Source organism: Saccopteryx leptura, chromosome 6 (genome assembly GCF_036850995.1).
Source record: "Saccopteryx leptura isolate mSacLep1 chromosome 6, mSacLep1_pri_phased_curated, whole genome shotgun sequence".
NCBI lineage: Eukaryota > Metazoa > Chordata > Mammalia > Chiroptera > Emballonuridae > Saccopteryx > Saccopteryx leptura.
In genome coordinates, this window is record NC_089508.1 from 73,921,131 (window position 1) to 73,993,219 (window position 72,089).

At 37.8% G+C, this 72,089-nt stretch overlaps 1 long non-coding RNA gene and 1 pseudogene across 1 annotated transcript; one reads left to right on the plus strand and one right to left on the minus strand.

Annotated features, from left to right (window-relative positions):
- The first annotated feature begins 1,235 nt into the window (after positions 1-1,235).
- On the plus strand, positions 1,236-4,067 carry LOC136407743 (uncharacterized). The gene is made up of 4 exons (XR_010752005.1): positions 1,236-1,372; positions 1,990-2,030; positions 2,429-2,633; positions 3,989-4,067. It is a non-coding gene; the product is annotated as an uncharacterized lncRNA (long non-coding RNA).
- Positions 4,068-10,441: 6,374 nt separating this feature from the next.
- On the minus strand, positions 10,442-51,405 carry LOC136377084 (high mobility group protein B3-like; annotated as a pseudogene).
- Positions 51,406-72,089: the final 20,684 nt, after the last annotated feature.

A 72,089-nucleotide genomic window follows, 5' to 3' on the forward strand; every position in this document is an offset into this window, starting at 1 on the left:
CATATTATGAATTAAGGAATCTAAATGAGTGCGCTTTACTTGTTTCAATTAAAATTATACTAGAGATATTTTCTGATAAAGAGACAAGACGGATTATTTATTCACATAGCTTAATATACAATTCTGCTTTTTTAAGTTTTTTGAGATGTCAGGAAGTTGCCAGCATAGAGGGGAAGAAGAGAGAAGGCAGACGAATAGACAGTGTGAATAGCTGTCTGGAAAGAAGGAGGGTCAGAATCTGCAGGAGGAGGGGGAGGAGGGCATAGCTATAGCAGAAGCTGGTGGGGAGACAGAAATGGGTAAAATACAGCTGAAGCCAGTGGGGAGGGGTCAAAGAAGAGAGACAGACACCACAGCCAGAGCCACAGCTTTTAAGGAGGGAGGAGGGATTTAAGAACACAGTGGAGAAGGTAGGGGCCTCTGGCCAGCAGGGGAGGAGAAAGAGAGAATTGGGAGTTCGCGGAGAAGGAAAGATTAGGAACAGAGGTTTCTCTGGCCAAAAACATATGTAGAAGGCACAGAAATTAAGGACAGGAGAGAAGGGAGAAGAAAGGCCTGCACCTATGGAATCTCTGATGCCGTCCTCATCCTGTGGCAAAAGTTGTCAAGATCTCTTAGGATATTGTAATGGTAGTAGAAAGCAACCTGGCTAGGTGCCTAGACTTTCGAGGAAGTCTGTAGAAGCTAGCCGCTTGAAGTAGAAGCCTCCCAAACTATGAACCCCAGAGAGTAGGGTGAATCCCAAAGGAGTAGAGTAGTCTCTGAGGCCTGAGATTGGGAGAGCCTATGTTCTGAGGGGAGTCTGGCTGGACGGTTTGGACTGGGAGAAGCCCACAGTAGAGGAGACTGGTGAAAGAAGGGGGCATCCCCACCTTCAGTCACAGTTCCGAGAAGAGAAAATCTCCGTAGATAGAGGGTCTCAGACAGGAGGTCGTCTCCCCAAGGCTGAGATCCCAGGACGTAGGAGAGGGGCCTGGCTAGGCGCGCCTAGACTTTCGTAGAAGTCCATAAAGAAGTAGAGGCAGACCACTCGTAGATATGGGGTCTGAAGTCAAAACCATCCAACCAGGAAGGGGTGTTTTTAGAGAGAAATTTGGAGGCCAACCGGGGAAGGGGAGGGAGAAACTCCTTACCTTTCTGGTCCGGCAGGGTTCAGGACAGGGTCAGACTGCCAGTTGCTCAACCGCGCTCACACAGCTGAACAGAAGTTCGGCCAGCAAGGGGATCATCCAGGCAGCCGGTGCCCCATCCCAGGTTTCGGCACCAGATGTAAGAATGAGATGGCACTCGAACTTCAGGTGTGCAGGCTTTATTAAAGGAGAAAGACCTGCCGGGCACTCCTCTGAAAGAAGGGCCCCAAAAACAGACTGAGGTAAAACTTTATAGGGTTGAGGATAGCCTCGAGCAAGGGTCTGCTAGTATGTTCAGCTTTCTGGAATACTCCTCTTTGGGGTGATTGACCAGCTTCCTGGAATTCCTTTGTCCCAGGGGTGATTGTCCGGTGATTAAGGGTGAGGTCAGGCAGCCAAGCGGAACAGCAAAAAAGGGCAGTTGTAATTCATATATCTATCAAAGCTCATCTATAAAATGTGGGTAGTGGTCACCTTATCACAGTGACTGCTTGAATCAATTTGAGGAAAATATATACAAAATAATTTTGGAAACTCTAAATCACTGTGTAAATGAAGGCTATGCTCGTTTTTGCCTCATCCATCACTATCGTGCTAGTTTGTTAAACTAATTGGTGTTGTTCCAGAAATTCATCATCATCTTTTTTTTTCATCAAGCTCTAGAGCAGTGGATCTGATCTTTATTTGGTTACAAATATAACAGAAAATACTAATAAAAATAAAAACAAAAATAATGATAGTTATTACTTATTAATGCTAACTGTATATGTGCAGGCACTATTTTAAAAGTTCCACATGTATTATATCAGTATTCCTGGTAACTCCATGAGGTAATTACTCTTTTATCTTCACTTTACAGATGGGAAACATGAGGCTCAAAGGAGTTGAGTAACTTGTCCAGTAAGTAAAAGAACTGGGATTCCAACTTAGGCATCTGGCTCTGAAGTCTATGTTCTAAACCAGGTCCTCTTCCGTAACTAAACAGAGACATACAAATTTCTGAGTTTTCCTAAAGGTCTGTGGATTGCACATTTAAAACTCCCACTTTGGAGGAAAACAATCACCTGCATTTAGCAGCCTTTAGAATATATGATTTATTTATGCATTTTTTCCCCTAACACTGTAACTGTATTTCAAGAGACAGACACAATGTAGGGTTTTCTGTTCTTCACTTTTACCCACCCTCCTCTTTATTCTAATTCTATGTGGCCATCTATTAGAAAGTGTTAAAGCTAGAGATCAGAATGTTCCACGCTGTCCGACCAACCCAAGAGGCTTCCCTTTTCTCCCCCGGCCAGGTATGCCCTTGCTGAGAACAGCGTGAATGTGCATAATGTTCCTCTGCCCTGTCTTTGAAAGTGCCCAGTGTTTGGATAAATGTCATCCAACTTCAGAAATGAAAGAGCCTCCTCCAGAGCTGGCAGCCCAGAGCTCTCAGAAAAGAGATTTAAACCGTTTCCATAACCCACAGGGAGACCCTGACGCTGGAAGGGCTACCATGGGGTAAGTGTATAGTGTTGCTTGAAATAGCCATCACAGACAGCAATTTTCAGTTTGCGAGCACTCCTTCCCAGAATGGTCCCTCCACAAATAAGGTGCATTAGAAGGCAGATCTGCAAAAACAAGACTGTCTACCATGAGGTCAGGGCCAGGACCCATGAGGCTGCTTGAAGGTGCCCCTGGGATTAGAGAAGGAACTCTGAGATCTTAACTTTCATTTCATAAGTTTTTAGATTGCATGTGCTTCATTCTTATGTAGATTTTATGAAATGCAAATTATGTAGATTTTATGGAATTTAGCAGCATACAGCTGAACACTCCTATTCCCCTGTAAAGCCGTTATGGAAAAATTACTGCACTCCACAGAATGTGGGCTTTCTACCTGACAACATCTCCCCAGGTAACATTGCAAACATGTCATCTGTAAAATCGAATGACATTTGTTTTAAATGTTCTTTCTTGTTCTCGGCTTTTTCCTCCATAAAAAAAATAGAGTACATTTAATTGTTTGGAGAAAGGGATATGTCATATCTGGACTTGAGCAATTGCAAGTATGTGGGGAAGGGGAGGGGGAGATGGTAGATATACTCAGCAAGGCTGAGGGTGAGAATAGCTCCCATCTTCATCAACATCTTAACATTTTCATGCAATCATATCATTTAATCCACACAACTTTATCAAGTGGATACTATTATTTTCTCATCCTGAGAAAACGAAATCACAGAAACTTTAAAGCTGGTTATTAAGAGTGTTTGAGGCCAAGCGATCTGACTTTAGCACCAGAACGTTTGCAATGTTACCCTACTCTCAAAATCAACTTACTGTTTCTTTTTTTATTTTTTTATTTTTTTATTTTTTATTTTTTCTGAAGCTGGAAACAGAGAGAGACAAACAGACTCCCACATGCGCCCGACCAGGATCCACCCGGCACGCCCACCAGGGGGCGATGCTCTCTGCCCCTCTGGGGCGTCGCTCTGTTGCGACCAGAGCCACTCTAGCGCCTGGGGCAGAGGCCAAGGAGCCATCCCCAGGGCCCGGGCCATCTTTGCTCCAATGGAGCCTCACTGCAGGAGGGGAAGAGAGAGACAGAGAGGAAGGAGAGGGGGAGGGGTGGAGAAGCAAATGGGCGCTTCTCCTGTGTGCCCTGGCTGGGAATCGAACCCAGGACTTCTGCACACCAGGCCGACGCTCTACCACTGAGCCAACCGGCCAGGGCCAACTTACTGTTTCTTAACAAATATTTGTTAATTACTCTGAGCACATGGAATGGAGAAGGGCAGAAATGAGTCTTTATAGCATGAAATTAAATGTGATGGCCTTATCTCTGTTTTGATTCCTGTTTTGTTGTTTATTTGTAGAAATAAAAAGGTAGAGGTTAAGGAATGTGCCCAAGGTCACTTGCTGGGTTAGGAAGTAATGCAACCCTCATCCGGGGACCATCTCGGGCATTGGATACCAACAGGAACACAGAAATGGATGCTATCAGAAGGAGCCTCTTGATGTTTTCTTGCTGCCTCCCCCCTCCCTTTGTTTTGAATAGCATGTGGACATTCTCTTTGGGGAGGACTAAGATACAGGCAGCCATGACACACATCAGGCAGGATTCTGTATGTCCTTCTGTCACATCCCTTTGTTTATATTGCAACTTTAAATTTACCTCTGAACTTGGACTTGCTGGCCTGACCTGTGGTGGTGCAGTGGATAAAGTGTCGACCTGGAAATGATGAGGTCGCCAGTTCAAAACCCTGGGCTCGCCTGGTCAAAGCACATATGGGAGTTGGTGCTTCCAGCTCCTCTCCCCTGTCTCTCTCTCTCTCCTCTCTCTCTCTCTCTCTCCCTCTCTCTCTCTCCTCTCTAAAATTAATAAAAAAAATAAAAAAAATAAAAGAATCACATCTGAACTTGGATTTGCTTGGACTTCTTAGCTTACCTTTCCTGCCAGTTTGGTCCTCAAAATTGCTAGCCCAGTTTGTCCTTTACTCACTTCCCAGCTTCCAGATGGATATCTCTGCCAATGCTGCCAATTCAGACACCAGTCCAAGCCCTAAGCCACTGCTCCTCCCTCACATTCCTCTCTCAGCTTCCAGGGCAGAGACAGAGAACATAGGGTCAGAAAGCTTCCCCTCAGAGGCTCACAGTGTAAACAGGAACTTAAAGCACATTTGTGAAACAAGAGATAACAATGGAGAGAGAGTCTGTATGCAAAGAGTATGTGTAAAGACTAAGACAAGAGGCAGAAATTTCAATAGAATTCAGCATAAATCCAGGGTTGTTTTCTAGAAGTGCTGGTGACAGCTGAGCTTTGCTCTGCTGACAGTATCCCAGGGCTATGCAATCTCCCCAGTGGCCAGAGTTTCAACTCTCAATGAAGATCAGTCCGCTAACTACCAATGAACAAGTGTGTATGCTTTTAGCAGGTGATTCTGAAAAAACAAACAAACAAAAACCCTGCAGGGAGCTTGGCACCTGGCTAAGCAGAGTTCCTTCCTGTGATCTGTGGCAGGAAGACAGCAGAGTTTGTCCAGCTGCAGATTCCATGATACAACCTTAAACTCAAACCTGGTCATGCTACCCCCACCCTCCTTCCTTTTCTTACCCCACAACCATCACCCTAAAAAAGAATTTTTACTTTTGAAAGTGATCTTGCTGCACCAAAGCTTATAGTTTTAAAAGCTCCCTAAGGCTTCCTTTTGAAAAGCCATGTGGACATTAGATTGACTTTGTCTTGAACACATCTTAAACCTTATTCATTTGGGAACACAAAAGAGAAAGGTTAGGAATCCTAAGGCTTCAGTTGCCAGCTGTCTCATTTCTCAGCTCACATTTTTTTCCTCCTCTCCAGCAAGAATAAGATGACTGAAATAATTTCTTTCTTTTCAGATATCATTGTAACATTTAAGTTTTCCATTACTGTCAATTTCTTGAAACTTGTCTCATTTGCATTTTCAGAACAGTTTTAATAAAACCTTTCATCAAGGATAAAAAAGCATGCATGATCTCTAAATGCAAGTAAGTTGTCACGGGATTTCATTGACATAATTTTGTCCTCTCTTGTCTTCATTTCTGCTTCCTCAGTTCCTCTATTAATACAAAGTCTCTCTGAATTGAACAGTTGAAAAGAAGTAGCCTAGATTACAAAGTAATGTGCCTTGGTCATAAAGAAGGACTGTGGGCTGTTAGATTGCACCCCATATAACTTCTAAGAACAAAGGTAGAAATGCCAAAAGCTCAATCAAAGCAAAATAAGTAACATTCTAGACTGCAGTGGTCCACAAACTTGTTAGTCAACAGAGCCAAATATCAACAGTACAACGATTGAAATTTCTTTTGATAGCCAAAATTTTAAAACTTAAACTATATAGGTAGGTACATTGTTATCAATTAGGGTACTCCTAAGCTGGCCAAAGAGCTGCATGTGGCTCACGAGCGGCTGTTTGCAGACCACTGTTCTAGAGGAAATCAACCCGTGACTCCAGGGTTTTCTGCAAGCTACACGTGTTTTTCATGTTTTTAAAAGTGGGAAGCAGAGCAGGTTAGTGAGGAAACCTGAGGAGTCTTGGGTCTCCTTATCACCAATACAACTAGCAGGTAAGAGCTCCCTGGTGTTACATACAGCACAGTGATAATGACCTAATCAAGCTTTTATTTCTCTGAACCTTAAAAGCACTTTGGTAAATGCACATGGATTAGCACTAAAGAGCTAATTATCTTGTGAGTTCAGATCCCTTTAAACAGAGAAAAAGAAAATTCTCCCGGGATCAAGAGCAGCAGCCTCTTTGTTAGCATTTCCTGGAAACCGGGACATGGACTTGGAAGCTGCGTCACCACGCTGAGCGTGCAGCATCTCCCGGGAGCTGAGACCTTGTGAGGTAGGAAATGGGAGTGTTCTGTGCGGCAGCAGGCAGAAGGAGAGAAGGCCAGCAGGCAGAGGGAGAGAAGGCGTGCAGGCTGAACAGCCTTCAACCCAGAAAGGCAGTGCTGGCAAACCTAGAGTTAGCTGTATGCTCCTTATCTGCTGCTGTGATATTGGCACAACTCCATCTGTTGGCAATTGTACAGTACTCACAGGATGTGGAAGGTTTTCTTTTCTTTTAAGGGAACCAGAATCTCTATTGTCAATTATTGTCCACAGAAAGAGCAAAACCCACACTGGGCATCACTTATAATTTGAGAGAGGCAACTTTCTAGGTTGGGTTCTCCAAAACCGGTGAAAATAAAGTAGAGGAGGGTGCCTGGTCCTAGGCTGCCATCATTGAGAAACCCTTTATTGACAGACATAACCATTCCAAGTCGCCTGTCTTCTCTCTGTTAATCAACATCTTTTATTGTCCTTTGATTTTAAGTAACATTCTCTTTGAAGTTTACTTATTTCACAAAAGGAATTGGTTTATCTGACATGGTTGAAAAAAAATCATCTTGTAAATCTATCTTGTACATTTAAATTTCTTCCCTTATTAATCCCAGCAAATATTCAGTGAGTGCCTACTGTGCTCCAGGCATTGTTCCAGGAGCTGGAGGCTCATTCATTAATAAAATGAACCAAGTCTCTGTGCTCAGGGAAGTTTCAGGCAAGGACAAAAACGAAACAAATTTTTGTTTTTGTTCAAAGGTGATAACATTACAGAGACAAAGTTTGTAAGGAGAAAGTTGGAAGGGAAGGGGCTTCACTTCAAATAGTGTGACAAGGGGCAGTCTCACTGTAACAGTGATATATGAAAAAGAAGAGAGCTGTGCAGGTGTTGTACGGGGTGGGGGTGCTGAGAATTGATCTCAGCAGAGGAAATAGTAAAAGTAAAGAAGCTGAGCAGAGTTAATGCCTGCAGCACAATACATAAGGGGCAGTGAGTAAGTATTAAGAAGCATACAGGTCACAGAATTTTATAGATCATTGCAAAGACATTGCCTTTTATTTGGAGTGTGATAAGAATTCTTGGAGAGTTTTAATCAGGGGAGTGACATCAATTTCCTTAATATTCTTAGAAGATTGTTCTAGTTCTAACATTGAGACTAAACTCTTGGGAGATGAAAATAAAGCAGTGTTTTGAACAATTAAGGTAAGACATATGAAATAAAATAAATCATGAGGTGGAAGGGTTATATATTATATATCATTCATACAGGATGGGGCAAAAGTAGGATTACTGTTATGAGTATGCGAAACATGGAGTTTATTCTTGTACTATTATTCTTGTACTATTTTCCATGCAAACAACTATAAATCTATGCAAATCCTTTTACCAATTAACCTTTCTGTCTCAAATTTTCCAATTTGAACCTAGGATATTTTCATCAGAATATTCTAGTTAGGCTTTTTTTTTGCTCTTGAAAAATGTAAAGAACCTATAACATTAAGGCTGTTTCCCTCCCCCCCCCCCCTTAGGAATTCCTTCTTTATTCTTTTTTTTTTTACATTTTTTTGTTGTTTTTTTATTAATTTTAATGGGGTGACATTAATAAATCAGGGTACATATGTTCAGAGAAAACATCTCCAGGTTATTTTGACATTTAATTATGTTGCATACCCCTCACCCAAAGTCAAATTGTCTTCTGTCAGATTCTATCTGGTTTTCTTTGTGCCCCTCTCCTCCCCCCCCTCTCCTCCCTCTCCTCCCTGTAACCACCACATTCTTGTCCATGTTTCTTAGTCTCGTTTTTGTGACCCACCTATGTAAGGAATCATGCAGTTCTTAGTTTTTTCTGATTTACTTATTTCACTCCATATAATGTTATCAAGATCCATCCATGTTGTTGTAAATGATCCATTGTCACCAATTCTTATGGCTTAGTAGTATTCCATAGTATATATGTACCACATCTTCTTTATCCAGTCATCTATAGCAAATCAAAACTACAATGAGATATCACCTCACACCTGTTAGATTAGCTATTATCAACAAGACAGGTAATAGCAAGTGTTGGAGAGGCTGTGGAGAAAAAGGAACCCTCATTCATTGCTGGTGGGAATGTAAAGTAATACAACCATTATGGAAGAAAGTATGGTGGCTCCTCAAAAAACTAAAAATAGAGCTACCATATGACCCAGCAATCCCTCTATTGGGTATATAACCCAGAACTCAAAAAACATTGGTACATAAAGACACATGCAGCCCCATGTTCATTGCAGCTTTTTTCACAGTGGCCAAGGTATAGAAACAACCAAAGGCTGTTTTCTTAAGTGAATAAGAAGATAAGTGTAATGCCAGTGGCTGAAACCAGGCATGTTAACATTGGATTCTAGTAGATGGTAGAGAAACTATGGAACCAGAAAGTGATATGGGTCGTTTCTGTTTAATAGATTCTCATATCAGCAGATGAGCAAAAAGGCAGGGGAAAACTGCTTCTCATGGCAGCAGGTGAACTAACAGCAAAATGGCCCCTCACAGTGGTGTGCAAGCAATCCATAATCCTCCCTGAGGGCAAGCACGTGTAGCCTACATACCCACGTGCTCATGCACAAATCATACAAAGTATAAGTGAGCAAGCCTAACACAGCTGTTTTCCTCACATTCCACAACCCCTTTAGAGTTGCTTGCCTCATAATCCATGCAACAGGTATCTTCCACGATGGTCCTTATGTGAGAAGTGAGGTACATTACATAACCAGAAAGAGTACAGGCCACAGCCACCAAATTACAAAGGCACAAGCTATACCAAAACTGACAATAATTACAAAGGGGCCTTTCACAATGACATCACCCAGAGAACTTTGCTCAAGGAGTTAACTGGAAGCCCACCTCTAGTATGCTACCCTACAGTAGGTGGAAGGGCCTAGTAGAATTCTGTTAGAGCTTTGGCAGTAACTTAAGCCAGAACAGAGTTCCAGCCATAGTGCGGGGCTATGTTTATTGAACAAAGTGTCCTTGGTGGGTTTCAGAAACTGGGTGAAAGCAGCTTCCTAGTGCAGGAGGACCTTTACAGGTACCATGCTGCACCTGTCAGGGTCACTTATGCTGTCCACAACCCAGGAAACCATACCTTATTCTAATGGGTGATAACTGTCATTCATATGGTCTTACAGAATTCTGGAGACTTGCTGGGGGGAGAGTGCTAGTGAGTCAGTGGTAGTTATATACTGAGCTGCAGCAGGTCCTCTGGGAACTAGATATGAGGAATATTGCTTTCAACCTGAGGTTCCATGGGCCAGATGAGGAAGTATTTATGGCAGGGATGAGGTATGTCCATCCAGCAAGGGAGCTCATGCCTCCCTCTTGTCTCAGTCCCTGTAAGAGTCCATTACATTGTCAATGATCAATCCATGATAGACAGCCCAGCTGTCTGTGAAGATAACCCAAGGTGAAAGTCCATTACAGGCAACTAGCCATACAGCTCTTTGATAATGAACCTCAGCATCTTTCCAGAGCATTTTATCCCTTGCCATAAGCTCTGTCCAAACCCTTCAGCAAGCTCACTGGGCCCAACAGGGTCAAACACATTCAAGGCCTGTGCTGCCTTGACAGTTCCCTTAGCTACTGCTGCAAAAGTACCTATTATCTTCTAAGGCTAAGACCTGCTTCATATCAGAAGGGGACTAGTGAATTGCCAATTTTATATGGGGCCTCTGCCCCCCCCATGTGCACCCATCCCTGTTAGATGGGTCTCCCTCAGGCTTCCCCCTATTCAAACTGGGATAACGGATCTTTGGGATCTTCCTCTCCCTCCGTTATTTCCTTTGATAGCTGCTGGGGCCGCCTGCTTCCCCAAGTTTTTCAGAGGCTGGAACCTCTGTTGCGAACTTTTACACCTGCCATCCAATTTCTCTTTATCTGCCCCAGATACAATCAAATCTACCTACATCTGTGTTCTGGTACCCTTTACAGGCTTATTTCACTTGTTAGCCTGGTGGCAGCATGAGCAGCAGTCTGCACAGCCTTATGGTTCTGGGCTGCCTCCACCTCCCTTACATCTGTCACTGTCCGTGTAACAGTGTTGATGGGCTGTCCCACATAGGGGCTCAAAATAGCCATTAGTGGCCCAAAAAGGGCTGATGGGACACTACAGCAAATAAGGTCATTAATCCCTACCATAAATATTTCCACATCTGGCCCATGGGACCTCAGCTTGAAAGCAACATTCCTCTAGTTCCCAGAGGACCTGCTGCAGCTCAGTATGTAACTGCCATTGACTCACTGCCCCCCCTCATTAAGTCTCCAGCATTCTGTAAGACCATATGAATGACAGTTACTGCCCATTCTAATAGGATATGGCTTCCTGGGTTGTCACAGCAGTTCTGAAGATGCTGCCTCAAGGGGGAATACATGGTAATGGTGGCCAATTTCTCTGTCTCTGTTCTGGACAGCTTGATGCCATCCATCCCCTATGTCCCACAACTGCAGCAACCAAGCTACCAGGGAATCAGTGGGTTTCTGCCTGAATTTTACCTCTAACTCCATCAACTCTGTCTTGGCATAGGGCTGGGCCACAGAGTAATCCACTACTTGCAGAAGGCATTGTGCCAGCCCCTGAGGCACTTTTGACTGCTGGGTTTTTACCTTTTGGATGACCACCAGCCAGGTTCTGAGTCTACCAGTAACAGTTTTAGCCCAGACCTTCTCCTCCTTCTTCAGTAACCACTTTCTCTCTTGCAGCTGCCAGCTCTTGGCCTGATGCTAAAACTCAAGCTCTTGAACTCGCAGTTGTGTCTCTAACAATTGCTGGTGCCAGAGCTTGGCTTTTAGGGAAAACTGGAGTTTTCAAACTTGGGTGATCTCTTGCACAGAGCTTTCAGTTCTGCTCACAGGACTGTAAAGAACACCTAGATCATGGCCCTCAACAGGGTAGCCATAGGCAACCACATGTTCAAGAATGGCAACTTCTCTATTCCACCCTTCAAGGGTGCTCCATACCAATCAGATTCGAATCCTGCTCACAGCACCAGACATAATGCTGGAGACCAAGGCCAAGCAGGTTTACATTGGATTTGGGCAGATGGTAGAGGAACTGCAGAGCTGGAAAGTGGTGGACTGTTCCTGTTTAATAGATTCTTGCAATGATGGACAAGCAAACAGGCAGGGGAAAACTGCTTCTTTTGGCAGCAGGTGAACAAACAGCAATATAGCCTCTAACAGTGATGAGAAGCAATCTCCAACCTGCCCTGAGGGTATGCACCTGTAGCCTTACATAAGCTATACAGGTATGGCTCTGCCACATGCTCATGCACTAATGATACAAAGTATAAGCAAGCAAACCTAATACAGCTGTTTTTCCTACAATAAAGCATATTTTAAGAATGCTAAATAATATTCTAATGACCTTTACAAGAAAAAGTATCTTAAAATGTTCTTGGCATTAGATATTTCCTACAAACTTAATTTGCTATAATACAAATATAGTAGTAGTGACCATACTTTTGTAGATGGGAATAATGTAGGGAAACTGGTAGTCACCATCTCATTTTACAGATTGAGAAACAGACCCAAAGACATACAGGTAAGAAGTGGAAGAGTTGGAACTTCAGCTCATTTCTCTGTTCAGCTAAAAGGCCTTTACTAATGGTTTCTGGCTAAATTAAGTAAGTTGTGGCTTAGTCTATAGGAAGCATGTCTTAAAGCATGTCAGAAATTTGAATTACCTTCTTCTTCCATGTTCTGTACCTTCTTCAAAAAAAAATAAATTATAATAGGTTGTTTAGTTGTTTATAATTACAGGGAGAGGAGTTAGAAATAGATAGGCTAAAACGTGTAGAACCCTGGCCGGTTGGCTCAGCGGTAGAGCATCGGCCTGGCGTGCAGGAGTCCTGGGTTCGATTCCCGGCCAGGGCACACAGGAGAAGTGCCCATATGCTTCTCCACCCCTCCCCCTCTCCTTCCTCTCTGTCTCTCTCTTCCCCTCCCGCAGCCCAGGCTCCATTGGAGCAAAGATGGCCCGGGCGCTGAGGATGGCTCTGTGGCCTCTGCCTCACGCGCTAGAATGGCACTGGATGCAACAAAGCGACGCCCCAGAGGGGCAGAGCATCGCCCCCTGGTGGGCATGCCGGGTGGATCCCGGTCGGGCACATGCGGGAGTCTGTCTGACTGCCTCCCTGTTTCCAGCTTTGGAAAAATGAAAAAACAAAACAAAACAAAACAAAAAATTAAATAAAAAAAAATAAAAAAATAAAAAACATGTAGAATTGAGAGTCAAGCAGGGAAGCCTAGAGACTAATGCCTGCCCTCATAAATTGTCCAGTCCCAGTACAGGCATACAACTCACATGCCCATTCTCACCACCTGAAGATGAACCCAGACCTGAGGCAGCAGCTGGATTTTCCCTCCCTGGTGTGGGTTGTTATTAAAATGAACTGAAATAATCTTCTTCTTCATAAGTTAAGAGACAGCCAATAGCTATGGGTAAGGAAGACTTGGCTGTCAGAAAAGAAATCAAACACTTAGAGACAGCTCAAACTACAAACATTTTCCCTCTAAAGATGCAGATACCCTTCTGGGTAAAGTCAGTCAAATCTAACCTTTAAAACAAAATGACTGGCTCATTATTGTCAATTTTTAAAAGTCAATCTGTTAGAATCTAAACAGAACAATCTCTAGGATAGTCTAAAATGTATTTAAATAGAAAATAACAATTATTTTAAGTAGCAATGGTAAGGCACCTGGTGTCCCTTGCCACACCTGTTGTAACCTTGTGTGAGAATCAATCCTGAGCCTGATGGTTCACATGGGACACAAAGAATGCATGCCCAGGCAGGCAGCCGCTGATTTGAAACCAGTCACTCAAATTTGACTTTGGGTGATGGGTATGCAACATAATTAATGTCAAAATTACCTGGAGATGTTTTCTCTGAACATATGTACCCTGAGTTATTAATGTCACCCCATTAAAATTAATAATTAAAAAAAAGAAACCAGTCACTGAAGGAAACAAAGAAGCTAAAAATCTTTTAGCATCCAGGATTTCTGAAAAGCTCTAGGAGAAAAGAACTTGTTAGGCCTGGTTTAAGAAGCCACCAGTCACTGGGGGTATAGAAGGCAGGAGGCACCTGATGTGGAAACAAAGCTTTGAGGACATGGGGAGATAAGTTCAGATGATGTCAAGAGGTAGCAGGTCCTTGGGACGTTAAGTCTCTATAAATGCTGGTGGAGCTGGAGGCATAGAGGCAACTCCTGCTGCTATTCCCATGGAAGACTGACCCTTCAGGGGATATTTTGCACAGTTGCACATGAAAACTATTCTAAATAGGCAAAAGCATGCTTATTTTCTGATAAAAATATCAGAATGTTGATTTCTCAGTCTTCTCTTAGACCATCATCTATATGTACAAAGTATTTTGACTATACAGACCAAAAAAAAAAAAATCTCAAGGGCAAAATAGAGTTTTTACATTTTTGAGATATGTGTTTTCTTACATGTTTCCTTTTTTGTGTGTGAGAGGGGGAGGGGGTTAAGCTGGAAAACTAATGAGCAGAGATGAACTGCTTTATTTCCAGGATGGAGGGGATTAAAGGGAGGAGTTCACCAGGAATGACATGGTAGTAGGGACTCTGGGTAGCCTCTGGGCACCTTCAGAAAGGGGAATTCTCAAGATAGGGTGTATGTTTTAAAGTATTTTTCTAAACACCACAGGGGAAGAAGGGTAGGAGTGAGGAAAGAAACAAAAGAGAAATAAGAACCAAAATATTTTCAAGTTGATAAAAACTTTTATCAACCATCTCAGGAGATTATTCTTTCTGTATATACTTCCAATAGCAAAATTATATGTAGAAATACACAAACAGAGAAGACAGATTTTTTTAAACATTAAAAATTTTGTGGATGTCAGAGAAATGGCACCATGAGAGATGCTCCTGATACTTCTCCCTGAAATTTCAACACGTTCAACAACTAGAGACAGAAAAACAATCCCAGGAGCATGTGAAATACACATACATCAAACAAAGGCACGATTGGGTGAAAAGGTGGCTGAATATATAATCCACTCTGAAGGAAATAAGACAGAGAACAGAGTATTCTGCTTTCCTCACTGATCTGAGGAAGGGCCGCTTTCACTTGGGAACTGAGAGGAAAGGAGGGCTGAGGGAGAGGGAAGAAGCTGGCTAGGGCAGAGACGTTCAAGCTGAGAGAGTGTGTGCCCACGGCTCAGCTTGAGATCACCAACGCAGAGCTAACAACGGCAGCAAACCCCGGCAGAAGTGGGAGAAGGGGTTGCCTGCAAAGAATCATACCAGAGTGACTTTTGGCTGTGTTTACTCCTGGTATCCTGGTTGGTGAGCATGGCAGTGTGCGAGTGGTTCCTCCTGGTGCCTCAGGCATGGGCTCCTGTGTTCCCGGACGGAAGGGCCAGGTCAGACACTGTCAGCAGTGGCCTAGTGCATAGGCTGTAGCCAGAGTTTCTGTATAATCCCTGACTCTTTGAACAACAGCATGTGGGAAGTGTGCAAGAGCTGGGTTCCTGTGCCTGGACCTGTCCGGGTGGGGCATCTCCTCCAGCCATACAGGCTAAAAAAACAAATTCCCGTGAAGAGAACTGCAGAAGTGGTGGGGGGGAAGGGCACACAGGCAGCTTGCTGGAGCAGGCGGCTTCTGGAGAGTAGACCCACAGAACACTGAAAGGAGCCTAACCTGTAGTCTGCTCACTGCCCGGCTGGCTGGCACTGGCAGCTCTGGCTGACAAAGCCTTCTTTCCCAGGCCTGCAATTTAAGATAACCCGGAGGAGGGAATTGATAGTCCTTAGGGCCTCTTGCTCTGCAGGTTATGGCTGGGGCAACTTCCAGCCAGGTGATACAGGTTAAAAAGCACAGTCCCATGGAACAGACTTCTGAGAGCACTGCAGAAGTTGGGCAGGCTGGGGTGTAGGCTTCCCAACAAGGGAGAAGCCTGTGGAGAGCAGGTCCGCGGAGTGCTGAGGCAAATTTAACTAGACATATCCCGGGGAACGGTAGAAAAGAGCCAGTACAGAAGTCAGCTCACACCTCTGCCTGCTTAAGATGGTGGCTCTGGTTAGCAGAGCTTTCATACCCAGGGCTGTGCTTTGAACGGACCTGGATGAGGGGCTTGTTGGCTTTTAGGGCCTCTTGCTCTGCAGGCAGTGACTGGGGAATCTTTCTGCCAGATGATACAGGTTATGAAGTGCAAAAATCCTGGGGAGAGTAGACCCACGGAGTGCTGAGGCATACTAGACATGCCCGGAGGCTCATAGAAAGACACCTGAAGAGCACTTGGCTCCCAGCCCTGTCTGATTATGCTGGTGGCTCTGGCTGTCAAAGCCTTACCCAGAACCCTGCTTTGAGCATAGATAGAGGGGGGATTTGACAACTCTTAAAGCCTCTTTCTCTCCAGGCAGTGGCTGGGACAACTTCACAGCTGGGTCCCCAGGCTGCTGGCTCAGGAAGCAGAGATTTGGGGAGAAGCTCAAGGAAAACAGACTCTTCCATTGTCAGAGCCTGCAAATACTAACAAGCCCTGCCTACCAATGGGACTGAGGCCTAGTTTATACCATCACTATAGCTAAACATCAACTGAAAATCTCTGCCTAAGAGTGCCACAGGGGCAGAACCTGGGGTACAGTGCCACTGGCCAAAAAGAGAGAGAAGAAAGAAAAAGGAAGAAGATAACCTCTTAAAACCAGAAAAAATCCAGTCTTTATAACTTCTTCTATTTTTTATCTTTTTTTCTTCCAACTTGGACATTTTATCCTCATTTCATTTTATTATTCTCTTTTCATTTTGAAATTCAGTACCCATAGGTGTTACATTTTTCATTCTTTTTTTCTATGAGAGTTACATTCCAAAAACCTTAACTCTCTCTTTTTTTTCTTTCTCTTTTTGTTTCTTTTTTTCTTTTTCACTTTTTCTCTCATTCGGTCCTCATTCACAAACAAATTATTTTATTCTGGATTCAAATTTTTTCTTTGTGGCATTTTATGTGATTTTTACCTCGCTTTTCACCCATTAGCATTTCTCCCAACTCTGGCTCTCTCTTCTATGTAGTTTTTGTTCCACTTAATACAACAGAATTTTCATTTTTAACTGTATTTTTCTTTTTTCTCTTTTTCTTTTTTCTTCTTTTCTCTTTCACTATTTCTCTCATTTGACTGTCATTTACAAACAAATGATTTTATTCTTGATCCAAATTTTTTTCTTGTAGCATTTTGTGGGTTCTTACCTCATTTTTTGCCTCTTTGTCACTTCCCACCAACTCAGGCCCTCCATTTTATGTAGTTTATGTCACAATTAGCACAATAGAATTTTCAGTTTCTTACTGTATTTTCCAAAAAAATTACTTTTTTATATATATCAACTCTTATTAACGTTATTAACAATACCACTCTCAAATGACATTAAGGAAGAAGAAATATAATATTATGGATACAAAAGATAGGGATATAGCTCAGATAGATGAGAAAAAATCTATAGAAAAAAATTTCAATAGCTTGGAAACCTTAGAGATAAATGACAGAAAATTTAAAATTGAAGTCCTAAAAATACTTAGGAATATACAAAAAAAGCACAGAAAGGCAATTTAGGGAGCTCATAACGCAATTCAACAAACAGAAGAATACATCACTAAGGAAATTGAAACTATGAAAATGAATCAAACAGAGATGAAAAACTCAACTAATGAACTGAAAAACGAGATAACAAGCTTAGCTAATGGAACAGGCCAGATAGAGGAGAGAATTAGTGACATAGAAGACAGGCAACTAGAGGTACTACAGAGAGAAGAGGAGAGAGACACACAAATTAAAAAAAGATGAGAAAGCCCTACAGGAATTGCCTGACTCCATCAAAAAGAGCAAAATAAAAATAATGGGTATATCAAAAGGACAAGAGAGAGAAAATGGAATGGAGAACATATTCAAACAAATAATAGATGAGAGTTTCCCAAACCTGTGGAAAAAAACTAAAGCCTCAAATTAAAGAAGCAAACAGAAAACTGAGGTATCTTAACCCCAACAAACTTACTCCAAGGCACATAATAATAAAATTGGCACAAACCAATGACAAAGAAAACATTCTCAAGGCAACCAGGGTAAAAAAGAATATAATATGTAAAGAAAGGCCCATTAGATTATCATCATATTTCTCAGCAGAAACTCTAAAAGCTAGAAGAGAGTGGACCCCAATATTTAAAGTTCTGAAAGAGAGGAACTTCCAGCCAAGATTACTATACCTATCAAAGCTATCCTTCAAATACAAAGGAGAAATAAAAACATTCACAGATACAGAAAAGATGAGGGAATTTATCCCAAGAAAACCCCCACTTCAGGAAATACTAAAGGTTTTTTTTTTTGACCAAAGAACAAAACAAAACAAACCCACAAGTAAAAGATCCATCAAGATCACAATAAAGACAAGACTAATCTGTGATAACAAAAACAAAAAATGGGAGAGGACAAAGATTAACAGTAGCAAAGGAGGAAGAAGTGCAGAAGCACTCATGAGATAATGTACTATAATGAACATGATATGTATTCTTTCCATTACTTAATGGTAACCACCCCTGAAAAAACCACCACAGAAACACATGACTTGAAAAAAGAAGTAACAGAGGAAAGAAGTATGGATTACAACCAAACAAAAACAAGTGATAGAAAAACAAAAGAGAAGAACCAAAAAAGATACAAAACTAATAGAAAGCAATATATATATAAAATGGCAACAGAAAACCCTAAAGTGTCAATAATTACACTAAATGTAAATGGATTGAACTTACCAATAAAAAGACAGAGTAGCAGAATAGATTAAAAAAGAAAATCCAACTGTATGCTGTCTACAAGAAACACATCTAAGCAATAAGGATAAAAACAAGTTCAAAGTGAAAGGCTAAAAAACAATACTCCAAGCAAATAAAATCCAAAAAAAACAGGTGTAGCAATACTAATAGCGAACAATGCTGACTACAAGACAGCAAAGGTAATCAGAGACAAAAATGGTCATTACATAATGATACAGGGTATACTGAATCAAGAAGACTTAACAGTTCTTAATATATATGCAACAAACCAGGAGCACCAAAGTATATGACAGCTACTGACTGACTTAAAAACAAAAACTGACAAAAATACAAACATACTTGGAGCCCTCAATACACCGCTGATGGCTCTAGATCGTTAATCCAAACTGAAAATCAATAAAGAAATATTGGCCTTAAACAAAAACACTAGAACAGTTGAATATAATAGACATCTACAGAATATTTTATCCCAAAGTGCCAGAGTATATATTTTTATTAGTGTACATGGAACATTCTCAAGAATTGACCATATGTTGGGCCACAAAAATAACATCAACAAATTCAGAAAGATGGAAGTTGTACTATGCATATTCCCTAATCATAAAAGCTTGAAACTAGAATTCAACTGCAAAAAAGAGATAAACAAACCCACAAAAATGTGGAAACTAAATAACATACTTTTAAAAAATGAGTAGGTCAAAGAAGAAATAAGTGCAGAGATCAAAAGATACATACAGACAAATGAAAATAACAATATGACATATTAGAATCTCTCAGATGCAGCAAAAGCAGTAATAAGAGGGAAGCTCATATCCCTACAGGTCTATATGAACAAACAAGAAAGAGTCAAAATAAACCACTTCACATCTTAAAACTAGAAAAAAAAAAGAACAAAGGCAACCCAAAACCAGCAGAAAAAAAGGAAATAATAAAAATCAGAGCAGAAATAAATGAAAGAGAGAACAGAAAACCTATAGAAAAAATTAATAAAACAAGGAGCTGGTTCTTTGAAAAGATCAACAAAATTGACAAACCATTGGAAAGACACACTAAGGAAAAAAGACAAAGGACTTATAAACAAAATCCAAAATGAAAGAGGAGAAATCACTACACATATCATAGATATACAAAGAATTATTGTAGAATACGATGAAAAAATATATGAGACCAAATTTAACAATCTAGAAGAAATGGATAAATTCCTAGAACAATACAATCTTCCTAGACTGAGTCATGAAAAGCAGAAAGCCTAAACAAACCCATAAGCAGGGAGGAAATAGAAACAACTATTAAAAACTTCCCAAAAAATAAAAGTCCAGGGTCAGACGGCTATACTAGTGAATTCTATCAAACATTCAAAGAAGAATTTGTTCCTGTTCTGCTCAAAGTCTTCCAAAAAATTGAAGAAGCAATACTGCCAAACACATTTTATGAGGCCAATGTAACCTCATACCGAAATCTGGCAAGGACAACACACACACACACACGCACACACGCATGCACACACACACACACACACAAGAAAACTAGAGACCAATATCTCTAATGAATACAGATGCTAAAATACTAAACAAAATACTAGCAAATTGAATACAACAGCACATTAAAAAAATAATTCATCATGATCAAGTGGGATTCATCCCAGAATCACAAGGATGGTTCAACATACATAAAACGGTTAACATAATACACCATATCAACAAAACAAAGAACAAAACCATATGATCCTATCAGTAGATGCAGAAAAGGCATTCGATAAAATGCAACACCATTTTATGTTTAAAACACTCAACAAAATGAGTATAGAAGGAAAATATCTCAACATAATAAAGGCCATTTATGATAAACCATCAGCTGACATCATATTAAATGGCATATAACTGAGGACTTTTCCTCTAAAATCAGGAACAAGACAAGGTTGTCCACTCTTTCCACTCTTATTCAACATAGTGCTGGAAGTTCTAGCCAGAGCAATAAGACAAGAGAAAGAAATAAAAGGCATTCATATTGGGAAAGAAGTAAAGGTTTTACTTTTTGCAGATGATATGATCCTATATATCGAAAATCCCATAGACTCCACAAAAAAATTACTAGAAACAAACCGATACAGTAAGGTTGCAGGATACAAAATTAATATACAAAAGTCCATTGCCTTTCTATATGCCAACAATAAAACATCAAAAAGAAACTCAAAAAAAAATAATCCCCTTCATGGATGCAACAAAAAAAAATAAAATACCTAGGAATAAACATAACAAAGAATGTAAAGGACCTATATAATGAAAATTACAAAGCATTGTTAAGGGAAATCAAAAAAGATACAATGAAATGGAAAAATATTCCTTGTTCTTAGATAGAAAAAATAAATATAGTCAAAATGACCATATTACCCAAAACGATATACAAATTTAATGCAATTTCCATCAAAATTCTAATGTCTGTTTTTAAAGAAGTGGAACAAGAGCTCATCAGATTTATATAGAACTATAAAAAACCCCAAATAGCCAATGCAATCCCAAGGAAAAAGAACAAAGCTAGGGGCATTACAATACTTGACTTCAAATTATATTATATAGCCATGATAATCAAAACAGCATAGTATTGGCAGAAAACCAGACACTCAGACCAATGGAATGGAATAGAAAGCCCAGAAATAGAACCACATTTATATGGTCAAATAATTTTTGATAAAGGAGCCAACAACACAAAACGGAGAATAGAAAGCCTCTTCAATAAATGGTGCTGGGAAAACTGGAAAGCCACATACAAAAGAATGAAATTCGAATACAGTTTGTCCCCCTGTACTAAAATTAATTCAAAACGGATCAAAGCCCTAAATATAAGACCTGAAACAATAAATTACATAAAATAAAACATAGATACTAAACTCATGGACCTTGGTAATAAAGAGCACTTTATGAATTTGACTCCAAAGACAAGGGAAGTGAAGGCAAAGTTAAATGAATGGGATTACATCAGACTAAGAAGCTTTTGCATAGCAAGAGAAACTGATAACAAAACATACAGCCAACTAAATGGGAGATGTTATTTTCAAACAACAGCACAGATAAGGGTCTAATATCCAAAATATACAAAGAACTCATAAAACTCAACAACAAACAAACAATCCAATAAAAAAAAATGGGAAGAGGACATGAATAGACACTTCTCCCAAGAAGAAATACAAATGGCCAACAAATATATGAAAAGATGCTCATCTTCATTAGCTATTAGAGAAATGAAAATCAAAACTACAATGAAATCCCACCTCATACCTGTTATATTGGCTATTACCAACAAGACAGGTAATAACAAGTGTTGGAGAGGCTGTGGAGAAAAAAGAACCCTCATCCACTGTTGATGGGAATGTAAAGTACAATAGTACAACCATTATGGAAGAAAGGGTGGTTCCTCAAAAAATTAAAGAACTACCATATAACCCAGCAATCCCTTAACAGGGTATATACCAAACTCAAAAACACTGGTACGTAAAGACACATGCAGCTCCACGTTCATTGCAGCATTGTTCACAGTGTCCAAGAAATGGAAACAACAAAAAAACCCTTCAATAGATGATTGGATAAAGAAGATGTGGTACATATACACTATGGAATACTACTCAGCCATAAGAAATGATGACATTGGATTATTTACAACAACATGGATGGACCTCAATAACATTATACTGAGTGAAATAAGTAAATCAGAAAAACTAGTATCTATATGATTCCATACATAGGTGGGACATAAAAATGAGACTCAGGGACATGGACAAGAGTGTAGTGGTTATGAGGGGTGGAGAGGGGAAGGAAGGAGAAGGAAGGCATGGGGCGAGGGGAGGGGCACAAAAGAAAGCAGATAAAATGTGATGGAAGACAATTTGACTTTGGGTGATGGGTAGGCAACATAATCAAATGTCAAAATAACCTGGAGATATTTTCTCTGAACCTATGTACCCTGATTGATCTATGTCACCTCTTTAAAATTAATAATAAAAAAAAGAAAAGAATTTGTCACAAATAGCTTTTAAGACAAAAAGCATATATTTTCTTTTAAATAAAAGTCACTTTTAAATTGGCAAATATATTAACAATAACACCAATACTGATGAAGCTATAGAGCACTCTCATTTTTATTAATGAAAATGTAATGGGTATAACACTTTTAAAAGCATTTTTGTGGAGTATATCAACAACCTTGAAAACATGCATCTCTTTAGTCCAGCAATGCTACACTGGTGTTATAACTTTAAACATATAAACATTATTATTAAAAATGTGTTTATAGCAGCACTTTTAAAAAATAATGGTAAAAGAACTGGAGATACCTTAATGTCTACCTCTGAGGGAATCATTAGGCACCTCCACTAATGCTTTCAAATATTATGTGGAATAATTTTTATATAATGTTATTTTAAAAAATCATAATTTTTTATTTGACTTCTGATTCTGGTGGTATGGTGCATTAGAATTTCTCAATAATGTTCTCACCAAAAACAATAAAAATGCTATTTTTTAATTTTAAATAATTTTTAGATACCAAAAAGAAAGTGAAAAAGGCAGTCATTGCTAGGAAAGCAGGATGTAGGCCAGCATTCGTTCTCATGGCATTTGCCAAATCCTGGTGACCCTGAGCTTCTGATTTAATAGTTGCTCAGGTCACCCTTTATGAGAGGCAGGAAATACAACCTAACACTCACTTAAACAGGCAAGTCTCATGGGAGATTCCAACATTAAACTGGGAGCCTAAAGATAAAAATTTTCAACATAAAAATAAAAGAAACTCATTGTGCAGAATAAAAAATCCTAGCAAGGTGGAGGGTAAATAAATCTCCCATGAAAATATATAACCACAAATCAGTTTTCTTACAGGTTGATACAGAAAAACCTGAGGATGAAAACTATAAGGTATTTGGTTTTATAGGTTGGTAGTATCTCAACTAACATCAGAAGCAAAGACAACTCCTCTTTGGAGGGCCTCAACTTCAAACCAATCCACAGATAATTACTATAATAAAGAGCCAAGAATATGTACTTCAGTCAAGTATCACAATGTATCATGACAAATTGAAAATAGAAAAGAACCTAATAACAAACAGTGTTGAAAAATATTCAGATGTCATCAGACTGAGTATACAAAAGGCATGTTAACATAACTAAAAAATAAAAGGCTTAAAAATATGGGCAATGAAAAAAATGACCAAAATCAACACAACAGATGTGAAAAGAACTAAATACATTTTTCAGGAATAAAAGTATACAATTAAAAATTTTAATTAAATAAAAATATAATATTAAAAATTAAATACCTATGCCATAAATAAAATATTCAGTGTATGGGTTACTGATTAGACATGACTGAGAAAAAAAATCAGTGAAATGGAATGCAGATCCAACAGAAGTATGCAGAAAGCAGTACAGTATTAAAAGGACAAACTATGAAGGGCATAGAAGGGACCCTGAAGATAGAGAATTTCAACATATGTGTGATTTGAATTTCAGAAGGAAATGATAAAGAATGTGTTAGAAGTAAATAGTTTAAGAGATAATGGCTATAAGTTTCCAGATGTTTAAAAAACAAAACAAAACTGATTCTTAGATTTAGCAAGTCCAAAAATTTCCAGGTGGTATAATAAAAAGAAATCCTCATCTAGATATAAATTATAGTGAAACTTCAAAACATTAAAGGCAAAGAGAAGATCTGTAAAGCAGCTAGAAAAGACGTTTCTACAATGGCATTATAAATTCTCTGATGGAGTGATTTTTCTACAACAATAATGAAAACCAGATAACAATGAATGATATTTTAAAATGCTGAGAAAAATACTGTCAGTTTATAGTGGACTATGTGTTGAAAGTATGTTTCAAAATAGAAGGAAAAAATAACACATCCAGAAGAAAAGAAAACAAGATATCAGTATTTACCACCAACAGATTATTATTAAAGATGGTTCCTAATAATGAGTTTCAAGTAGAATACCAAATGGAAAATCATAGATACAAAAAAATTCCTGTAAATATGTAGGTAAATCTAAACAAATGTTTACTGTATAAAATAATATCTATTTCATCTAGTTAAAAAAAGATAAAACCAAATGTTAGACAGTAATAGCAAGAAATTTGAGAAAAACTGATTATATGATAAGCATTCTGATGTCTTTTTAGTCACAAAGAGGGTAAAGATATTAACATTAGATCCATGTTAAAATATCTAGAGTAACTACTAAAAGAATAGATGTGGAAAACATAACCTTCAAAGTCATAGAGGGAAAAACAAAAAAGAAAATAAACTTAATCATTTATGAGAAATTTAACCTAATAAAGTTAGAAATACACATGCATATATACACAAAATATGTATATATGTACATATATATTTATGTGATAAACTATTTTAGGGTATTTTTATTGAGATAAAATTGGCATAATAAGATTGTGTAAGTTTAAGGTGTACAACATATTGATATGCTAAGTTTATATTGCAATAAAATTGCCAATGGACCATTGGCTAACACCTCTATCACATCACTAAGTACTATTTTTTTCTAGTGGCAGAAACAATTAAGATCTAATCTCTTAGCAAGTTTAATGTTTATAATAAAGTTTTATTGTTTATAACCACTGTATTGTATATCATATTTCCATGACTTCTATCTACTACTTGCAAGTATGTACCCTTAAACATCTCTCCCATTCCCCTACTCTCCAACCCATGGAAACTGCCATTTCACCCTTTGTTTTATTGAGTTTTGTTTTTTATATTTCATATATAAGGTCTATTATACAATATTGTCCTTAACTCACTTAGCATAATGTTCTCAATGTTCATCGGTGTCACATTTATTTTTCTCATAGCCAAATAAATATAAATATATATTTATTTTTATATTTCACTCAATTATAATATGATTTTGTATATAGCACATCTTCATTATCCATTCATTCACTGTTAGATAAAATTAGGGTTTTTTTTCTATATCTAGGTTGTTGCAATAACATGTGAGTGCATATTTATTTTCAATAGCCTATTTTTATTTCCTTTGGATATACGTATACACAGAAGTAGGATTGCTGGATGGTATGGCTCTATTTTTATTTCTATAGTTCTGTTTTATTTTTCTGGTGAACTCCATACTGTTCTGCATAGTGGCTAAACCAGTTTACAATCACACCAACAATGCACAAGGATTCCTTTTCCTCCACTTCCTTCCCAACACTTACCTCTTGTCTTCTGGAAGATAGCCACTCTTCAAAGTGTGAGGTATCTCATTGTAGTTTTCATTTACATTTATTTCTCTTATGATTAGTGATCTTGAGCACATTTTTATATACATGTCAGCCATTTAAATGTATGTTTGCAAAAATATCTATTTAGTTCCTCTGCCCATTTTTCAATTGGGTTGCTTTTCATTATTATTACTTTTTGCCATTGAGTTGGGTGAGGTTTTTATTAAATTCATTTTGAATATTAATCTTTTATCTGATATATGGTTTGTAATTGTTTTCTCTCATTTCATAAATTGACTTTTCATTTTGTTGTTTATTTTGCAGTGCAGAAGTTTTTAAGTTTGTTGTAGTCCCACTTGTTGATTTTTTTCTTTTGTTATACTTTTGGTGTCATATCAAAAACATAAAATAAAAATCATTGTCTAAACGAATGCTGACAAGCTTCTTTCCTATGTTTTATTTTAGGAGTTTTATACTATCAGGTTGAATGTTTAAGATTTTATCCATTTTGAGTTAATTTGTGTGAGAGATATAAAATAAGGTATAATTTTCTTTTTATGCATGTGTTTATCTAGTTTTCCCACCACCACTTGTCTAAAGAAACTATCCTGTTCCCATTGAATGATCTTGGTTCCTTTATCTAATATTAATTTATTATATATAAAAGTGTTTCATGTGGACAAGTCCTGTCAGGGGTGAGGACAACGGAGATGCAAAGACCCGACTCCGGGGACCAGGTTCAGTGACACAGATCCACTTTATTCAGGAAGTAAGCTAGCTTACATACACAGGTTCAGCCAATAGGATGTTACAGCATGTACTTCATAGCCAATGGCTGAAGAGATCAGGGAGCTGCGTGGCTTATACTAAGTCACTTCCTTAAAGTGGGCAAGCTTCCTTTCTGGGTATGCCCAGGAGGCTTCTGGGAGCTGGAGTATTCTTACAGCATTGCATCAGCCACAGCTGCTAGGAATGCATTCTCCACTCCACCCACATCTCCCCCTTCTCTTTTTATTAAGGCCAGTTGGACTTGATGAATAAGTAAAACTAAAACAACTATAATACCTATTATACTAAATGCTAATAGATTAGCTGGATTAAACAATGAGGCAAGCTTCTGTAATGTTTGACTAGTTAGGAAATAGAATGGGGGGCTTAAACAGGGGATTCCTCCTAGGGGTCAGGATGTCATTGCCCTCCCATTGTGTTACAGAGACCTTCTAGGTGCCGTTAAACATAGTTCCATTTTGATTATAAAATATGGATGTAGGTCCATGCACACCCCCTTCCCACAAAGGTCCAAACACAGAACAGATGGCTTGCCATGGGCTGCGTACTGCATATGGTTGCAAGGCACATTACACAAATTACAACAACATGACAAATCATATAATTTCAACAATTACAAAGGTACATTTCGCCAGTCTCTGAGCACTTTGCCAAAAACACAAAATGTCCTCGGCCTTCTTTCTAGCCCTGGAAAAAGCTTCCCAGGGCAGGGGGATGGCCTCCAGCAAAGCGGTCCCCCACCCCCATCAGGGTATTTTACATTGTCCAAAATCCGTTAGTCCATCCAACAAAGGAGCCAGTGCTCACTCCTGTCGTAGTCCAGGAAATCAGTCCACGCATATGGAGTGTCAGCCACCCCCCTCATTCCTGCAATCCTGGCAGGCCTTACACTGTCCCAAGGAGGAGTACGTGGCAATGGCAGCATTTCCATCTCTGCTCTGGAGAGCATGATACATCCATCCCTATGTCCCAAAATGTCAGCGAATCCACCAGCAGCTTTGCAGGCACTCCCTGCCATTCCAGCAGCCACTCAGCAATGCAAGCCTGGCTTCCGTTCATCCTCCCACCACAGTTGCCACCGTTTACCTTCTGGAGTCTGCGAATCTCAACTCCAGCCCAATTCTCCTCATCCTCCAAAGATGAACTGAAAACACCAGCTCACACTGCCAGGCTCAAGCCCCAGGCTGCCGCCGCCTGCATCTGGGAGTCAGCGGTTACTATAGCACACATAAGCAAGAACAGAGCACTGGGGCCTGGGGGGCCATCAGGGGCAATTCTCTGGGCCTGGCCTGCCAAAGCCTCCACATCCCCCAGGTGATGGGGCATGCACGCTAGCTGGGAGGTCTTCTTCTGGAGCGCTGAGGACCTCTTTCCCTAAGGCATATTTGGTGTGGAGAAGGCCAGGACTGTGGCTTTGGATGGGTGAAGACTGAACCATTTAGTGGATGCCCAAGAAACCCTGTCAATCAGGTTGGGGGGGGGGGGTGTTCCTGGGATCCAAATTGACTGAAAAACACAAGTATAACCTCTCCCTTGTGTTAGAAGAGGGTGTGATTTCCACCACTGTGCTGTGGCTGGGTCCTTCCAGTGTCATTTCAGAGAGAGGGGTGGGGGAGACAGAGAGCGAAAGATACAGAAAAATAGATTAGACAGACAGAAAGAAAAAAGACACATGGGGGCGTATATGCTGGCCCATGGGTCTGCAGCTGGAACACGTGTTGGAGAAAATGGAGTCTGAGAGGTTGGGGTGGGGCATTGAGTCCCGGCATGGAATGCAGATGTAATGACTTCTGCTTTTTCCAGCGGCAGAGCTGATGGCGCAGTTAGCAATTTGGTTGGTTTCGTTTCTGCGTGCTCAGCCACAATTTTGTCAACCTCAGAAGCTAAACTACTTTCCTCCTCAGTGGAGGGGGGTGAATAGGGAGGTAGGGGTTTCTCTGAAAGAGGAGTAGCCTGTAGGACCTTAGGGTCTGGTGGAGGGTCCCCAGCAGGAGCACCAGTCAAGCAGGTGTGTATTGCCAATAAGGCAGAAGTGAGGCTGAGAGGGAAGGCCTGTCCCTCATATACCTTGGCCGAACAAACACGTCGGAGAGCTCAGGCCCAAGTATCCGGGTCCCAGAGCGGCGCATCCTCAATCTAGGGATTGAGAGCAGAGAGAATCTCCCAGTAAGTACAGAGATCCTTTTCACAAACTTCAACTTGCCTACTCTGCAATAGGGCATGCAGGGCTCAAGCCTGCAGGGCTCAAGCCTGCGGGGCTCAAGAGTGAGGGAGAAGATTTCTCATTGCAGAGGGTCACTCACCTATCCCTTGGATGTCGGTTAGGTCCCTGCCCCACGTTGGGTGCCAGTTGTGGACAAGTCCTGCCAGGGATGAGGACGACAGAGATGCAAAGACCCAACTCCGGGGACCAGATTCAGTGATGCAGATCCACGTTATTCAGGAAGTAAGCTAGCTTATATACATGGGTTCAGCCAATAGAATGTTACAGCGTGTCCTTCATAGCCAATGGCTGAAAAGATCAGGGAGCTGCGTGGTTGGTGCTAAGTCACTTCCTTATAGCGGGTGAGCTTCCTTCCTGGGTATGCCCAGGAGGCTTCTGGGAGCTGGAGTATTCTCACAGCATTGCATCAGCCACAGCTGCTAGGAATGTGCTCTCAGCTCCACCCACAGTTTCATTCTGGGTTCTCTATTTTGTTCCACTGGCGTATGCATCTATTTTTAGGAGTAACAAACTGTTTTAATTCCTATAGCTTTGTAATATAGTTTGAAATTAGGAAGAGTGATACCTTCGGTTCTTTTTTTTAATGATTGCATTGGCTATTCAGGGTCTTTTGTAATTTCATACAATGTTTAGCACTTTTTTCTATTTCTGTAAAAACTGCCATTGGAATTTTTACAGAAATTGCATGGACTCTATACAAACTTTGTGTAGCATGGATATTTAACAACATTAACTCTTTCAATCCATAAATATGAGATGTCCTTCCATTTGTTTATTTAAAGAAATTGAAGAAGACACAAAGACTTTGTAGTTTTCATTGTACAGAACGTTCACTTTCTTTGTTAAATTTATTCCTAAATAATGTTTTTGTTGCTCCATGAATAGGATAGTTTTATGTCTTTTTTTTACCTATTTCTTTGTTAGTATATAGAAACTCAACTAAACGCAATGATATTGAGTATTGACTTAATATCCTGCAACTTTATTGAATTCTTTGGTTAGACCCAACAATTTTTTCAGTTGAGTCTTTAGGACTTTCATCTGTAAATAATAAATATTTTTTTCTGATTGGACGCCTTTTATTTCTTTGTTTTGCCTGATTGCTCTAGCTAGGACTTCTGGTACTATATTGAGTAAGATTAATGAGGTGGGCACTCTTGAGCCTAGATTCCTGATCTTAGAGGAAAAGCTTTGAACTTCCATTAAGAATAATGTTAGTTGTGGGTTTGTCATATATGGCTTTTATTGTGTTGAAGTATGTTACCTCTATACCCAATCTGTTGAAGGTTTTTATCATGAAAAGATGTTGTATTTTGTCAAGTACTTTTTTCCATCTGTTGAGATGATCATATGATTTTTATCTTTTATTCTATTAATGTGGTGTATCACATATTGATTTGTGTATGATGAACAACCCTGTATCTCGGGCACAAATTCCACTAGGTCATGGAGTATAATCCTTCTAATAAGTTCTTGAATTATATTCTATTATTTTGTTGTGTTTTTTTTCATCTATGTTTACCTGGAATATTGGTCCATAGTTTTCTTGTAGTGTCCTTCTCTGGCTTGCTATAATGGTAATACTGGATTCATTGAATGAGTTTGGAAGTGTTTCCATCTCTTCAATGTTTTAGGAGAGTTTGAGAAGGATTAGCGTTAATTTTTCTGTAAATATTTTCAGAATTTGCCAGTGAAGCCATCTGGTCCTAGGGTTCACCGTGTTGGGAGGTTTCTGATTACTGATTAAATCTCCTTACTTGTTATTATTCTGTTCAGACTTTCTGTTTCTTCTTGATTTAGTTTTCGTATGTTGTATCATTCTAAAATATTATCCCCTTCTCATAGGTTTTCTAAAAAAGAAAATCATTCATTTTCAACAGATTTACTATAATGTGTTTTGGAGAAGATGTTGAATTACAATAATAAAATAACTTATTAGCTTTGGGAACTTGTATTTCCAAGGGTTATAGAAGTTCTCAGCTATTATATATTTAAATAAAATATTTTCCCCTTCTGCCTCTCTTATCCTTCTGAAATATTTTTTAAATTTTTTTTATATATTCATTTCAGAGAGAAGAAAGAGAGAGGGAGAGAGAGAGAGAGACAGACAGAGAGAGAGAGAGAGAGAGAGTGAGAGAAAGGGGGAGGAGCAGAAAGCATCAACTCCCATAAGTGCCTTGACCAGACAAGTGCTGGGTCTTGAACCGGTGACCTCAGCATTCCAGGTCAATGCTTTATCCACTGTGCCACCCTGGGTCAGGCTGGAATATTTTTATTTTTGTCTTTTTGATGAATACATAGCATTTACCTAACTAAAGGACATCTTGGTTGCTTCCAAGTTTTAACAATTATGAATAAAGCTGCTATAAATATCCTTGTGCAAGTTTTGTGGGGACATAGTTTTTAACTCATTTTGGTAAATACCAAGGAGCATTATTGCTGGATTGTATAGTAAGAGTATGCTTAATTTTTTAAGAAAATGCTAAACTATCTTCCAAAGTGACTGTTCCATTTTTGTATTTCCAACAGCCATGCATAAGAGTTCCTGTTGCTCCCCATCCTGGACAGCATTTCCTGTTGTCAGAGTTCTGCATCTTGGCTATTTCAATAGGAGTGTACTGTTATCTCATTGTTGTTTTAATTTGCATTTCCCTGATGGCATATGATACAGAGCACCTTTTCACATGCATATTTGCCATCTATGTATATATTATCTTCTAAGCTATTTTAAAAGTATTTTTGTACCTAATTTTGGCTATCAAGCTCTAAGCATTTAATTGCACCCATCTATCCACAGTTTTATCCAGATAACCTAGAGGTGTCAGCCTTACACACCTGAGGATGGCACTTCTTCATTTATTAAGAGAATTTTTGAGATCCTGAAGGTTCCTCTAAGATGTAATTGAGTTCCAGATTAGCCTTTAAGACCCAGTTATATGCTATTTGTTCTATTACTAGAAAAATAATAAAAACAAGTGTAGGGGACATATCCTTAACTCATCTAGGGAGTGAGAACCACAGGTGACAGCTGACAGGCTGGTGCAACAGGGCAAAAAATGTGGGAGATTATGAATTAGATTTCATGTTCATGGGTATATAGGCCCTTATTAAAGCAAAAATGTCTATTTACTGAGCTACCTGCCCCTCTTCACCAGAAGGCAGAAAGCAGTAGTTTTCCTGATCATAGTTAGCCCTGAAGCACTGGCCAGATAGCTTGGTTGAATCATTACTCCACTACACCAACATTGTGGGTTCAATTCCCTGTCAGGGCAAATGCAGGAATCAACTAATGAATGCATAAATAAGTGGGATGACAAATCTATGTTTTTCTTTTATCTCTCTCTCAAAATTAATTTAAAGGTTAGCCCTGAGTAGCTGACCCTTCCCCCCACTGCCTTTCTATCCTTGACTCAGGTATTCTTGGAAGAATAGATTTTTGTGCAATTTCCTGAATTTAATTGTTGTTAAGAAGGAACAAAAATACTTCCTCCAGATACATTGATAACTCGCTTTGGAGTTCAGTTTTAGCCACACAGACTGAAGAGTATTAGCCATGGCTGGGTAATACCTAAAACTACTTCTAGTTAATTCTTCTACCAGACACTGGACTTTAATACAAATATTGATCGACTTATGACCTATGCAACTTATGACCATTCAACTTTATGACCACAATCGCCAGCCACAACTGCTCCGCATCTGGCAGCACAAGCGTTGCCCAGCTGGGCGTACGACAGTGCAGACCAGCTTCTAGCAGCACTACTATCTCCACGTGTACCATTTCAACTGTTATCGCAGACTTGGTACAGCAATTTGTGTTTTGTGTCTTGGATATTTTTCATCAAACCCCTCCCAAGATGTCTACCAAGAGGAAATTGTCTTTGCAAATATTAAACCAGTTGTACTAGTAATGCAGTGTTTTACTTAAACCTGATGAATGTAAAAATAAGAAACAAAATGGTGTAGAAATTATATAAATGGCATAAAATGAACAAAGAAAATTATTATATATAACAATAATGAAAGAAAATTACGATAAAATATGACTTAAAGATTTTTATAACATAATTTCACAGTACTGTAAATATAGCCTACTCAACTTACAACCAAATCCTGTTACGACCGGTCTATCAGAACCAATCCTGGTCGTTAAGTCGAGCACTAGCTGTAATAGGTAATTAACAAAACTCAGAGTTTCTATCACCTGAAACAAGGAAAATCAGTGAACTGATATAAAATCTCTAGATGGCCAGATAAAACTTTTGATTTGATAATTTAATGAAATGTTGGACAGCTGGGTAACCTGTTTGGACAGGTTCTCAGAATAATGCACTCTGACCAATTTAACACCACCTTTATATACAACTGCACACCCAGGCAAATGCAAAGATTTTTACAGGAAAAATACACATTCTCCTCTTTGTACAGTTCAGTCAAAAAACACATGAGAATAGTTATAAAGAGAAGGGAAGTTCTTTGCCATTGTCTTTTAAATAGTTAATGACATAAATGCATCTGCCATTCTTGGATGACCCTGTGCCCAGTATGAAGCACCTTAGCCTCCTTTTACTGTTCTGCTGCCCAAGAAAGACAGAGCTGAAAAGTCATTTGCTGTCACACATGTCACTGTATCTGAAACAGCCTGGAGCTGTCAAATGAGCAGCTCTCCATCAGAGTACTGCAGTAGGGTCACAGCTGTCTTTGCCCACTAGAGATAATTCTAGTCTTGGTCTGTAGTTTAGAAATTTTTATGTTATTTTTTTTCTATTTTTGGTATAATATATACCCTTTTCAAAATGTTACATATAGTCCAAGTTTCTTTTAAATAGGAAGAAGACTAGAAGGAAAATACTTTATATTACCTTACTAATCTATCTAAGTCTCCTTGTAGTATGCAAAGCATGCCTGCCTCCTACAGATAAAGCTCTGAGAGTGAGTCACTGCAGACAGCATGAACTTTCACTGAAGCATACAATCAAAAGGAGGAAGGGCAGTAACGCCAAAGGAAGATCAGCTATAATAACAACCTGTTATACATTTTGTGTACTCTCTACTTCTCACCATAAGCATTGTTTATAAGTTTAATAGATTAGGCAAGAAAAAAAGAATAATTTAATGGAAAGATAAATTCCTTTCTAACATCAGTATTAACAAATGTGTATGTTTACTGATATGAAGTTCATTAAAAGTCTTTCATATCCATTGTCTCCTGTACTCTAACCATCCTCTAAAATAAGTATGTTCTTTCTGCAAATAAAAATGAGGTAATGGAACTTGCCCAAAGTCATACAAAATATGTAGTTTTTGCAGCAGGCAAATTCTATCTTAAATTTGCATAATCTTGACCCAGTACTTTTTATTTTATTTTATTTTATTTTATTTTATTTTATTTTATTTTGGAGGAGTGTTATGAGTTGGTTTGAGCCAAATTGACAACAGTTGCCGGGAAACAAAATTTCAGTGGATTGAGAAAATGCTGTTTACACACTGTCTCCTTGTCCTTTAAATTCTCTCAATAATGAATGTGGATCTACCTTCTGTGAGTTTATGCAAACACTTTTATAGTATAGGGAAGTATAGCATAATCAACCTGTACCAACTTAAAGCAACCAGTTTCTTAAGATTACTTTTCACTATGGAAAACAAAACTTTTCTCCTTTCTTCTTCCCTCCCTCCCTCGTTCCCCCCCTCCCCCATCATTCCTTCTCCTTTTCCCCTTCACTCTTCCTAATTTTTCTTATTTGGGAAGATTGCTAATGTATTGCTTGAAGAAGACCCTGTTTCTAGCACACCTCCATTTCTTTATTTGAGAAAAAATTTGTGCTCAACCTGTTCCATTTGCATTATGTATTTGGCCACCCTTTTCTTGAACTTTGGCTTTCCAGGTTGTCAAGATTTTTACTTAACTCTTGAGCCTGCCCTCCTGCCTCTAGTCAAGGGCAGACTTTGCTTAGATTGTGGACATCTACATGATCAGTCCATAACATTGGCATCTCCACTCCCAGACCTTGGCATTCACCCCAGGCTCAACACACATAGCACTACTTGCCTGCTTCTTCATTTATTCTTTTGAATTACTTAAGTATGAACATGGCCTTTTTTTTATTGTAAACTCCTTATGGATGATAATAAACCTGTATTTCTTTCTGCTTCTCCTTAAATACTTAGACTGATATATAAAATCTAAAGTAAAGAGTAAACACAAAATGAAGAATTCTCCTTTTGCTGGTAATAAGATTCCTCCATCTCTTTGGCCATTTTAACATCCCTCTTTCAAACTTTTCAGCTTCAGGGACCAGATGTTTAGAGAACCCTTTAGCTACAGATTGCTGCTGTTTTTTCCAGCTGTAGGGGTCCTATATTTCAGCTTACTTTTAAGCCCTACTGACAATGCCTGTATGGCATTCTTTTTTTGTCTTTATGGCTACATACCTTAGAAAAGCTCATAGATATTGGACTACCTTTCTGGAGTGTGGTTAGTAGCTCAGAGCTTTATGATTCTAACATGTAACTACATTAACAATTGTTTTCTAAAGAGCTTTCTCACACTTGTTCTCCTAGAAGTTTGCATGCTATTTATCTTCTAATCGCACAGCCTATGAGAGCTTCCTAGCATATGTTGCAGTTTTCTGGTGTTTTACTTCACCAAGAATTTAGTGTCATATGTAAAACATTTGCTTCTGCAGATAATTTATCAAATCGATATGTTTTTAAAAAATCCAGATTCCAGATAACATCAGGACTCACATTTCCCCTCTAAAGTTTCCATTCTTCTTTCCCATTGACCTGGGACTTAGAAAGATGGGTTAGTTCTGAACCTCAGAAAACAGTATAACAGTAACTTCAACCTACCCTAAATTTTTTTTCATTAAAAAAAATTTTTATTGAATTTATTGGAGCAACATTAGTTAACAAAATACATATGTTTTAAGAGTACAATTCGCCTGACCAGGTGGTGGCACAGTGAATAGAACGTTGGACTGGGACACAGAGGAGACCCAGGTTCGAAAACTCCAAGGTCGCCAGCTTGAGTGCAGGCTCATCTGGTTTCAGCAAAAGCTCACCAGCTTGAGCCCAAGGTCACTGGCTTGAGCAGGGGGTTACTCAGTCTGCTGTAGCCCCCCAGTCAAGGTACATATGAGAAAGCAATCAATGAACAACTAAGGAGCTACAATGAAGAATTGATGTTTCTCATCTCTCTCCCTTTCTGTCTGTCTATCCCTATCTGTCCCTCTCTCTCTCTTTCTCTGTCTCTGTCACAAAAAAGTACAATTCTTTAACACAGCATCTGTATATTGTATTGTGTGTTTACCACCCAAAGCCAAGTCTCCCCCTTTACCCTTTTCCACCCCCACTCACTGCCCTTTCCCTCTGGTAGTCACCATACTGTTGTCTCTAAGACAAATACCATATGATTTCATTTATGTGTGGAATCTAATGAACAAAATAACAAACAAAATAGAAACAGACTCATAGATACAGAGAACAGACTGACAGCTGTCAGAGGGGAGGGATTTTGGGGGGCTGGATTTAAAGGGAGAAAGAATTGAGAAAAAAAAAAAACAATAAAAACCACCACCAACTCATAGACAAAGCCTATCCTGATTTTAAATATAAGTATAGCTTGCCTATCATTTTATTCTCAGATTGATTAGAAACAGTTTTAGTTTTGTTTTTTGTCTTGAGTAAAAATACAGAGTCCTATTGACTTAGATTTATGGAAAGTTCTTCTGAACTACTAAAGTCCAAATCTTCATGAGAGAGAATGTATCTGATAATTGTTAGTGCTATTTTTGACAGATGTTCAATATGTAATAATGATCTGCTGTTTGACTAATCCAGCCAAATCAACAGCTTTAGGCAGAATCCAAAGGCCAGTTTGGGAGCACTGCCAATATCTATTCTAAAGTTTTATATAAATCCTCAAATGAAAAAGACTGAAAGAGAAATAAATGTGATTCATTGGACTCTATTTAAAAACGGAGCACACAGCATAGCTCAAAAAAAAAAAAATCCAAGCAGAATAAATAAATAAATAAAAATATGGCCAGTCTAATAGTTTGTAGGTTCAATATTTACCAGTTTGTATACCATCTGAGCTATTTTCTTTAATCAAACATGCACATGGCACTTTTATCCTCAAGGGACATTATCGCCATGACAACTTTATCAGACTAAACACTGAAATGCAGCTCTTGGAGTGATCTCAATTTGGGTATGGTTTAGACTATTATTTATGTTATTCTTTTATCAACATCCTTGGTGTGCCCAATAGAAATGGGAAAAAATTTTTAATGACTATTAAAATCACAATAAAAAATGTAAAAACTTTACAAAGAGAAAAGGAATAAACCATTAGGCTGAAAAATGGGCAATCAAAGGAGCTATTGCACTCGGCAGATGGAAAAGCAGCAGGTGCCCTGGTGTGATGGGACCTTGCTTCCCATCATGCATGCTCTACAATGATGCAGGCTGACAGGGAAGGGAATTAATGTGTTGGAGTAGGTACTTTCTGTCCATTAGTTGATTCCCAGTACATCCACACAGACTGCTACCCGTGGCTCTTTGATAAAATGGTTTAAAATACATGACTTCAAAGCTGTATGGGGAAGGACAGCTGTGAGTGACCCTCCCTTCAATGCTTCAACTTAACAAAGTGTGAGTGACCAAGTAAATATTTCACCACCCCAAACTGGGATTAGTGATTTCAGTCCATGTATAAATTACTTGAATACAGATGTAGTGAATACATCAAGTTGACCAAGGGCCACAGGCTCTTAGTGTGGGGGATGGAAGGGCACACTGATGACCAGAATTCTCAAGGTAACAAATTAGCTCTCAAACAAATGAGTCTCAGGAAGGCTATGAGAGTACATTCACCCCTTTGCTCTCAGAAAAGTAAATGCCAAATTATGAAGATGCAATCTGAACTGGGGGTCAGTTTAGACAGATATAGCACATTAGGCACAGAAAGTGCTAACGTTCTGCAGCTTTGTCATATATCAGGCTGGTTTCTTTCTGCTTCCCTCCTTTCCTTGCTCTTTCTTTCTTTCTTTCTTTCTTTCTTTCTTTCTTTCTTTCTTTCTTTCTTTCTTTCTTTCCTTCTTCCCTTTCTATCCCCTACCCTCCTCTTTCCTTTCTTATTCTTATTTTTTTCTTTCCTTTCCTTTCCCTTCCCTTCCCAAGCTTGAGTTTGTGTTCCAAATCTTTAACACAGCCACCCGCAAGGCCTGTGAAAATGAGAGTGAAATAGAAGCAGAGTTTGAAATAAAATTTCAACAATTGATAAGATTATTTCTTTCCAGATCTTAGTCCAATAAACTAATTGAATTGCCAAATTGTTAATTAGCTTGGATGTTAAGACAACTAGATTAAGAAATGGCAGACTGTATTTTTTTTCTGTCCATTTTCATGACTGAATTGGAAAACCAAGTCTGGCAATACCACCCATTATGTGGTCATCAAAGTAAGGAAATGAGTGTGGGCTGGCAATTATGTTATTATCTCAGAAATTACGTACACATCAAAGAAGCATTACCAATCTAAAAATTCAATTCAGTCCTTTCTTGTCCTCTGCTCTAAGGGACATGTTATTCAATCTCAAAATATCCTGTGTTTTTCCTGCATACTTATCACATTGGCATTTATAAATAATTTTCATTTAATGTCTGTCAAACCTCATTAAATTCTAAGAGACACAAGGAAAGAAACTAGAGATGTCTTTTCTTAGTACTAAGCAAAATACAGGTCACATTGTAGAAGCTCAGTAAACACTTGTGGAGAGAACAAAAAGAAAGAGAATAGGGGGAGGAAGGTAGGAAAAAAAGGATGGAAGGAAGGAAAGAAGGAAGGAAGGAAAGAGATAATGTAGAAAGAAAAGAAGAAAGGAGGATGAAAGAATACCCAAAGATGAGAAATAATCTTCAGCACCTTTTTATTTTATATGTCTTCTTTAGAAGCTTCTACAAAAGCTTTAAGTTTATTGAAATGACTAAACAAACTCTACACTAAATAAAAAAGTGAGAAAAAGTGAGGAGGAGGAGAATATATCTATGTTGATAATGATGGATCGATCTTATTGAATGTTGTCCAAGGACATTTGAACAGTAAAAAGACCCTTAGTCTTGAAATTTATTTCATAAAGACACAATGGAAATGGAAGTATTTCAGCAAGAATAGAATGAATTTTACCTTATTCAGGGGCCATACCCAAAGAGCTTAAAATTATCTTTTAATGTATTGTGGTTTGTATCCCAAGTGTTTGATAGTACAGGACATTATTTAACTTGGTTCAAATCACTCTTTTATTCACATCCCTTCTTAAATCATGTCTGAGTAAGTATACTCACTATGCAGAATTATGCTAGGCAGTGATATTTTTAATGTGGGAGAAAACAGTGTATACAGTAAATTCTGTGGGAATTACGGTGACCAATGATAATAACACCTAAAGTGTGCAGCACTTAATAGTTCCAGATGATTTAATATTATTATATGCTTCTTAACAGAATTAGTTATTCTTGCTTTTTAACCTTTAACAGGATAGTGAATCTGTGAGTGAGGATTTCCTAACCATGTAACATTGGTAAAGTTTCTTAACTTCTCTATTCCTTAGTATTTTCTTCTAAAGCTATCAAAAAGGATTGATCAAAGATTAAATAGAATAATGCATGGAAAATACTATGCTCAATAAATGTTGAACATTATTAGCAGCATTATCATTATTTAGTAGCTCAGATAGCATTAACTATAATTTACAGATCATAAAAGAAACTCAAAAAATTAAATGACTATTTCCTTTTAAGTGGTGATCCCAGAACTCTTCATTTCAAATTCTGAAACCATCAGACTCCATATGGTTGGCAGATGTGTGGTTCCCCTGGAACACTTTTATTACGGGATCCTAGGGACAGTGACTTGGTATAAATCCAATACATCAAGCCAGTAGGATCAGGATGCTAGAAGCCAGGCCTCCTGAAGAAGTTACTCAATATCAACTCCTTCCCAAAGCTTCTGAAGAACCAAACACCTTGGCTTATCTTCATTTTAGCTCTTGTCAGTTTCAAAAGAGACAAACTTCTAGAGCTCATATTGATGTGTTTGTGTGACTATTCCAGGCTGCTAAAATTGACAAGTGCTGAAACCGATGAAAGTAACCAATTTGTCAATTCCAGCAAGGGAAAGCTTTGAAGGCAGAGATTGACCCAGTCCATACTTTTCCTGTCTGATGGTGGAAAATTTAATTGTTCCTTCACTTTCAATTTTTTTTTGTGACCCCTGGCTGTTTGGCTCAGAGGTAGAGCATCCACTGGGTATATGGGTGTCCTGGGTTCAATTCCTGGTTCGGGCACACAGGGGAAGTGACCATCGGCTTCTCCACCCATCCCCTTCCCCCTTCTCTCTCACTCTGTCTCTCTCTTTTCCTCTCACAGACATGGCTCAATTGATGCAAGCACAGTCAGCCCCAGGCACTGAGGATGGCTCCATGGAGCCTCTGCGTCAGGTGCTAAAAATAGCTCAATTGTGAGCATGGTCCCAGATGGGGCTGCTGGGTGGATGCTGGTCTGGGCACCTGTGGGAGTCTGTCTCTCTCTTCTCCTCTCATTTGGAAAAAAGAAAGGGTAAAAATAGTTTTATGTTTACTCTCAGAAATTATTTTTGACTGTCCTCTAAATACAACCTGAATTGGCCTGACAATTTGAACAGATGGTCAGTTCCATCAAAATTCAATCCAGTGTCTTATCAGAATGTTGTTTTACATTGGATTGATTCAGTGGTGGGGTTCAAATAATTTAACAGCTGGTTCTCTGCCCTAATGACCATTTCAAGTATAAAAAAAAGATACAACAAAATGTAGTTTATTATTTCATGCATTTGATACTTAAATAAGAGTTTTAAAATATTAATGAAAAAGTATTAAATAATACCTGACAAAAAAGCAATAAAACTGTTATTTAAGATATTTCCATATCACTTCATGATTGGTGTCCTCACTTGCAATTTTCTTCACTTTTATCCAAGCATCATCGGCTGTGTGATTTATTCTTAACCATTTTTTCACTGTAGGAGTAGGATCCCATTCCTTTACCTATGGACAGAATGAACATTACTGCAGGTGTTTAGAATACACTGTTGCACAGATGAACATTTAAAAAAAAGAGTAAGGAATGTAAATTTGTGATTTCCACATTCAGTGACCGCCCAGGTGCCCACCTGAGAGAAAACCTTGATTACAAGTGCCATTTTAACAGCTGGTTTGTTGAACTCAACAAAAATTTAAGTATTGGTGCTGCCAAACCAGTGAAAACCAGCTGAATCTCACCACAGGATTGATTGATTAATTTATTCAAAATGGTTTTAAAAATTGTAAAATGTGTAATTACTTTAAACCCTGCTGCTTTTGAGTTTTGATATATCCCATGAAAACCACATTGCTTTGATTGATTTACCAGTCAAAAACTCAGTCAAATCAGCCCAGAAATCCCTACTGCATCTATCAACTATCTGATTATGACAAATTCATGACTGATTAAATCAAAATGGTTGATAGATACTTAGAATTATACTATAGGAGTTAGACATATGAGTTCTAGTCTGCTATTTTCCAGTTGTGTGACCTTGTCCAAGTTACCAGCTTTGACTCTCAGCCTTTCCCCAATAAAATGAGAAGGTTATATGATAATAATAGCATTTGCCAAAGTGCATTCTAATACTTTCTCTCATATGATATTAATAAGTCTAACAAAAAAGCTTATGATTAGATAACTTTGGAAAACATTAATATGTTTAATGACAATAAGACATCCCAGAGCCTTTATCATTATACATGTTTAATAGATATGAATCTCAATCACAAATCTTGATGCACAATAAAATTATATTTTCTAGACTATATACTGCCAAACTGATGAGAATATTCTTTTCAGTCATGTTGGTTCTGAAATCTCCAGAGGCAAAAGATACAGGCGGCCCATTTGTATCACTCACAAACTTTGTTTCTGGGAATGCCTATATTAGGGATTAGCAAGCTTTATCAATAAATGAAAGATAGAAAATATTTTAGGTTTTACAGGCTGTGCAGACTCTGTTGTAACTACTCACCTCTGCCACTACTCATTTTTATCATTATAGTGCAAAGTAACCAGACACACTATATAATTGTAAAACATTTTTATTCTTTTCATAAACCATTTTAATTAAATTTTTTTTTAACTTTATTTTTTGTGACAGAGACAGAGAGAGGGACAGATAGGGACAGACAGACAGGAAGGGAAAGAGATGAGAAAAATCAATTCTTCCTTGCGGCACCTTAGTTGTTCATTGATTGCTTTTTCATATGTGCCTTGACCAGAGGGTTACAGCAGCACAAGTAACCCCTTGCTCAAGCCAGTGACCATGGGGTCATGTCTATGATCCCAGGCTCAAGCCAGTAACCCTTTGCCCAAGCTGGTGAGTCTGTGCTCAAGTCGGCGACCTCAGGATTTTGAACCTGAGTCCTCTGCATCCTGGTCCAATGCTCTACCCACTTCCCCACCACCTGATCAGACTTTTAAACAATTTTAAAATGTAAAACCTTTCCTATCTTGTGGACCATATAAAAAATAGATGGTGTACTGGGTTTGGCTTGCAAGCTGTGTGGTTTGGCATCCTCTGGTCTAAATGACCAGCTAGCCCCTTGCTGTGTCTGTGCCATGCTGGTTTTATCACAAGAACCTTTGCATGATTCTGTAGTCCCACCTGCCTAGCCGTTTCCTCTTGGAGTCTGAGCATCACAATATCATTCTACTCAGAGAAGAAAAGGGAGGTTCTCCTTCTTGCAAGACCTCCAGATTCCTCTAAATGTGTCCACCAACATTATCACCTTTCCCCACCTTAACAAGCCCCAGGAAATTCACAGAAAAATTAGTTTGGTGGGTTTTTTTAAGTGAGAGGAGTGACAGACTCTCACTGTGCCCCAATCGGGTTTCACTTGACAACCCCTCTCTGGTGTCAATGCTCAAATCAACTGAGCTATCCTCAGTGTCTGAGGCTGATGCTCGGCCCAACTGAACCACTGGCTGCAATAATGGAAGAGAAAGAGAAGGGGGAGAGGGAAGGGTAGAGAAGCAGATGGTCACTTTTTATGTGTGCCCTGACTTGGGATCAAACCCAGGACAACTGTACACTGGTCCAATGTTGTATCCAATGAACCAACTGACCAGGGCTATCCTTTTGCACTTTGATAGTATCTCCAAACCTCCCTCCCTTACTGCATTACTTCTACTTCCTACCATCATAACCATTTTGGAATTAATGAAAACAGGACCTGATTAAAACATGAAGCTACAGGGAAAGATAAAAATATTTAAATCACTAAAAATACCATTCTTATCATACAGGCATTATGAATGTTTAAATGCTCTGCAACATTGTTCAAATGGTTTTGACCATGGAATGCTTTTTAAGGACATCTTAAAGGAGATTTTTCCAATGGCTGCACTTTGGGAAGCAACAGTCAGGAAGGTGTCTAGGGTCGCTTACAGCCAGCAAGTATTCTCATGAGACCTAGTGCTCTGCAAGAAGAAACAATCCCAGATTAGATTGGGCTGATGTTGCTATTAATCTAGAGGCTGTATTTTATCTCCAGCACACTTTCTTCCTATTCTAATTTAACGCTTTCTCATATATAATAACTTTTGTATATTTAGAGTATGTTTTTTTTTTATTTTTTTATTTTATTTATTCATTTTTAGAGAGCACAGAGAGAGGAAGAGAGAGAAACAAAGAGGGAGAGAGAGGATAGAGAGAGAGACAGAGAGAGAGGGGGGAGGAGCTGGAAGCATCAACTCCCATATGTGCCTTGACCAGGCAAGCCCAGGGTTTCGAACTGGTGACCTCAGCATTTCCAGGTCGACGCTTTATCCACTGCGCCACCACAGGTCAGGCCTACAGTATGATTTTTGGTGGGGCAAATGTCAAGATGTTCATAGTTATAACTCTCCTTAACTGCCTCTCATATAACATATCAGCAATTTTCAACCGGTGTGCTACAAGCATTTTTAAAACATGCAATACCTGACTATTTAGTCAAGGGCACTGACCTCTTTACCAATAGGTTGTCAAATAGAAAAAAATAAATGACAACAGCCAATATAACAATACTCATCGGTGTGAATGAATCAAAATTAAACCTATTATTTTTTAGATTGCCAAAAAACAACATATTTTTGGTGTGCCACAGAATTTTAGTAATTAATCTATATATGCCATAAGATGAAAAAGGTTGAAAATCACTGTGTCATATTATAGTCAGGTTGTTGGATGATGAATGAACTGGTTTTCCCCACTCATTTGACTTCAGCCTCTTTTATAAATCAACTGCTTGATTCGTCACAATTGTTAAACCTTTATTTCTGGAGAATATCTGTCTATAGCTAGATATTTTATATAGTCAATATGGTTTCTTTATGAACTATCAATCTGTGCCCGGAAGAATGGCCTTAAAATGCATGGTACCTAGACTTTTTGGATGATAAAAACGAAAGAAATCTAGAAGAAACCTCATTCTTGAAATAACGCCTTTGGTTTTTCTGACACGATACTATCCTGTGATCACTGTTGTCTCTCCTGGCCAAGACTACATTTCAACCTTCTTTGTGTAAGAGCAAAACATCTGTGACTGTATCGACCTTGAGTAGGAACATAGAATAGGGACAGCGTTCAGTGCCTTGAGGCAAAAGCCACAGTGGCATCACTGACGGAAAGTACTGAATGCAGTACCATGCTGAACACAGAACAATAGGAATAGAATTAGCACTTCTGGTTAATCAATAGGTGGGATAGATATCTCAAAAGTGAGCTACTTCCCTTGTCCTTTTGTCTGCTCTAAAGAAGTTCTCCTTCCTGACTTCCTCATTCTCATCTCTGCTTCTATTTGTATCAATAAATACCTGGGAGGACTGGGGGTTTGGATCATTCTCATAAAACCTGTATAGTGGATTGTGAGCTGGTCTCCTCTAGGTCCCTCAGTGCACTTCATGTGGTCTCTGAGTAATCATTGTCTGTGTGACATGTGGCTGTCTGCCTCCTTATAAAATTCTCCAAGTTTAACAACTTCAGCTGTGAATAGCTGACTGCAAACGTTTTTGTTCTAAACTCTCTAATTTTTGATTCATACGTTCATTTATTCATTTCTTTATTTATTATTTATTATTTATTATTTATTCGGTGCCTACTAAGTTTCTGGCTCTATGAAAGTTATATGGTGAACAAATAAGACAGACCCCTGCCCCCATGAACTTTAATGCTTAATGGGGGAGTTAGATATTCCACAAGCACATGAACAAAAATGTAGTTTATATTATGTTATATAGTAGGTTTTGCCTAAGAGTGTCCTGGTTTTAGTATTGAAAGACCTGCATCCCAAGAAATGTCTGATTCCTGGGCAAACAGGGATGGTTGATCACCCTACAGGTTTAAAAGCTTGGTGCCATAAAAGGGACTGGCACAAAGAATATACTTTATATTGCATGACCTGGAAAACTTTCTGGAGAGGTGTCATTCAAACTGAGAGCTGAAAGTTCAGAAAAATAAACAAACACATATAAAACAAACAAATGAAGCCCAGCCATATGAAGAGAGGAAGGACAGGATGTCCAGACAAAAGAAAGTCTGTTTACAAAGAATGTGAGACATTCAAGAAGCTAAAAATAAAGCTATTTAATATACTTTTTATTGATTGATTTGAGAGAGAGAGAAAGAAAGAAATATCAGTTTGTTGTACCACTTACTTATGCATTTATTAGTTGATTCTTACATATGCCCTGACCAGGGATCAAACTCACAACCTTGGCATATTAGAACAATGCTCTAACCAACTGAGCTACATAACCAGGGCCAAAAAAGCTATTTTAACTAATGTTTTTAACTATATTAAACAAGTTAGATGGCAGGTTGAGATAAATTAAAGAGACAAGAATGACTCATAGTCCATAGTAAGAAGTCTGGGTCCCATTTTAGGTGCAGTAATAAGCCATTGCCTAACTTAAAAAGACGACTTTCCAAATATGTATTTATTGAGATCCTAACCCAATAGTACAAAAAAATTAAAAATAGTTTTTTTCAACACGTACATTATTTATTAGATAAGACCATCCTTGTTATAACCAACTATAAAGCAGGGGATTGAGGGCTTAAAGCAGGGCAAACAGTAAAAAAGGGAAATTCAGAAGTAAAGGAAAGGCTTACCCTATTCTTTCCACCTCAGCAGATCCTCTGGTTCTTTCACCTTCAGCTTCAAGTTTTTCAACAGTCATTGGTTTTTCCACATTTGTATACAGTGTGTCTGCAAAGACATGGTCAGTCACAGGAAAGCAACACTTTTGACCAGTCACAGGAAAGCAACAAAAGACAATAGAAATGTGAAATCTGCACCAAATAAAAGGAAAACCCTCCCAGTTTCTGTAGGATGATGTGGCAGCATGTGTGCATGCATAGATGATGACGTAACATCGTGTATACAGCGGAGCAGCCCACGGCCATGCCAGTTGAGATGTGGACGGTACAGAGGAAAGTTCAGTGTGTTCTGTGGCTCACTGAATTCAAATCCGTGACCAAAGTGCAACATGAATATCGGTGCGTTTATAACGAAGCACCACCACATAGGAATAACATTACTCGGTGGGATAAGCAGTTGAAGGAAACTGGCAGTTTGGTGGAGTAACCCCGTTCTGGTAGGCCATCAGTCAGTGACAAGTTTGTAGAGGCTATACGGGATAGCTACCTAAGGAGCCCTAAAAAATCTCTGCGTGAGCCCACATCGAACTGCACTGAATAGGTATGAAACTGGGAGAGTTTTCCTTTTATTTGGTGCAGATTTCACATTTCTATCGTCTTTTGTTGCTTTCCTGTGACCAATCAAAAGTGCACCATGACTTTACGGACACACTGTACACTATTTCATATTTCCATGTGCCTGTTCTACCTGGGGCCTTACAGAGAAGTGATTGGGGTGGATGATCTCTCTGCAGTTAATTTGCAATTCTCCCCCAGATAGTGCTTTTTGGTAGGATGACCTTGACCTCACCCATTGCAGCCAGGGTAATAGGAGATCCTCTTCCTGCACAACCTAAGAGGACCATGGGCCATGTTCCCCAGCGAGGGGAAAGGCACACTGACACATGACTCAAAGCATCCATTTTGCATATGCAGACATAGTATAGCTGGTCCACATGTTGATGTTTGAAACTTTGAAGAAAGTACAGTAAGAACCTACAAAAAATGCTATAGGCTTTGGTTTCTGGCCGAGGTCTTATGCAAGAATGGTGCATTTCATTATCTTGCATTAACAACTGTTGTAAAGAGAATGGAGTTGTTGACAGACATTTTCATTCCATAGAGTAAATACTCAATCATGATGGAGAGTGTGGTTGTTAACTACCGTGTTGCTAGGACAGGAAAATCAAAATTATTTTTTATTGTTTGTTCCATGTCAAAAAATATTCTTATTTAAATGTCCTGAGATTGCTCTCAGTCAAATCCAAGGATCAGACTGGTCCACAAATTTGTTTTTGTTAGTATGATAATGAGACTTCAATTGTAGACCAAAAATGATATTTATTAAAATTTGTGATTGCACATTAGAGAGTCTAATAGTACTCAGGAGGTCTTGAAGCTATAATTTAGAGCCTCTACCTCACCTTATTCTGAACATTTTACTTCTCAGAAATGGCTAGTTAAGTGCATCTGTTTATATAAATTTGGACTCCCAACCTGAATTATTTTCAGCAGTATATGCTATGATTAATTGGCACTTCAGACATCCTTTTTTTTCCCCAGGGATTATCTGTTTCTGAGCCTCTGAGATAGAATGATACGCTCATCTCTAAAAAATACACATTTTCTATGCAGCTGTCAAAGACTAGCATCCAGCAATGGTGGTGGGCATTTGCTCTTGACTCCCTATCTTAATTCATTAAACAAGCTATTTTAAAGTTAAATCTAACAGCCAGCCAAGCAATCCGTTTGTGAAGGCCACTCTCCCTGAGTCAGTTTCTTAGCTACTTTTCTTTTTTATTATTAAAGGCCAAGTTTATAATCCCTGACTGTGTTCATCACTGCTGAGTGTTGACAAGCCACAAACACTGTCACTGACAGTACTTAAAAATGCTGCTGGGTTAATGCTGACATATTGCTACATTCTGAGGGCCTGTTGATGTGTTTTCATTTATAATCTAATTGCATGTCCACTTCTAAAAGTCAGCTCCCACTGTGGAATAGATAAAAATACAATTGCCAAATGATATGTGTAATCATTCAGTGCTTTTAATCCCAAAAGGTGATATTGCAGTGACATTGAGAAAATTAGATCTATTCTTCATGCAATTATATGGCTACACTTTCACTCTAATACCATTCTAATTGGGAAGGAGCATTGAAATATGAAGCTGGGTGAGTTTCACTCTCTAATTATCAGCATAACTCATTCTTACAATAGGTTACCGGAAAAGACAGTTGCCAGAATGCTTTGATAGTCCCAATGTTTATTGTTGTTTGCATGTCAGGTAAAGTTTGCTTTCCTCCTATAAAATTTAGCTTGCCACTGAGAGCTTACCTAGAAATAAAGATTTGGGTGAATGTCCGTAATTTATTTAGTCATTTTATATCTTTGAAAAGAAAAATTCCATGTGTATAAATGTCTCCTAATTTCCAAATGGACCCTCATTGTGAATACTTGGCCCTGTATTTTACAGGTTGGTTGATAGGCTCAAATATATAATAAAAATTCAGGTTATTTTGTATACTATTAAGTGGTGTACAAATATGAACTATTGCTGTTATAATTATTGCTGCTGGTTTATTATTATTATTATTAGTTGATGTTGTTGTTCTTGTTTTGTGCCAGGAACTTATTTAGTTGACTTTGTGGACACTGCTTATAAAAATTATGGAATGTCTCTGGCCTTAATTCAATTGGACCCTTACTGTACAAATCAGTGGTTATCTGGATACATGTGTATTTATTAGGGATTATCCTGTATTCCCTACTCTTGGAATCATGGATTTATAGAACAAACACTACAGCTAACGTGGCATTATATCCCATCAATTATTTTATTAGATTATAAACTCTATATAGGCAACAACTCTGCCTCTTCATAGAAGGCATTGAACAAATAGCTGCAGATTATATGAAAAGAACACCTTTATTTTACATTTCTTCATTTTTTATGAGCACATGTTTTTATGTCACTGGGCTCAGATATAATAACTGTTTCAAAATCCTTGACTATAAATTTCAACATCTGGGTTATTAGTTATCATGGTATGTCTCTACTGATTTTCCTTTCCCTTGAGAAGAGATCAACTGTTCCAGATTTTTAAACTTTAGATTGTATTCCATATATTATGAGTGATGTTTTGGAGACTCTGGGATGTGTTATTTTCTTGCAAAGATTACTGATTTTTTGTTGTTGTTAGTGGGCAATTTGACTTGCCTCATACTGAAAACTGTCTTGTGCAGCAACTCAAATATCAGTTCAGTTCTTTTATTGGTAGCTGTACTGCTTGCAGTATTCTCTCTGCATGTATGGTATTGGAGTCTGAGAATTACATGGACTCTATACATAGAACATATTGCTCATTATCTCTGGCTCTTTTTTTTTTTTCCTGGAACCCCTCTGCCCCCACACTTCCACGGGTTGTGCTTGGTTCTTTTTATTTTATATGTAATGCTGTTTAACTTCAAAAGCATTTCAGAATTCTAAACATACAAAAAAATTGAAAATCAAGTTTAGTACAGAAGGTTCTTGAAATTTCATTTGAGAAGTGGCTCTTCATTTTGCTCACAATGAAGACTTTTACAGTTTGTTCAAAAACAGCTTAAAACTACTGTACATAACTAAAAAAAGATCTAAATACTTCTCATTACAACTGACCCCCCCTTTTCACACCTAAGAATAGAAAAAGAATGCTATGTCACTATATACAAAAACAAGACAGCCTGAAGCTAAATGGATGCCCACTGCAGTGTCCATAGATCCAGCCTTACAGAGCATGGCCCCTCCAGAACACATTGTTCCCTCAGCCCCAACACCTAGCAAGGAGCATCAAGAGTTTGTTTTGGTTGTCTTGTTCTTTTTATAAACTATATATGTGTACAGTTGATAACTCAGGATTTCCAGCCAATAACCATATAGTCAATACCAGCTTACAAAGTGGAAAATAAGATGCCAGCAATATCTTTAAATGCCTTGTCACACCAACAGCATGTTGCACAAAGTGAAGAGAAGAACATGAGAGGCTTTTCATTTTAAAAACATTTAGAAATATGTACAACTTTGATATAGTTTCAGAATGCTCAGGACACCCATGGCCACTTTATGTAAACCACTGACAATTTCTAAAGCACTTTGAGAGACTACATATGATCATGGTCCAATGTGCAATGAATCCTTATGAGGGCAAGAGACATATCCCAAATAAAAGCTGTATCAATTACAGGCCCAGGCCAATGGCTCAGTGGATAGAGCATTGGCCTGGCAAACAGATACCCCAGGTTTGATTCCTAGTCAGGGAACACAGGAGAAGCGACCATCTGGTTCTTTCCCTCTTCCTCTCCCACTGCCACAGCCAGTGGCCCAATTGGTATAAGTGTGACCCCAGGCACTGAGGATGACTTGGTTGGTCCAAGCCTCTGCAGAGGCACTAAAAATAGCTAAGTACTCTAGCATTGGCCACAGATGGGGTTGCTGGGTAGATCCTGGTTGAAGTGCATGTGGGAGTCTGTATCACTATCTCCCCTCCTCTAACCTAAAAATAAAAATTTAAAAATATATTTAAAAAAATAAAGAAGAGCTGTGTCAATTACAGCATTCCCCTACTCTAAGATATTCACAAGGATATAGATAATTAGGGTTTTTAATCTTCCTCTCCTCCTCCTCTTCCTCATTTTGTCTTCCTCTTCCATCTTTTTCCAGGCAACTTTGGCAGGACACGTTGCACCACCCAACTTTTCTTTGGACTTCTAGTTGGCAACATCCTTCTCATACTTCTCCTCCAACTTTGCAGCTTTATTGTTATAAGTAAGGCTGCTTTTCACTGTTACTTGTTATTCTCTATCTTTCCCACCTATTTTGCCATATCTCCAATAGATGCGAGGGTTTGTGGATCTCTTTTTTATTTTATTTTTTGAGAGAGAGAGAGAGAAAGAGAGAGAGACAAGGAGATGGGGACATCAAGTTGTTCTTGTATGTGCCCTCAGGAATCACCAGCAACCTCTGTGCTTTGGGTGATGCTCCAACACACTGAGTTATCAACCAGGGCTTAATAGTTTATGCATTGATTGATTTTTTTTGAGAGAGAGAGAGAGAGAGAGAGAGAGAGAGAGAGAGAGAAAGGAAGGAAGGGAGAGCAAGGAGAGGGGGAAGGGAAGCATTCATTTGTTGTTCCATTCAGTTATGCATTTATTGAGTGCTTCCCTTTTTTGTCCTGACAGGGGATCAAACCCACAACCTTGTTGTTTTGGAACAACACTCTAACTGACTGAGATACCAGCCAGGGCTGTGGATTTGATCTTGAGATGGCATTTTGAACAGAACAGGAAGAATCCAGATGGCCTTTGGGAGGCATTAGGGTCCTTCTTCTTGCCTCCCTTGGGTGGTTCACAATTCTTTATTAACAAATAATAGGTTACTTGATTTGCCTTTGCTATTTCATCAAGTTTAGACTCTTTCCCAGACTTTGTCTTCCATCTCTCACAGCACATCTTGAAAATTCTGCAAAATTGACAAAAATATTTGGGTTTTTCTTTTTATGTTCCTCTCTGTACATCTGCACAAAGAAGGCATAAGTAGATATCTTGCCCTTTAGTGTTTTGGGATTGCAGATAGCCATCCTGACTGTATTGTTCATGAGTTTCTATGATTGGTTCTTTTTTTATTTTATTTAGAAAATTAAATTTAATAGTGTGACATTGATTAATAAAAGTACATAGGTTTCAAGTAAACATCTCTTTTGCATTTGGACTGTTGATTATGTTGTATACCCAAAATCCAGAGTCAAATCACTCTCCACATCCTTGTCCCTCTTCACTCTTCTCCACCACACTATACCCCTCCCCTCTAACTCCTTCCCCAGTATCCACTTTAAACTTTTATCTCCATGTCCATGCATCTCAGTTTTATATCCCACCTATGTGTGAAATCATATAATTCTTAGTTTTTTTCTGATTTACTTTACTTATTTCAATCAGCATAATGTTCTCAAGATTCATCCATGTTGTTGTAAATGGCAATATGCCATTGTTTCTAATGGCTGAGTATGACTCCACTGTATATATGTACCAAATCCTCTTTATATGATTGGTTCTTTATGCCATACATAATGAAAGTCTCTAGGAAGGTTTTAGCTGCCTCATGTATGCTAATATCCTGCCCTGGAGCTAAGTAGTAAAATAAATAGGAAACTCATGCTATGTCATTTCCTTCATCCAAATATCAACATCTTTTCAGAAGCTGCCTAAATTTTGTTTACTTCTGAGAGCTTTGTATTTTTCAGAGTTTATAGCTTTTTATCTGTGGGAGGACATTTTTATATTCTATATGATGAAAATTAGATTTAAAGAGGTAGTATGATTTGTCTAAAGCCATAGGGCTGGTTTTAATGATCTAGTCATGACCATACAAACACAGTCATGCAGATATTATCTTCCTTGATTCTAATCCAGAACTTCTTTTATCCCAGATTACTGTCATTCCAGTCAATGTAGCCTACTGTAAGTGGCCCCTCCTAGTTTATGCCTACACTAGAGTAAACTTTAAAGATGCCCAATGGGTTCAGCTGCATTAAAGATATTTCCCTTTGTTATGGAAACTTATTCAAAATTTGTTGAGTTACTACAGCAGTATTTCCCAGACATCCAACCAACAATTAGTGGTTATCTAGGATGAATAAAGGATGATATTAGATGATAACCCCAAGGGACAAACAAAAACAACAAAAACAAAGCTTATATCAACCTCCTAATGAAAATATTTGTACTGGGCTAGAAAATTCAGATGTCTAGGAATCACTACACATTATCATAGTAATTTTACAGTCTTAATTTTTTTTAGCTTGAAATGTTATATTAAATCATCTCTCTAGGTTCCTGTAGCCCAATTATTTTATTCTATTACTTCCATGAAGAGTTATTTCCATTTAGATTGCTAACATCCATTCAGATTGCATGTCTGAAAATTTAAGAGACAGAAAATCTGAAAGTTTGTGAGTCCATTGAAAGGTTTACTGAACTTTTAAGATAATAAAAAATAATGCTTTCCTTAATTTTCCTGTTTTCAAAATGATATGGGGCTGCAGTGAAGATGCAATCATAATTCCTTTTAACCTTTGATTTACTAGAAAATGAAAAAGTTCCCTGACTCTGGGATTAGCTTTTCCATGACATGAGGAGTTTAGCACCTTCAGTATTTTTCTTAGAGAGATAGCTCCTTGATTCTTCTTTTTGGCTGGTTTCTTCCATTTTCTGAGTAGCTGGTCATTAAGTACATTTTAGGTACTGGATTGAAATAATTAAGAGCTATGATTCTGTGTGAGAAATTTTTTCTACGTGTGAGGCAGAAAACCAGGGAGGCACAGACAGACTCCCACATTCTCCTCAACCAGGATCCACCCAGCAAGCCCACTAAGGGGCAGTGTTCTGCCCATTGGGTATTGCTGCTCCATTGCTCAAAACAGAGGTATTTCAGTGCTCTAGGCAAGGCCATGGAGAAATCCTCAGTGCCCGGGGCCAAGTTGCTTGAACCATTTGAGCCATGGCTGCAGAAGAGAAAGAGAGAGAGAGAGAAGGAGGAGGGTGGAGAAGCAGATGGTCACCTGTCCTGTGTGCCCTGACCGGGAATCGAACCTGGAACTTCCACACACTGGGCCAATGCTCTACCTCTGAGCCAACCAGCCAGGGTCTGTGTGGGGAATTTTTGATAAAGTATTCTTAAAACAGCCCTTTGAATTAGAGGGTCCTGTCATCTCCATTTGCGGATGAAAAAAAAAAAAAAACCCATAAGCTCAAGGAAGATTTGTAATCTTTCCAAAGTCCTTTGCCTGACCAGCCTCAAAACCAGGAAACAAATCTCACTTTGTCTACTGCTAAGCCCATGAACCCCTTTTTCACTTGTTCGAAGGCCTCAGAAAGCTATAACCAAAATTGCTCCAAGAAGTAAAGTAACAACAACAGAGGGAGTGTTTCTATGAATCCAAAGAACAAAGATGGGCCAATGGAAGTTTATCATGTTTTTTAGACCCAATATTACTCAATTGTATTTTTTTTTTTTTTTTTTTTTTTTTGCCATCCAAGTCTGATGCCAAGTTTTCTTCTACATCATAGGAAAAACTCATAACACAATGTGTCCTTCGGATCCTTGTTTCATAGGCATTGGTCTTCCTCCAATACTGCTTTGAGCCTTGGAGTCTATTTCCCAGAATTTTCTTATCACAGCTATGGTATCATTTTCCATTGCTTCTTTGGAAATGATACCAGACTCTTTCCCTTTTGTCTTAACCTGAGCTCAAATTCAGTTGTTGTTTTTTTTTTTTTAAGTGAGAGGAGGAGAGATAGATAGTGAGGCAGACTCCTGTATGTGCCCTGTCTGAGATCCACCTGGCAACCACATCTGGGGCCAATGTTCCAGTACCAAGTTATTTTTAGCACTTGAGGATAAGTGCTTGGACCAACCGAGCTATCATCAGCACCCGAGGTCATGCTTGAACCAACTGAGCTGGCTGCGGGAGGGAAAGAGAAGGGAGAGAAGATAGGAGAAAGAGGCAGATGGTACCTCTCCTGTGTGCCCTCACTGGGAATCGAACCCAGGATGGCCATATGCCAGGCCAACATTCTATTCATAAGCACCAGCCAGGGCCACAGTATCCTTCTGATGGCACGCACTTCCAAGTGCTTGAGAAAACACCCAGCCTGACCCAGGCCTAGCCAGACCAGCCTCTGAGACTACACTCACAGCATCATATCAATGCTGCCAAACTAATCTTCCTCCAAATCAGTCTGACTGTGACCTCTAGTCCTGTCTCTTTATTTGCCAAAAAAGTTATTTGAACTAGATGATTTCTAAACTCACTTGTTGCTCTACCACTGTATAAATTCCTCTTATGTATAAGTATGTATCTTATTCTAGTATTCTCTAGAGTAGAGTGAGACACAAAAGCATTCTTTCTTTGTATAAAGTTCTACAGAAATAAAACACTTCACTCAAGGTGTCAGTTATTAAAATTGGTCACAATACAATTTGAATATAGACTATTTAATCACAGAAGTGCTTTTAAGTGACTTTGTCACTCCCAAGCTATCTGATTTGTTATCATTTACATCCTTTGTACTAAAAAAGAGAGGTGGTTTTTCTCTGAAGATGTTTCCTGAGCTTTGTTAACCCATGTGAAATGCAGAATTCCTTATAAAATAAAACTCTGTTTGTTTGTTTTTTACCAATGCTCAATTTTATTTGTTTTTAAGGTTACTATAGTGTCAGAATGCTCTCCCAATCTTCTTGTCTTTATCAAAGTGGCATTTTATTCAAAGAGTTATAGCTATAGGAAGATAATTTCAGAAGAATGATGTGAATCTTTTTTTTTTTTTTAAGAGAAGTGGTGCAGGGTGGGGAGACATTCAGCTGATCCTGTATGTGCCCCAACCCAGGAATCAAACCTGCAACCTTATTGCTTCAGTGTGCCTCTCTTAACCAACTGAGCCAACCAACAAGAGCTAAATGATGTAAATCTTAATATCAAAGTTTTATGGCCCTGGACAGTTGGCTCAGTGGATAGAATGTCAGCTTGGAATGCAAACATGTAGAGTTTGATCCCCAGTCAGGGCACATATGAGAAGTGACCATTTGCTTCTCTTACCCTTCCTTTCTCCTTTCTCTCTCTCTTCTGCCCATGACCAGTGGCTGAATGGATTTGAACATAAGCCCCATATGGGGGTTGCCAGGTGGATCCCACTTAGGGCATGTGCAGGAATCTGCCTCACTATCTCCCCTGCTCTGACTTAAAAAAAAATTATAGAAATTGTCCATCTTTTCTTGGGAGTCAGTTTATTCCACATTTTCATCTACCTTCAGCTGAAGATTTGGGAACTGCATTGTTGCATGGCTTAAAACTTTCTGAACTGATTCAGACGTCTCAAGTAGCTAATTTTTAATAATTTATTTTGTACTAGTAGGGTTTTTTGAATTATATTATTGCATACGATCAGTTACAGCATAGACCAAATATCAACTAGTCAAACTGATTAGTAGCCATTTGTCTGCATGGCTGACAAATTCATTATTTTCAATCACCTGATATACATTATTTCCCAAACAGATTCACTGGAAGTCCTCTTATATAGAATTCAATTAGTGAACTTAGTTTTTCTTTATTACTATTATTAATTTTACTGGGGTGACAACAATAAATCAGGGTACATATGTTCAAAGAAAACATATCCAGGTTATCTTGTCAATCAATTATGTTGCATACCCATCACCCAAAGTCAGATTGTCCTCCATCACCTTCTATCTAGTTTTCTTTGTGCCCCTCCCTCTCCCCATTCCCCTCCCCATCCCCCCCTAACCACCACACTCTTGTCAATGTCTCTTAGTCTTGTTTATATGTCCCACCTACATATGGAATAGTGCAGTTCTTGTTTTTTTCTGATTTACTTATTTCACTCCATATAATGTTATCAAGATCCCACCACTTTGTTGTAAATGATCCGATGTCATCATTTCTTATGGCTGAGTAGTATTCCATAGTGTATATGTGCCACATCTTCCTTATCCAGTCCTCTATGGAAGGGCTTTTTGGTTGTTTCTGTAAGGTATTTTTCCCTGCCGAGAAGGAAGGAAGAGGGCTCGGAGCCGCAAAGTGTGGAATAAGTAAACGGCTTTATTGAGTACAGAGCACACACCCCGCCCGGCAAGGTTCCCTGGCCCCGAGGAAAGAAAGATGGAGAAAATAGAGGTGCAAAATGGAGGCTAGGGAAGTTGCAAAGATTAAACCGCGTGGCAGATATTTAAAGGGTCCCTCTAGGGAGGTGGAGCTACTATGACGTGGTGAAATTTCACTGGCTGGCAGACGATGGCTTCTTTCCAAATGGTTCCTGGGAAGCTTCCTTTGGCGGGCTTGATTGTGGGCGGTCCTAGCCAATGTGGGCGGGTCTGAGTCCCTACGTGACCATGCCCCCATCCACCGACCTTACAGTTTCCATGTCTTGACCACTGTGAACAATGCTGCAATGAACATGGGGCTGCATGTGTCTTTACGTATCAATGTTTCTGAGTTTTGGGGGTATATACCCAGTAGAGGGATTGCTGGGTCATACGGTAGTTCTATTTTCAGTTTTTTGAGGAACCACCATACTTTCTTCCATAATGGTTGTATTACTTTACATTCCCACCAACAGTGAATGAGGGTTCCTTTTTCTCCACAGCCTCTCCAATATTTGCTATTACCTGTCTGGTTAATAATAGCTAATCTAACAGGTGTGAGGTGGTATCTCATTGCAGTTTTGATTTGCATTTCTCTAATAACTAATGAAGATGAGCATCTTTTCATATATCTGTTGGCCATTTGTATTTCTTCCTGGGAGAAGTGTCTGTTCATGTCCTCTTCCCATTTTTTTATTGCATTGTTTGTTTGTTGTTGAGTTTTATGAGTTCTTTATATATTTTGGATATTAGGCCCTTATCTGAGCTGTTGTTTGAAAATATCATTTCCCATTTATTTGGCTGCCTATTTTGTTGTCAGTTTCTCCTGCTGAGCAAAAACTTCTTAGTCTGATGTAGTTCCATTCATTTATTTTTGCTTTCACTTCCCTTGCCTTTGGAGTCAAATTCATAAAATGCTCTTTAAAACCAAGGTCCATGAGTTTAGAACCTATGTCTTCTTCTATGTACTTTATTGTTTCAAGTCTTACATTTAGGTCTTTGATTCATTTTGAATTAATTTTAGTACAAGAGAACAAACTGTAGTCGAGTTTCATTCTTTTGCATGTGGCTTTCCAGCTTTCTCAGCACCAATTGTTGAAGAGGCTTTCTTTCCTCCATTGTGTGTTGTTGGCCCCTTTATCAAAAATTATTTGACCATATATATGTGGTTTTATTTCTGGACTTTCTATTCTGTTCCATTGGTCTGGGTGTCTACTTTTCTGCCAATACCATGCTGTTTTGATTGTAGTGGCTCTATAATATAGTTTGAAGTTAGGTATTGTAATGCCCCCAGCTTCATTCTTTTTCTTTAGGATTGCTTTGGCTATTCAGGATTTTTTATAGTTCCATATAAATCTGATGATTTTTTGTTCCATTTTTTTTTTAAATGTCATTGGAATTTTGATGGGAATTGCATTAAATTTGTATATTGCTTTGGGTAATATGACAATTTTGATTATATTTATTCTTCCTATCCAAGAACAAGGAATATTTTTCCATCTCATTGTATCTTTTTTGATTTTTCTTAACAGTGCTTTGTAGTTTTCATTATATAGGTCCTTTACATTCTTTGTTATGTTTATTCCTAGGTATTTTATTTTATTTTTTTGTTGCAATCGTGAAGGGGATTATTTTTTTTTGAGTTCGTTCTCAAATATTTCATTGTTGGCATATAGAAAGGCTATGAACTTTTGTATATTAATTTTATATCCTGCAACCTAACTGTATTGGCTTATTGTTTCTAGTAGTCTTTTTGTAGATTCTTTGGGGTTTTCAATGTATAGGATCATATCATCTGCAAAAAGTGATACCTTTACTTCTTCTTTTCTGATATGGATGTCTTTTATTTCTTTGTCTTGTCTGATTGCTCTGGCTAGAACCTCTAGCACCACATTAAATAAGAGTGGAGAGGCCCTGGCCGGTTGGCTCAGCGGTAGAGCATCGGCCTGGCGTGCGGGGGACCCGGGTTCGATACCCGGCCAGGGCACATAGGAGAAGCGCCCATTTGCTTCTCCACCCCCCCCCCCTTCCTCTCTGTCTCTCTCTTCCCCTCCCGCAGCCAAGGCTCCATTGGAGCAAAGATGGCCCGGGCGCTGGGGATGGCTCCTTGGCCTCTGCCCCAGGCGCTAGAGTGGCTCTGGTCGCGGCAGAGCGACGCCCCAGAGGGGCAGAGCATCGCCCCCTGGTGGGCAGAGTGTCGCCCCTGGTGGGCGTGCTGGGTGGATCCCGGTCGGGCGCATGTGGGAGTCTGTCTGACTGTCTCTCCCCGTTTCCAGCTTCAGAAAAATACAAAAAAAAAAAAAAGAGTGGAGAGAGTGGACAACCCTGTCTTGTTCCTGATTTAAAGGTGAAAGCCTTCTGTTTTGTGCCATTTAATGTGATGTTAGCTGATGGTTTATTATATATGGCCTTTATCATGGTGAGATATTTTCCTTCTATACCCATTTTGTTGAGAGTCTTAAACATAACATTGTGTTGTATTTTATCAAATGACTTTACTGCATTTATTGATAAGATCATGTGGTTTTGTTCTTTGTTTTGTTGATATGGTGTATTACGTTAACCGTTTTACATAGTGAACTTAGTTTTTAGGAATCATCATCTCTACTCTCTGGATTATTCATCACAAATTAAACTTTAGAGAATTGTGACACTAGTATTCAAGCTAAAATGAAAGAAAAAAATTACTATATACAGACAGAAACTGGTTTGATGAATAAAATAAATAATTGAATCAGGTTTTATAAAATTGTTCTTTCCTCCTAAAACTACCAGATGTTGATTTTATGCTTGCCTGAAGGCAATATTCAGTTTTATTTTATTTGATTTTTTTACTTTTCTTAAATTATTTTTTTCTCTTACATCCTATTTCACCATTTCACCCTTGTCACCTCATCTCTCACTATTCTTTATCCACCCCTTAGCCTATTGTATTCCTACATGACTGATATAAAATCTCAATTTTTCTGAAGTTTCCCTGGCCAAAAGGCAAACCCTGACAATGAACCCTGTCTTTTCTACTTTTTTTGGTTTGCTATTTCCTGGTGGTTTGACTACATTTGTCATGTCTTAATATTGTCCCTCTCTACTTTAGAGTGTAAACTCCTTCAGAAGGACAGTACCTCTCAGTATTGCCTACAACACAAGGTACAAAACTTTTGTTTCTGCCAGGTACTTAGAGAAATTAACGTGCATATAAGGAGAGTTAGATTGGGGTAGGAAAGGATGTTATCCTAAGTCTTCTTAATGCAACTGAAACTACCAGCCATATCAGATGCTGAACTCTAGGGTCTTAAAAAAATGAAGAGGCCTATTAATTAGGCACTGAGCAAAGGACAACTCAAAGACTCAAATAAGTATGCTCCTACTCCTCAGATGAAATCTGGGAGTCCCCTTATCTTGCCCAACCCCATTCAACCTCCTTATTCTCACTAGTCTACTTCCTTCAAACTGTGACATCAGAAGTGAGGTCTTTCTTCACATTGGTTTATTTAATCTGAGGTACATATATATTAAGAAGGGTCAACGGTTCCAAAAAAAACCAAGTTTGCAAACATTAAGAATTAAAATCCTGCTATGGTCAAGTTTTTTAGATTAGTGCATGTTTACTTTTGCTTATTTTACTCTGGTGCCCATTTCTAGATTTATAGACAAATCTAGCTTTTGCTTTTCTCATTTCCCAAGATATGATCATCTCAATTAAGGCTTGGAGAAATTTTCCAAAGACCCTACCTAAAACATAGTATGCGTTTAGTATTATATACTCATTGATTTATATTCTTTTGCACATTATTTGTTATATATAAATTAAATAACCCCAATGTTAGACACTTGGAAAAACAAATAGAATGAATTCCTGACTTCAAGGAGCTCAGAGTCTCAAAAAGGGAAATATGAGTAAATAAGCAATAGCAATTCATATTGTATTACATTTTTCAAGTGTAGAGATAAATAAAGCTTACCTCTATTTTTTTCTTTAAAGCTTTGCCAAGAAATAATTAACATAAGCCCTGCACATAGAGAGTGTACAACCTGATAAGTTTTGAAAAATGTGTATCTCCTTGAAACTATCACTACAATCAAGATGATGCATCCATATACCCAAAGTTTCCTCTTTGTAAGCCCTTCCACCCACCCTTCCAAACCCTACCTGAGCCCCACTGGAAACCAGTCATCTGATTTTTGCCACGATAGATTATTTTTCTTTTTCCAAAATTTTATGTAAATAAAATGATGAAGTATGTATACTCATATTTTTCACTCAACATAATTATTTTGAGATTCATCCATGTTGTAACATATGTCAGTTCATTTTTTTATTGACATACAATATTTTATTGTATGGTTATATTTCAATTAATTATTTACTTGTTGATGGACATTTAGGTTAGTTCCAGGTTTTGGCTATTACAAATAAAGCTATGAACATTTAAAAACAAGCTTTTCTATAAAAATATGCTTTTGTTTCCCTTAGATGAATACCTAGATATAGAAAGTGCAAGTCATATGATTGACTTTTAAAAAAAACTACTTATCCCTTTACAAGAATGTTTGTACCAGTTTACAGTCCTAGTGTGTGAGATTTGTAGTTGTTTTAGTTGGTCAGTGTTTCTAATTTTAGCCATTCTAGTAGCAGTATCCTAGTCTCTTCCTTTAGTTTCAATTTGCATTTCTCTACTGACAGTAACTTTTTGTGTTTATTTGCCCTCTGTAGATCTTCTCTGGTGAAGTGTCTGAGCAAATCTGTTGCTGATTATAAAGTACAGTTCTTGATTATCTACTTATCGAGTGGTAAGAATTCTTCATATATATATTAGATACAAATCTTTGGTTGGATACATGTTTTTCAAATGTTTTCCCAGTCTATGACCTGCTTTACATTTATTCTTTATCTAATTTGAAGATTAAGTTCTTAATTTTTATGAAGGCCATTTATAGTAGTGAATATTGTGTAATATTTAAGAAAGTTTAGCCAAGAATGAGAGTAACTAAGATTTTTTTTCTCCTATGCTTTCTTCTAAACTTTTATCATTTTGGCTCTTATATTTAGGTCTATGATCAATTTCAATCTTTATATATGATATTTAAGGACTTTTTGCATATAGACATTCATTTGTTCAAGCACAATTTGTTATAAAAGATTAACCTGTCCCCATTGAATTGCCTTAGCAAATTTGTAAAAAATGAATTAAACATATATATGTATGTCTCCAGCCTATTCCAGTGAACTGTCACCTAGCTATACACTAATACCATATTGTCTTGATCACTATAGTTTTAAATTAACTTTTAAGGCCTGACCTGTGGTGGCGCAGTGGATACAGCATTGACCTGGAATGCTGAAGTCTCTAGTTTGAAACCCTGGGCTTGCTTGGTCAAGGCACACATGGGAATTGATGCTTCCTGCTCTTCCCCCCTTCTTTCTTTTTCTCTCTCCCTCTCCTGTCGCTGTTTCTCTCTCCTCTCTAAAGTGAATAAATAAAATCTTAAAGAAAAATAAAATAAGTTTTGAAATAAGATAGTACAAGTTTCCCAAGTTTAGTCTTTTCGACCATTTTACTTTGATACATATTTTAGAAAACTGCTTGCCAATTTCTACAAAAAATCTGAGTGGATTTTGTTTGGAGTTACATTGAATGGGTAAATCAATTTATAGAAAATTATCTCAACAATATTTAGAATTCCTATCCATAAATACAGTATAGCTTTTAATTTATTTAGTTATTCATTATTTCTCTCAACAGAATTTGATAGTTTGCAGTGTACACATAACTTGCACATACTTTTTCTCTTTTTACTTTAATTCTATTGGGATAACTGGCACATAATTTGACAAATTTATCCTTAAATATTATATAGCTTATATGCTATTACAAACACTATTGTACTTCTATTTCAATTTCCAATTGTTTATTACCAGTATATAGAAACATATTAATTATTGTAAATTAGTTTTGTATCCTACAAACATAGTATACTTATTTATTAATTATAGTAACATATTTATAGATTCTTTAGGATTTCCTATATGGATGATCAGGCAATCTATGAATAAAGATGAATCTATAGCTTTTGTTCCACTATAGATGTCTTTTATTTATTTTTCTGCCTTAATGAACTATCTTGACCCTTGAGAACAGGGTTGAACAGAAATGGTGAGAACAATCATCATTGCCTTATTTCTGATCTTAGGGGAAAATTTTTTTTTTCACCATTAAGTATGATTTTAGAAGTAGGATTTTCCTTGATGCTCTTTATTAGGTTAAGGAAATTCTCGTATATTTCTACTTTTCTAAGAGGTTTCATAAGGGAGATATTAGATTTTGTCAAACTGTTTTTCTACATCTTCTTCAGGTAATTGTATATTTTTAATCAATTAATGCCATAGAATTTTTCTAGACTTTATTTTTAGAACAGTTTTAGAATTACAGAAAAATTGGAAAGATAACACAGAATTGCTATTTACCCCACATCCAGTTTCTCCTATTAATAATTTATATTACTGTGATACATTTATTAAAATTAATAAGTAATACAGGTACACTATTATCAAGTAAGTGCATAGTTATTTATATTTTCTTAAGTTTTTACTTAATGTCCTTTTTCTGTTCCAAGATCCTATCTGGGACATCATAGTAGATGCAGTTGTCAGGTCTCATTAGGCTTGCCATGGTTGTGGCAGTTTCTGGGAGTTTCCTTGTATTGATGACAGGTATAGTTTTGAGAAGTGCCAGTGAGGTGTTTTGTAAGATGTCCCTTATTGGAATTAATTTGATTTTCTCATGATAAAACTGGATTTATGAGTTATTTAAAAAAGGAACACAATGTTAAAGTGCCATTTTTCATCACATGAATATCAAGGATATGCAATAGCAACAGATTACTGCTGTTGTTAACCTTGACCCCCTGGCTCAGAAACTATTTTTTGGTCTGTCCGCTGTATTGTTATTCTTTCCCTTTTTTTCTTACTATACTCTTTGGGAAGAAACCTCTATGCACAGGCCACATTTAAGGAATGAACAGTTATGCTACACATCCTTGAGGAAAGAACATTTACATAAATTCTTTGAAATGCTTCTTCACATAAAATTTGTGTTTTCTTCTTCTATTATTTATTTATTTATTCCATAGTTACTTTTGTCAATATTGACTCATGGATTTTTATTTTATCTTTTTGGATTATAATCCAAAACTACTTTGTATACTTGCTCAAACTGTCATGGCTTTAGCCATTAGGAACACTTTCAGTTAGAACTGAAAGTTATCTCTATCTCCCTTGACATACTCTCATCACTGTGTTTGGGGAGCAGGGAGGGAAGAGTTAGAGCATTTTCTTGTATAACATAATACCTCCCACTCACCTTGCATATTTCTACCCAAGTCATAAAATAAGCTTTATCTCCAAAGGAGCCTTGGCTCTTTTTGTGGGAAACAGGTATTAGTATCCAAGATCTGAGAGCTAGGTGTGCTTTTGCTTCTATTCTCAATAGAAGCAATAGAATCATTGATTCTGTTCTCTCTCAATTGACAGAGCAAGGAAATATTAGTACATATATTAAACTACTATACATATATTTATATTGTGTATAGTCTATGTATAATTTATGTTTAACTACCTCTATCAACGTTAAGCTAAACATGAGTTCATAGAGATGTCTCCAATTCTAATTCATTACCACATGGATCATTCTAGTCTACTCTTCTTTCTGACTTGTTAACTCTCTCCAATAGTGAGAAACCTGATTTCCACCATCCACTATTCATTTATTTAATTTCCCAGTTCCAGGACACAAGTATAACTGTATCAGAGTCAGTAACCTGTACACCAGGGGAAACAACTTTATAAACTACACTACAGTTGCTCATGCTTAGTTCCTTTTGCTTTTAACCTTACAGATGCCACTCATTTGAACACTATCTCAGTCAGTATCTTTCCCCCATTCCCTTCAGTTAGGTGGTTTCATATATTTGTAATAGGGTTAGATTCTCCTCTCACAGTCTACAATCCTTCTTTGGATCCCTCAACCTCCTAAATATATTTTTTAACTACATAAGGACTTACTTTTTGTGCTGTGAAGTTCTATAGATTTTGAAAAATGCAGAATGCTTTGTAACCACCATTCCTATTTATCTCTCCTCCCCCAGCCTCTATGAGATGCTGATCATTTTACTGTATGGATAGTTTTGGCTTTTTCAGAGCAAGACATAATTGGAATCATGCAATACTTAGCCTGTAAGACTAGTTTCTTTCACTTAACAATGTACATTTAAGGTTTGTCCATGCCTTTATGATTTGATAATTCATTTTTAAAAATCATTAAATAATAATTGGTTATATGGACATATCAGTTTGTTTATCCGTTCACCCATTCAAGTACATCTTGATTGCTTCCAGTTTTTACCAAATATTAATAAAGCTACTATAGATATCTATATGAGGTTTTTGCATAAACATAAGTATTCAAGTCAACTGGATAAAATACCTAACAGTGTTATTGTTGAATCACATAGGAAGAATATATTTAGTTTTGTAAGAAACTGTCAAACTGTCTAAAGTAGCTATAACATTTGCATCCCCACTATCAGTGAATGAGAGTTCCCATTGCTCCAAATTCTCACAAGCATTTGGTATTGTCTGTTTTATTTTATATTATTGTTTTAGGATTTTAGCCATTCTAATAGCTGTGTAGTGGTATCTCATTGTTTCAATTTGTATAATGAAGCTTGATGTTGCACATCTTTTCATATGCTTATTTTTTATTTGTTAAAGTGTTCAGATTTTTGTCTATTTTTAAAATTTTTGTTTGTTGTTTTTATTGTGTATTTTAAGAGTTCTTTGTATACAAGTCCTTTTTCATGTATATGGTTTACAAATATTGTCTTCTAGTCTGCATCTTGACTGTTGACTCTTTTAGTAGTGACTTTTGCAGAGCAAAACTTTTTTAATTTTTATAAGGTCTAATTTATCAATTTTTTCTTGTATGGATTGTACTTCTGGTGTCATATATAAAAACTAATTGCCAAACCCAAGTTCATACAGCTTTTCATCTGTGATTTATTCTAGAAGATTTATGGTATTCCATTTTATATTTAGATCTATAATCAAGCTGAGTTACTCTGTGAAAGGTATAGGTCTCTAGCTAGCAACTTCCTTTTTCTGCATACGGCTGTCCAACTGTTCATCCATATGCAGAAACCCCAATTCTCTGTATTCATCTGTCTCTCCAAATTTCAGGGCGGCAGTTTGCCTTGAGACTTCAAAGATCTAATCAGTCCAAAAACACTCATTGATTATCAGTTGGGAATAATGGCTCTTCTTTTTATTCCCCCTTCTCAATACTGCTGCATGGCCTGGTAATAGTCACATCAGAACTGAGTTGGGCAGGTATTTCATACCCACTTTAATCTCCATCAGACTCCTGCCACTATTCTTTGATATGGACCATTAATCTATTTGCAATATTATTTGAATAATTAGCTAAAAATAGTGCTAAGTGATACCCTAGCACTTACCTATCCCTCCTTTTCCCTCCCTTTCCAACAAGATGATTATCCATGAGGCTCTCTCATAAAAGAATTCTAGTGCTTTATCCAAAGATTTACATTTAAAAATGTAAAACCAGTGCCTGTAGGTTAGCCATTTATCTTGGATTTTTAAAAAATGGTGTTAAGGAGGTATAGTAATTTAGTTAATATCACCCTTACATGAGATGCTTGGGGAGCAATAAATTGAATGTAACGTTCATTGCAATAGGGTATAGGTAGACATACTTTATGTAGTGGTGTGATTAATATGTACTTGTTTTGTGAAGACGTGGTTACTTGTTGTTTTTCTTAGTTTTCAGTAACTCAGAGAAAGGCTGAAACCTAAAGGACAGTAAGAGAGAATTTTTATTTTAAGAGTGTCTTTGAAACAAAGTACATACATTGGTTTTACCCTTGAGTTTTATTTCATGTGATATTAATAAAGCATTAACACAGAGGTTTCAAGAAATGTTGAAAACCTATGAACTTAAAGCAACTTTTTTTTTTTTTAATTTATAAAGAGGATAAGTGAAGGAGAATATAAAGAATGAGATTAAGAATGAGCAGGATTTACTTGACAGGAGCCGCAAGCCCTCCAGTGGTCCCCATGCAGAGTGCAGGACACTGGCTGGATCTGCTATGGTCCATGATTCACCCAAACACAAATGCTCATCTCCTCATTTGCTTCATTTACTTGTAAATAGGCACATCTTTTGTGCTAATAAAGTTGAATTAACAATTTTAAGAGCTCCAATTTTCATTTGAGTGTAGACCAGGGGTCCCCAAACTTTTTACACAGGGGGCCAGTTCACTGTCCCTCAGACCGTTGGAGGGCCAGACTATAAAAAAAACTATGAACAAATCCCTATGCACACTGCACATATCTTATTTTAAAGTAAAAAAACAAAACGGGAACAAATACAATATTTAAAATAAAGAACAAGTAAATTTAAATCAAGAAACTGACCAGTATTTCAATGGGAACTATGCTCCTCTCACTGACCACCAATGAAAGAGGTGCCCCTTCCAGAAGTGTGGCACAGGCCGGATAAATGGCCTCAGGGGGCCAGATGTGGCCCGCGGGCCGTAGTTTGGGGACCCCTGGTGTAGACCCTTCTGTCCAACTTTTACTTACTCTTGACACTTTGCTTTCCAAGAAAAAACACTATCTCATTTAATGACTTAACTATATATAACCTTTCTGCAAACAGCTACCTATTTTTGCACATATCGTGCTGCTTGCAGTGCCTACCAAGTACTTGTAAAAGGCTGAATTAATTGGTGACATAATTATTTTTGTGTCCAGTTTTAAATTATTGGATTTTGGCTTTAATTTTTGCTAATATTTTCTAATGTGTGTGCATTTAAGTGCGTTTCTGTGCATGTGTGTACTCAAAGGTAAATAAGCACATGAAGAGCGTGTTAGATATCTTCTAACTGTCCCTCCAGATTCACGTTCTACTCTTCTTCAAAATGCTCCCTGTCCCAGAGAGCTGCCTGTTCAGATCACATCATCATGATCTTTTTGTGCCCCTCTAGCTTTAAATTGGGTTTGGTTATGGAGATCCTCAACAGGAGATAGTAGATGGATTCTGGGTACTTATATGTGAACAGCTGAGAAAGAATACAGTATACATGAAGGAGAAGAATTAGTTCTTAATGTGCTTTGGCAATAGAAGAAACCCCTTACTGGTATACTCTAAGAAGCCCAATTACGCTACCAAGTGTTGCTGCAGTATCTTCTGAAAATGATAAAGGCAACAGCAGAGAGATTATCTACCTGAACCCTGAATGAGGATAGCTCACACAGAGGTCATCAATCAATGAACAAGCATCATCTCCCTTTTATTCTGGGTGTACCACCTTGATAAGCTGAGGCTCTAGGGTAGAAACTAATGCATATCACTTCTACCTATCCCCCTGGCCCTTTCCCTCTGGCTATTACCATACTGTTGTCTGTGTCCAAGTGGGGTTTTTTTCTTATTTTTTGTTGAATCCCATTACCTTCTTTCAGCCATCCCCCCAACCTCTCTTCCTTCTGATAGCTGTCAAACTGTTTCATGCCTCTGTTTCTATTGTGTTCATTCGATTCCACATTTAAGTGAGATCATATGGTATTTGTCCTTCTCTGGCTGGTTTATTTCACTTAGCATAATAATCTCCAGGTCTATCCATGTTGTTGCAAAATGTTAAGATTTCTTTCTTTCTATGGCCAGGTATATTATTTCATTGTGTAGATGTACCACGGCTTTTTTATCCACTCATCTCCTTATGGGCACTTGGGCTGTTTCCAGATCTTGGCTATTGTAAATAATGCTGCAGTGGACATAGGGATACATATATTCTTTCAAATTAGTGTTTTGGGATTCTTAGGATATATTCCCAGAAGTGGGATCTCTTGGTCAAAAGGCAGTTCTCTTTTTAATTTTTTGAAGAAACTCCATATTGTTTTCTACAGTGGCTGCACAAGTCTGAATTCCCACCAACAGAGCATGAGGGTTCACTTTTCTCCACATTGTCACCAGCACTTGTTGATTTATTGGTGATAGCCACTCTGACAGGTACAAGGTGGTTTTAATTTGCATCTCCCTGATGATTGGTAAGGTTGAGCATTATTCATATGTCTGTTGGCTATCTGTATGTCCTTTTTGGACAAGTGTCTATTTAGGTCCTTTTTCTATTTTTTCAATTGGGTTTTGTCTTCTTGGTGTTAAGTAGTATAATTTCTTTATATATTTTGGAAATTAACCCCTTATTAGCTGTATCATTGGCAAATATGTTCTCCTATTCAATGGGTCCTGTTTCCATTTTGTTGACGGTTTCTTTTCAAAAGCTTTTTAGCTTGATATAAACCCATTTGTGTATTTTTTCCTTTGTCTCCTTTGCCTGAAGATATATCTGAAAAAATATTGCTATGAGAAATGTCTGAAATTTTACTGCCTATGTTTTCTTTTACAATTTTTATGGCTTCAGCTCTTAAACCACTTTAAGTTAGTTGATGGTCTAGTTTCATTTTTTGGCATGTATCTAATTTTCCAAACACCATTTATTGAACAGACTGTTATAAACTTGTTGTATGTTCTTGACTCCTTTGTCAAATATTAATTGACCATAAAGGATTGGGTTTATTTCTGTGCTTTCTATTTTGTTCCATTGATTGATATGCCCATTCTTATGCCAATACCATGCTGTTTTGATAACTATGGCCATGTAGTATAATTTGATATCAGGTAGTGTGATACCTCCAACTTTGTTTTGGGTTTTTTTTTTTATTTGTTTGTTTGTTTTCCCTGAAGATTGCTGAGGCTATTTGAAGTCTTTTGTAGTTCTATGTAAATTTTTGGAATATTTGTTCTAAATCTGTGAAATATGCCACTGGAATTTTAATAGGAATTGCACTGAATGTGTAGATTGTTTTGGGTAGTATGGATATTTTAGTGATGTTAATATTTCCTATTCATGAACATAGTATATGCTTCCACTTATTTGTATCTTCCTCAATTTCTTTCTTCAGTATCTTAAAATTTTCTGAGTACAGTTCTTTTACCTCCTTGGTAAATTTATTCCTGGGTAACTTCTTTTATTTTTTGCAATAGTAAATATTAATTTCTCTTTCTGATAGATCATTATTGGTGTATAAAAATAACACTAATTTCTGAATATTAATTTTGTCACCTGCTACTTTGCCACATTCATTTATTAGATCTAGTAGTTTTCTGGTTGCAACTTAAGGGTTTTCAATATACAACATCATGTCATCTGCAAATAATGAGTTTCATTTTCTTCTTTCTAAATTTGATGTCTTTTATTTCTTCTTCTTGTCTGATTGCTGTGGTTGTGACTTCCAGTACTATGTTGAATAAAAGTGGTTAGTGAACATATCACTATCTTGTTCCTGATATTAAGGGAAATGCTTTTAGTTTTTGCTCATTGAGTATGATTGGCTTTCAGTTTGTTATATGTGGTCTTTATTATGCTGAAGTATGATTTCTCTGTTCCCACTATGCTGAGGGCTTTTTATCATAAACGGGGACTGGATTTTATCAAACGCTTTATCTTCACTTATTGATATCTCATGAAATTTTTATCCTTCATTTTTTATGTGATATATCACATTTATTGATTTGTGAATATTGTACCAACCTTGTATTCCCAGAATAAACCCCACTTGATTGTGGTGTATGATGTTTTTAATGTATTGCTGGATTCAGTTTGCTAATATTTTGTTGAGGATTTTAGCATCTATGTACATTAGGTATATTGGCTTATAATTTCCTTTCTTTGTAGTGTTTTTATTAGGTTTCGGAATTAAGATAATGCTGGCCTCATTAAAAGAGCTTGGAGGTGTTCCGTCCTCTTGAATTTTTTAGAATAGTTTAGCAAAGATAGATGTCAGTTCTTCCTTGAATGTTAGATAAGATTTGCCTGTAAAGCCATTCAATCCAGGACTTTTGTTTGCCGAGAGTTTTTTTATTATTGTTTCAATTTCATTAATTGTAATTGGTCTAGTCAGGTTTTCTGATTCTTCCTGATTTCGTTTTGGAAGATTGTATGTTTCTTGTAATTTATACATTTCTTCCAGATTTTCCAATTTGTTGTCATATAGTTATTCATAGTTATTTTCTTTCAATTGTTTTTATTTCTGTGGTGTCAGTTGATACTTCTCTTTCATTTGTGATTTTATATACATATTTGGGTCCTCTCTCCTTTTTTCTTGATGAGTCTGCTTAAAGATTCATCAATCTTGATTACCATTTCTAAGAATTAATTCTTGGTTTCATTGACCTTTTGTATTTTTATTTTAGTCTCTATATCATTTATTTCCACTCTGTCTTTATTATTTCTTTATTATTTCCTTCTTTCTACTTAATCTGAGCTTTCTTGTTCTTTTTCTGTTTCTTTTAGATGCAGAGTTAAATTGTTTAAAATTTCTCTTGCTTCTTGAGGTAGACTGTAATGCTATGAACATCCCTCTCAGGATTGCTTTTGCTGTGTCCTATAGATTTTGGGTTGTTATGTGTTCATTTTCATTTGTTTTGAAGTAGGTTTTGATTTCTTTCTTGATCTCATTGTTAACCCATCCATTGTTCAATAACATGTTATTTAGCCTCCATTTGTTTGAATGGTTTTTTAGTTTTTTTTAATTGTAATTGATTTCTAGTCTCATATCGTTATAATCAGAGAATATGCTTGGTATAATTATAATCTTTCTGAATTTATTAAGACATTTCTATCCTTACATGTGGTCTATCTTTAAGAGTGTTCCACGTGCACTTGGAAAGAATGTATATTGCTTTGGGATGTAATGTTCTGTAAATATTAAATAAATCCACCCCATCCTGTGTAGCATTTAAGGTTGCTGTTACCTTGTTCATTTTTTTTTTTTGCGTGAATGATCTATCCATTGATGTCAGTAGTGTGTCAAAATCCCCTAATGTGACAGTATTATTGTCAATCTCTCCCATAAAATCCACCAAGATTTTCTTTATATATTTAGATGTACCTTTGCTGGGTGCATATAGGTTTATAAGTGTTGTATCCTCTTATTGGATCAATCCCTTTAGCATTTTGTAGTGACCTCTTTGTCTCTTGTTATGACCTTTGTTTTGAAGTATATTTTGTCAAATATATGTATTGCTATACCAGTTTTTTGTTGTTATTGTTCCATTTGCATGAAATACTTTTTTCATTTCTTAACTTTCAGTCTGTGTGTATCTTTTGTTTTGAGGTGAGTCTCTTGTATATATATGTCATTTTTTCTTATCTATCCAGCTACCTTATATCTTTTGATTGGAGCATTTAGTTTACATTTAAGTTTATTATTAATAGGTGCTTGTTTATTGCCATTTTATTCTTTATACTTATGTTCTTCTTTCACTCTCTTTTCTTAACCCTTTGAATAGTGAGTTTTTTTCATACTCGCTCACCCCTGGGAGTGAGTTTCTTTTTAAATGAAATTAGTTTCAGTTTCTCTGGATGGTTATGAGGCATGAGGCTGTACATGAATGTTTGTACTACTCAAAGGGTTAAAGCAGGCCATTTAATATTTCTTGCAGTACTATTTGGGGGTAAGAAACC